Source organism: Medicago truncatula, chromosome 8, assembly GCF_003473485.1.
Source record: "Medicago truncatula cultivar Jemalong A17 chromosome 8, MtrunA17r5.0-ANR, whole genome shotgun sequence".
NCBI classification, from domain to species: Eukaryota; Viridiplantae; Streptophyta; class Magnoliopsida; order Fabales; family Fabaceae; genus Medicago; species Medicago truncatula.
This window is the reverse complement of record NC_053049.1, coordinates 10858505-10919452: the sequence shown is the minus strand read 5'-3', so window position 1 is coordinate 10919452 and position 60948 is coordinate 10858505. Positions and strand designations below refer to the sequence as shown.

General features: G+C 33.0%; 7 protein-coding genes across 9 annotated transcripts; 5 read left to right on the top strand and 2 right to left on the bottom strand.

The window, feature by feature from the left end:
* Window positions 1-2693: 2693 nt before the first annotated feature.
* LOC25500816 (F-box/FBD/LRR-repeat protein At1g13570) lies at window positions 2694-4093 on the bottom strand. Its single transcript, XM_024772860.2, has 3 exons — window positions 3512-4093; window positions 3184-3330; window positions 2694-3073 (listed from the first exon to the last, which is right to left on the bottom strand). The coding sequence occupies exons 1-3, from the start codon at window positions 3974-3976 to the stop codon at window positions 2852-2854; spliced, it is 834 nt and encodes a 277-aa protein (XP_024628628.2). The 5' UTR covers window positions 3977-4093; the 3' UTR covers window positions 2694-2851.
* Window positions 4094-6269: 2176 nt separating this feature from the next.
* On the bottom strand, window positions 6270-27945 carry LOC25500815 (uncharacterized). Of its 2 annotated transcripts, none has more exons than XM_024773790.2 (11): window positions 27761-27945; window positions 27123-27174; window positions 15599-18555; window positions 15252-15500; window positions 14434-15129; window positions 12632-13453; window positions 11000-11710; window positions 9102-9917; window positions 7252-8103; window positions 6849-6922; window positions 6270-6553 (listed from the first exon to the last, which is right to left on the bottom strand). In XM_024773790.2, the coding sequence occupies exons 3-10, from the start codon at window positions 18521-18523 to the stop codon at window positions 6893-6895; spliced, it is 7101 nt and encodes a 2366-aa protein (XP_024629558.2). In that variant the 5' UTR covers window positions 18524-18555; window positions 27123-27174; window positions 27761-27945; the 3' UTR covers window positions 6270-6553; window positions 6849-6892. The 2 variants fall into 2 exon arrangements, with proteins under 2 accessions (XP_024629558.2, XP_039684851.1); XM_039828917.1 differs by having other exon boundaries at window positions 15599-18563; window positions 27761-27944.
* An 8121-nt stretch (window positions 27946-36066) lies between these two features.
* LOC25500812 (39S ribosomal protein L46, mitochondrial) lies at window positions 36067-40195 on the top strand. Of its 2 annotated transcripts, none has more exons than XM_013589306.3 (7): window positions 36067-36206; window positions 36339-36488; window positions 38029-38094; window positions 38272-38346; window positions 38980-39109; window positions 39390-39515; window positions 39752-40195. In XM_013589306.3, exons 2-7 carry the CDS (start codon window positions 36340-36342, stop codon window positions 39893-39895), a joined length of 690 nt encoding a protein of 229 aa, XP_013444760.1. In that variant the 5' UTR covers window positions 36067-36206; window position 36339; the 3' UTR covers window positions 39896-40195. The 2 variants fall into 2 exon arrangements, with proteins under 2 accessions (XP_013444760.1, XP_039685504.1); XM_039829570.1 differs by having other exon boundaries at window positions 36108-36204; window positions 36336-36488.
* A 1126-nt stretch (window positions 40196-41321) lies between these two features.
* On the top strand, window positions 41322-42310 carry LOC25500811 (desiccation protectant protein Lea14 homolog). The gene is made up of 2 exons (XM_013589305.3): window positions 41322-41619; window positions 41930-42310. The coding sequence occupies exons 1-2, from the start codon at window positions 41414-41416 to the stop codon at window positions 42183-42185; spliced, it is 462 nt and encodes a 153-aa protein (XP_013444759.1). The 5' UTR covers window positions 41322-41413; the 3' UTR covers window positions 42186-42310.
* A 5041-nt stretch (window positions 42311-47351) lies between these two features.
* Window positions 47352-48369, top strand: LOC25500810 (uncharacterized). The gene is given in 2 exon segments (XM_013589304.3): window positions 47352-47944; window positions 47947-48369. Coding segments are annotated over 2 exon segments (561 nt in total). The 5' UTR covers window positions 47352-47463; the 3' UTR covers window positions 48027-48369.
* Window positions 48370-50389: 2020 nt separating this feature from the next.
* On the top strand, window positions 50390-51428 carry LOC25500809 (RING-H2 finger protein ATL67). Its single transcript, XM_024773848.2, has one exon. The coding sequence runs from the start codon at window positions 50634-50636 to the stop codon at window positions 51189-51191; it is 558 nt and encodes a 185-aa protein (XP_024629616.1). The 5' UTR covers window positions 50390-50633; the 3' UTR covers window positions 51192-51428.
* A 4455-nt stretch (window positions 51429-55883) lies between these two features.
* On the top strand, window positions 55884-58105 carry LOC25500808 (uncharacterized). Its single transcript, XM_013589302.3, has one exon. It carries the CDS (start codon window positions 56425-56427, stop codon window positions 57895-57897), a length of 1473 nt encoding a protein of 490 aa, XP_013444756.1. The 5' UTR covers window positions 55884-56424; the 3' UTR covers window positions 57898-58105.
* The last annotated feature ends 2843 nt before the right edge of the window (window positions 58106-60948 follow it).

Sequence of the window (60948 nt, the reverse complement as noted above, 5' to 3'; positions counted from 1 at the left end):
TGCAGATAGTGAACCAACTGCAACACCCTATAAATATATAGATAAAAAGAAACAAAAGCAAAAGGAGAAGGGGGGCATAGACCAAAACCTTCTCAAACAAGGAAAAAGCAAAAACAAGAAAAACAAAGCAAAAAAGAAATAAAAAGCAACCAACAAACCAAAAGATAGGAAGGAAAGAACGAAATCACTGATAGAACTTAAGTCAAGTCGGAGGTCTTCCCTTAGAACGAGTGTTATGAACCTGAAAACCTTTCTGCACCTTCTTCTTCTTACTCTTAGACACCTCAATAAATGGCTCTTCTCTAGCAAGAGAGCGGTTCTTCAAGTAGTTGATAGTTGCCTCTCTTTCTTCCTCATCAGTATAAACCCGAGGCTCACTTGCACAAACATCATTGTCTTTCAGATAAGGCCGCAAAATTTCCAAGTCATGGGCGATGTTAGGATTTAAAACATCTTTAGTAACCATGACATTGGAAGAACTCAAACCATACCAAGACGGGGGATCCTGAATATAATCCAAGTCTGTGACTGCGTCACTCCAAGGACCAACAATGCGCATATGAGGAATTCGTTGCTATGTTTGTCTTCACTTTGTTTTTCATTCATCACTTCAACATGTGCTTCTTCAACATGTGCTGATAGAACCTCAACTGCCTCAGCGGAAGGGCTATAATATAGTTCTTCCTCAGGGTTTATAACATCAACCACAAACACATCAGTTGTTACTTCCGTAGATTTCATTATGTCGAGAATAATAGGATCTTCGTCCGCCACGATTTTCCAACGGTCTTGCACTTGAACATGCCTTTTAGGAACATTCTTAACAAGATTATCTTTAGCGGTGACCTTTTCACGAGCAACTCTACTGGCAGGATCTTTTTTACAATGATCCGATGAATGACCAATAGAATTACAAGTGAAACAAAAGTATGGATGATGTTCATACTCAATCTCAATGTCAAAGGCAAAATTATCTCTTTCAACACACAAATTATCCGGAATAAATCCAGCAAAATTAATATCTACTAGAACACGAGCATAATGACCAAATGTGCTGTTCCTAGTATTCTCATCGCTTCACTTTGTAAATGTGTTGTCCCTTAATTTTCAAACAAATAACACATGTAACAAATATATAAGAATAAATTTAAATATGAAAAAAAATGTAACAAACACGATATATATATATATATATATATATATATATATATATATATATATATGTCTGTTTTTTCTTTCTTTATCATTTAAAAAGTGTAAAAAACTAAATGAGTATATTTACACTTAATTTTTTATTATCCCAATTATACCCTTAAACAACTTTTTCTATAATAAAGATTGTTATTGGTGTTATTAAAATAGATAATCATGTTTAATTTGGTTTGTTATAACTAAAAAGCAACAAACATTTATATTTTTAGTTTTAATCAAAATCAAAATTTCATAAAAAAAAAAAAAACATAGTTCATAATTTTCAAATTTTATCACAGTAAAAAGAGCGGAAAGACGGGCACATGAGTGCCGGTCTTTTCGCTAGTCCAAATAAAGAGAGGGAAAAAAAAAAAAAAAAAAAAGGCAAGCAAGACTTCTAATTCAAGCCCAATTTCAAGTCATTTCTTGCTAGACAAGTTAAGGGTCTTCCAAACATGAACACATTGTAATGTTATAATATAATTTTCTACAAAAACCTATACATATATTTATATGATTTGACGCAGTGGCGGAGTCACGTGAGGACTGGGGTAGGCCATGGCCTCCCCATTAATTTTTTTTATTGTTTTTTTGTACACAGAAAATTACCAAAAATGGCTTGGGTTAATTTGAAAATTACAAGCATGCCATCCTAATGCAGCCACGTTAAAGTGTGTTTTGTTTTTTTGAAGAAGTGAATATGTGTTTTGATACTTTGTATTCACTCATCATGCTGTGCCTAAGTTGGTTGTTACAAGAATCAACATAGTATAATTATAATTATGAGTTATGTACTATAATTTTGATAAATTTGTTTCTTTGTTACAAAGAAAAGTTAAGAAGTCATTTATGTTCAAAAAAAGTTATTTATGTTCTCCTTCTTTATAGTAGAGTTGAGATCAATTTCCAATGGGACATCATCTGATATATTCTGAAACATATCTGTTCTCCTTCTGCATAGTGAATCTACCGATATGCTCACCAATTTTTCAACCCATTCAGGATATGAGTTTCAGATGTATCCAAAAATACTTTTTGATTGTATCGGCTATGAGGTGGAGATCCAACTATTGTTGTTTTGGAGGCCTTGCCTCTACTGCAACTGCCTGGCGGCACACATTTTCTAGGAGGTGGAGGAATCCCCCATGTCTGCTTTAAGTTCAGCTCACAAATCACAATTATTGTTGATTATATTTTTAATTGTTTACTTTAATTTGATTAGAACGTGAGCTAGAAAGAAATATCAGCTTCAAGAACCAATCTAGTCATTCCAACTCTAAATCACTAGATTACAAGAGTATTCCATGAAAAACATTAAACATTGAATTAACAACATGAAAGATATTAAAACAAAGTATCAATCTAAAAAATATTCAAATTGTCTCAGGAACAAGAGAGATCATATTCATATGTAACCTAGCCTAAAAATCTTAATTGCACAAGTACTCTTCTAAACCTTAGGACTTTAATCATGTGATGCAAATGACCTTTCCCAAAACATGCTTAGAAGTTAGAACATGTATTTATAATGGTTGAAAATTGTCATATTGAAAGCTAAAATCAAATACATTTTACAATTGAACGTCTATCTTCGGGTGAAGGAATTCAACTTGTGCTCTTTGTGATGCTCTTTCCATCCTTAACAAGTCTTGTGAAATGTTTAACAGAATTGCTGCATCAAAATTCTTATGCCAAAACCAACTTTAAAAGTAAGAGTCTTTAATGACGAGGAATTTGCAAGTATGAACCGTATCAAACTCATTGCATTTTTAAACCTGCCTCCAACTCTGATACGCACCGTCTGAAGTTGACTAAGACAACAACTATTGCATTCTAACTCCTCCGATTGGTTCGGCTCTTCAACACCATCATAGTTATTACTCTAAATTATAAAAAAATAAGAGTCAAAAGTATGAAAAGAAAAGACAAGCTAAGATTGGTAGAAAAATAAATAAAAGACAAGCCAGGAAAGAATAAGGTATTTATGGTCACCTGTATAGTAAGTTCCACCAGGTTAGAAGCACTTTTGAGTACACTAACAATATACAAAACTTCTCCTCTGTCATTCATATTCAAGGTAAATAATTCCAGATACTTTAAGCTTATCAACTGTGATGGATGAATGATATCTGCATAGAGCTATGAGGTATATTTGTACAACACTTATAAGTACAACTTTCAATGTAAATACTGGAAACATTGGATTGAACCGTAAAAAAAAATAAACAACGTTGCTTCTCTTTCAAACATACAATAAAAGATAAGTTTAAAAGATCAAACTGCGAGGGCATACTAGATAGAAGTGATGTTGCTTCCTAACCTTGTTGCCATATGATTCTATATCTAGCCTCTGAATTTTCGGCAAACTTTTGATCAAACCAGATACTCTATCTTGATTAACCGTGAGACTAAGATCAATCAGATTCTTTGCATTCTTGAGACAAATTGATTTCGCATCTGGAGGAAATATTATGTTGAGCTCTTCAAGTAATGGGCAGCCAGCAATAAGACTCTCAAGTGAACCGAGCTCATATCTATTACATCCTAAGTGAAGCACCCGCAAACTTTTTAAGCCATCGAAGTTGGGCGGAACTGATAAGTTAAATCCAGAAAGCCGAAAGTGAGTCAATTCTTGACAAGAGAAGACAAAAAATGGCATTTTCATATGAGGCAATCTGTTAAATGTTCCGCAATTGAGAAGCACAATATTTTTAATGCCCCTCCTTGACAAAAACAGAATCCACTTATTGAGGTATTCATTTGTGATCAAGAAATTGGAGAACATAGGGATAGGGATGTCAAGAGCAAAACCATATATCGGCCCATTGTGAAGGAAAAGAACTTCAGTGATAATTCTAGAAATCTAAGGGCCAGGGCCATCATGATCCTCAAACCTTCTAAAAAAGTCCTTGTCGAATAAAAGGTGTTCGTATCAAACTGAAGTCCACATATAGCTCCATTTTCTTGACAGAATACTGGTACTAATTAACTAGCTCTTGGATGCTCAAGTGTTTTAGGATGCCATCAATGACATTACATGGTAAGTCACTAATTCAATCAACGCGATCACGGCGATTGGCCTTCTTCTTGGACAGAGTCATAGGTGAACTACAACTCCAAGCAAAAGATTAAATATTACATAAAAAAATAATAGTATAAGTAGATTAAATATATGCACCCATATTCACCATGGAAGAAGACTCCTGGTTAGCTTTTCAATTTACCAAAAGAATAAAAATTATGAAGAAAAAAACAAGGATCTGTTTGTTAAGACATAAAATTGAGCTTATAGCTTATAAGCTCGTATGATTAAAGGCTCTGTTTGTTAAAAAATAGTGGATAGTTGATAAGATAGCTTATAAGCTAGATTAGGAGCTTATAGCCGATAGCCTCTGAAGCCCCGATACTCCAAAAATGGTGAAGTATCGTAACCGACACATATCCGATACCGATACATTCCGATACGGGTATCGGAAAAGTATTGGGCAATTAATATTTATTTTTTTGAAAAACAATGACCGATACGTGTCGGATACGTGCCGATACGCGTATCGGAGAAGTATCGGACAATTAATATTTATTTTTTGAAGGAAAAAAATGACCGATACGTGTCGGATACGACTAACTTGTACTCCGACACAGCTTACTTATACTCCGACACCTATCAGGTCTGGCAGCGCTCTCAAAATCATATTCTCTCTTCTAACCTAAAAATATAGGGTTTCTCGTCACCACATAGCAATAGCTATTCTCTCTTCTAACCATTACCACTGATTGAATTCTACTATGTTTCTTCTGCTGTTTGTTTTCGATATAAATTAGTGTTAACTATTAAGTAGTCAACATTAGACAAAGATGTTCTTTTTCTTATAGTACTTATGATGTTCTCTTTGGATGGTACTAATGATGTTTAGCTATATTCTATCTAATTTGTGCGGAAAAAACATGTAATTGTCACTTGTTTTGATCATTTTCATTAATGTGAATGTTTGTTTATCATCATTTTTAGTTATGTTTATACATTGTGCACTTATACTATTAATTTTAAATTTAATTTTTTAATAACGTATCGAGGCCGTATCGTATTGGAAATTTTGAAAATTTTCCCGTATCGCCGTATCGATATCGTATCGTATCGGTATCATGTCAGGTATCAGGGCTTCATAGCCGATAGCGGATAAGCTAGTGATTGAATTTGTAATGTTTGATAAAATCAACAACTGAACTAGCTTATAAATATGAAATGACATATAAATATATATTTAATTAATAATTAATCTTTTTCAATTAATGCTACAAGGGTAATATTGAGATAAAATATATAAGTTATAAGTTACTTGAATAATTAGCTTATCAAAAAACGATAAAAGTTAGTAAAAATACTCCCTCAGTCCTGTAAGCACTTATTTAACTTTATTTTTATCCCTAAATGTAAATCCATCTTCAAATTACTAGATGCATTTATTATATTTTTCCTAAACATTTCCATAATTAATACTACTAACTTGTCTTGTAATGACACTAATCATGCTCTTGATACATGCTACTTCAAGCATGGTTTTCCTCCAAGGTATAGATACAAGGATGCTTCTCGTAGTGTATGCACTGATTCTATTGCACAAGAAGTTGATTCTGATGATAACAACATGGTTTTGGTTTTGAGTTTAAGCAAAAAAACAGATTCAAAGTTTTCTTATACTGTTACCCTCTGCTTCCCCCACTGCTGCTGCCCACTCCTCAAAACTTGTCAGCTCATACAATCTCCATCACATTCTTAGAAATTTTACATTCAGAAGCTACTGATCACATTCTTTTCCTCACATTATTTATCTCTACTTATCAAACAATTCAGCCGATTTCAGTTTCCCGACCAAATGGTCCAACAGTCATTGCAATATAGTTAAACTGATTCTTTAACATTAATGCATCCTTAAAAGACATCCATAGTTAAACTGAAACTTGAAATAAATGGACAAAATTAAGAGTAAACAAATAGAACAATACAGCATACTGAAAAATGTTCTTGAGTTTGTTATTCAAAAGATAACATACAAGAACACAGTATTTTCTTTTATGATTAATAGTACATATATATCAAACAATACAAGGCCATATTTATTCTTCATGGCATACAATCACACACATTGTTACATTAATATATAGAACAATCAACTTATTGTAACTTAAACCACACAACCGTACTTAATTTCTTAAACGCACAACATAGTAACACTGGAATAAATCCAAATATAATAACGTAAAAAGTATGACCAATGGACAACTTCATTCCTCTTCATCAACTGTCTTTACCATCAACCTCATTTTCCAGTCATTTTGCTGCAGTATTGAAGTTGGACCTCACCTAGTCAAATTATAAAAAGAATGTAAGTTTTACAACTTATAATAACTTATCAATATGCTAATGTATAAATCAAGAGTTTAATAAACTAACAAATTAACAAATGTGTTGAATCATATTTCAGTAAACAACCTGTACAAATCATTTTCTTTGGTAAATGATTAAACACACACACACACAACCCTCCCTCTGTTATAAAAAAAAAAAAGGACTATTATGTAACCAAAAAAAGAAACACCCCCACCCCAAAATAAAGTAATGTCCTATATCACTCTCCAAAATAAATTAATACTCTTACCACTCAACAGTCTTCATCATCATTCATCAATGTCATGCATCTTCTTATGGTCTAACCGAGTTATTTGGGTCAGCCTAGATACAAAAACAGTGATGTTAGTTTGATAATAATGAAGGAAAAAAAAGGTTCATTAACTATATAAATGGTAATATTTTATTTTTCAAGTGAAAATTAATATCTCCCCTTGCTGGTTTGCTTTCAATTGGGAGTTATTGACAAGGCAAACTCATAATTAATTGAACTTCCATTGTGAAAAAGTTAGCAGTATATATGTGATGGTTGCTCACAAATACAATGTACTTCCCATCCAACAAATTGACATAATTACTAAAATGGTAAACGAAGGTGTTCAAACACTAAAATTTCTATCTTCGGAAAACGAAAAAGAAAAGTTAAAACATACTTGTGCCAGAAACTCCTTCTGTATGGTAGAATTGAGGTCAATTTCCAATGGGACAGCATCTGAGATATCCTGAAATTTAACTTCCAACAACTTGTGTGCATTGATGGTACCTGGACAGAAAGTTTCCATTTTGTGACAGTTGATTACAAACACGTGCTCCAAGGATGGAAAACACAGAGTAAAATTCCCTGAATAAAAGCACTTGAGTTCATGTAAATCTTTAAGATACAAAGCCTGGAGCTCCTCAAATATTATCTTTTCAACCTCATCCGATGCATCAACTTCATGAGATGCAAAACTCTCCAAAATTGTTCCTTTGGGATATGCATTATTCTCTGCAACAATAACCATCAGCTCTTCACAGTGTTTCACGTGTAGATCTTCAAGTTTCACAAGATCTTTGGCTACTGAGGCTGGGAACAAACTTATAAGGCCTTTACAGTCATCAACATATACTTGTTTTAGAAGTTCAATTGTTAGAATTCCATGAGGATCTTCATTCCAAACATTCTCCAAATTTGGCAACTGCTCTAAAGTCAATACCTTCAGGGAAAAAGGGAAGGGCATCAGGGCTGGTCCCTTGGTTTTCATTTTTCTGTCTTCTGTTATACGTCTCACATCAAATATGGTTTTCACAGAACTACAATTTCGAACTGCCAATTTTTCCATTTTTGTTAAGAAAGGAAGTAAATTGGATGGTAGTACTTCGGATAAAAATTGGCACCCGTCCACAATTAATTCCTCCAAATTTCCAAAGCAAGATTGTGGGACTGGCAAGCCATGCCATACATCCTGTAGTACTGGTTCATCAAAGAGACTCACAACAGTTCCTTTTGGTGCATAACCAGAAATCTGCACATGCAATAGAGTAGAAAAAATTACTTGCTATTTACCAAGGTCAATAAGAATTGAGATGCGGAATTGTAATTTCATTTCATTTCAAATTGAGATGTGGAATTGTAATTTCATTTCATTTTCCAAACATAGAAATTTGTTCAAAAAGTTATATTTTTAAATCTGACTTTTTCTAAGATTGTAATTAAACCAGGTTTAGGGGATTTGAGTTCTTGTATAGACCATAACAGCTTACTACATGCAGTTTAATGATGGCCTTGTAATATGAAATATATACCAAAATAGACTTATACCTCCAAAAACTTCCCCTTCAAAACCCAACTCTCAAACATACCCGAAGCAATCAAGCAAGGTAGACTAGCACCTTGTAAATCATCAACAATGTATACACTAAGCAAAGAAAACAGACTTGTAGAGCTAAGTATCCTGAGATCAAATAAGCATGTTAACATACTTATTATAAAAAGGGCAACCCGGTGCACTAAAGCTCCCGCATACGCAAGGTCCAGGAAGTGGTCCCACCAATTGGTGTATTGTGCGCAGCCTTACCCTGTTTTTTTACACAAGAGGCGGTTTCCTGGACACTAACATCTAATATTATAAAAAAAAAATATTTACTTTTGTATTAACGAATTCATAAAAATAGTAAATTCTATTTCAATTCCTTAATATTGTGTCCAACACACTTTAACCAGAATTTATAAAATAAATCATCAGTATGACCTATAGATAAATTTTTGGTTTGAAATTTTTTAAAATTCAAATTGATTGTGTTTACAATTGTAATTAGTTGCACACACATATTTATTTATTTATATACTCAATTTTAATTTGATTGACGAAATTTGAAATAATTCAAATTGACAATCTTATGCTTATCTTAATAATATAAGCAAATCTAAATTCTAATAATATTGTATTATACATGAATACTTGTAATAATGTATTTTGATCAACAACTGTAAGAGTATATATGTTATTGATTTTGTAGATACCTCTTCCTCAAACCTCTTGCGTATTGTAGCATTCAGATCACCTTCCCATTGTGGGGTTTTATCTTTGATGAATGTAACTCCAGAAGACAATTTGGTCGGATCTATCATGTTGACTGGACTGAAAGTTTTCATCCAGATGCATTGAATCAAGGACACTTTCTCCAAGGATGGAAAGCACAAGGAAAACTTCCCAGGGTAAAAGCACCTTAGCTTTGATAAATCTTTTAGAAACAAAGTCTGGAGGTCCTCAAATATTAACTTTTTATCTTCACCTGATTCATCCCCCTCTGTGGACAATATCTCTTGCATTGATTCACACGATTCTATCTTCATTACTTTGAGTCGGCACAGACTTTTGGCTGTTGACGATGTAAACAGATATAGCATTCCACTACATATACTTACATCCAAATATGTGAGGCTGGAGAAAGATACCATGTCTGGTACCAAGTTTATTAAACGATAGCAGCGTCTTACTTCTAATGTTTGGAGATTTTCAAGAATGGGGTGTAGCCAAGAGTGCTCTAAACCAATGGAGTTGAGATTAAAAATCTTATTTAACTCTATTTCTTTGAGGTGCAAGAGGAATCTTGTGTAATCAGCATTAGGTCTTTCAGCAGAGAACAACTCTTCAAGTAAACCATATCTGAATTCCAACTTTCTTATAATGGGTAACATGCCAAGGAACCGATATAGAACACTATCTGACTCTTGTTGAAAGCATTCCAGTTTTTCAAATTGTAATTTACAAGACTTCGGATTCCATGTAACCTCGGTGTCTCCAATACCAAATGATAAATGCTTCATACTAGGAATCTGGATAGCCCATGAGGAAAAACAAATAAAGGAAATTATATATATTAGATGTACAGTATAGACAAACACAACTTACATAGAACTAACTCTTCTATTAAAATAAAGATTTTAAGTTAATAGGATCAAACTGAAGGGATAATTGAATATGAAAGAGTGAATACCAAGGATTTTAGAAGATACAGAAGCAGATCCTTCTAGGAATATATTATTTGCATAAGAGGGAATACAATGGATGGAGAGAATTCTCCTTGCAACAATAAAAATGTAAAGGCTACTGAAATGCTGGCTGAGTGGAGAATGGCTCTCACTCCCCAGTCCCAATTTTCACTCCAAAACTAACCCCCTTTCCTCATTGACTCAATTCCATTATATTCACATTCTTCTTACTGATTCTCTCAATCCCCACCACTCCCAAGCTGCTACCTGTACAATTAGTTACATTTCATCTTAGTTCATCATTTTTCTCCTCATTTCCTGCCATATGTCCTCCCTCTTTTTTCTTTCCCTTTTCTACCCTTCCTTTTATAAACATAAACATATTCAAGAAGCCTTTAAGAAGTCTTCTAAAACATATAATTAAATATTTGAAATCCCATAATTGTTATAAAACTATATTTACTATTAGTCCATCACTAGACAACAAAGTATGAGTCAAAGCATAGAATAAATGGATATTGATGACTTATGAGCTTTAGGAATTAGATTAATTGTTTAAATATCATCCATTAAATAAAAAAAGAAAAATAGGAATAGATTTCAGTGATAGATAGATACATTATCCGGTTATAGGTTCGTCAATGTGATGTCGCTGGGTTAGGTATACTTTTATATTTTCTAGGGAAGTGAAACTGGTTTTAACTGCCTCAGACCAAGTTGTGAGAAGTACTGAAATATTTTATTATTATTATTACTATTATTATTAATCTTAATACTAGTATTTGATTTTACGTTTATTTTATTTCAATTCCTTAAATCACTCCTTAATTTATGTATGGAGTGTCATTACGTACTCTCTCCTATAAAGGAGCACCTATCTCATTGGAATAAACAAGTTGTGAAGTCGTAGAATACTTTCAACATACCTTTTCAACTGGAACAAGGGCTTGCTCCTCTGGATGATCTTCTTGACATTCGAGTATCACTAAGTTACACCGATATGCATGCAATTCTTTTAGCATGGGCCATTCTAGCTTATGTAAACCACGATAAAAGTATTTGAGCGCTGGCAATTTTATTATGTACAATGAGGTCAGAGAAGGAAACATTAACTCTTTTGTTGCTCCTTCTGCAGGTATTTCATCCTCTGAAAATATTTCTACCAACTCTTTACAGCGTGTTACTCTAAGCAGCTCAAGTCTAGTAAGATCTTTAGCCACCGATGCAGGAAACAAATATTTAAGGGTATCACATTCAAAAACATTCATTTCTTGTAGCACTTGAAGGCAAAAATTTCCTTCAGGGTCTTTGTCCCATACATGCTCCAGGATTGGTAGATCAGAAAAAAACAATTTTTTCAAGCGAAATGTTCCCATTGCTTTTGTGGCCCTTGCATCATTTATATTAAATATGACTTTCACAGCACTGCACCTCGTTACGTGTAACTCCTCCAAATTATCAAAGCAAGGAAGTAAATGAGATGGAATTACGTGCACTAGATTGTTACATTGTGATACCACCAAAGATGTCAAGTTGTGAAACATGTACTCATGCACCAAATCACTGCAATGCCATACTTGTTCTAATAATTCAGGATGATCATAAAGGTTCAGTTTCTCTGTATATCTGAAAAAAATCTGTAATATCAAAGAAATAAAGTAAAAATTATTAAAGAATTACAAAGAAAATGAAGGTGTTGTGAGTTAAGACTCAAACATTCAGCAAGCTAAATTATTTATTATAAATAAAAAAATGAGTCAGGTGAATAATACTCCACACAAGAAATCAAACAAAGAGAGAGACACATGATTTCATCTTCTTTCCTTGTTCAATCTGATACTGCACAACTTACTTCTAAATTCACCCTAATTCTTTGATTCTACCCTCTCCTTGATTACATCAATTGTTTAAATTAGATTTTTCCATTGGAAGAAGGTAGTGAATCAAGGAGGATTTTGGATGGATCTCTGGAAACTTGAACTTGGAATTTAACAAATCAAGTCACCGATAATGTTATTATTTCATAAGCCCCAATTCTATCCGACACAACTCAATTGATCGATAAACACAGGCAATCGGAGAAACAAAATAAGAGATTCATGAGATATAGTTATCAATATGTTTGTGAATATGGAATATGGAATATTGTATGTAGTTAGATTAGTTTATTTGCAATGTCTCATCCTTCACCCAAAGTGATGTGCTTCTGCTTCATATGAGAAAGAGGGAGGACCATAGCGTGTGTTGTTGTTTGCGTTTTAGCAGCAAACACTTTCAGGAAAGAATGGTAACAATCATGTGGAATTCATAAAAATAGATCCGATGTTGCTTATTTGTGAAATGTTTTTAACCATAAGATCCATCTAATTAAATGGTTGAGATTTGGTGTAAGTCTTAAGTCTTTTGACTTACACCTGGTGTCAACGGATCCTGACTCATAAAAAATATGACTATAATGTTTAGACTAAGATTCTAAAATATATAAATGGAGTCGATATTATTTTGATTAAAATGTAAAAAATTAAGATGAGAGGATCTAGTATTTAATGAATAAGCACCTTGTCTTTGAAAACTTTCTGTATAGTGGAATTCAAGTCACCTTCCCAATATTGTTTCTCTTCCTCTTCTCCTCCAATGGTGTGTATATTTTGTAGCTTTGGTGCTGTTGTCTGACCCACAGTGAATGTTTCCATTTTGAGGCAATCTCTCACAATCAATATTTCCAATGATGGAAATTTAAATTCACAGTTCTTGTAGCTGCAGAAACTTGTAAGGTTTTCTAATCTTACCAGCTCTAAAAATACCAATTTGCTAAATACAACTTCAATCACTCTGTCTTCTTCATTTCCCTCATTGGTTACCAATTCCTGTACGCTACATTCGATTACCTTCATTTTTGCAAGTTGAGCCATGCTTTTAGCTGTTGAGATTGCCATTAAATTCATTAATCCACGACAAGAGTTTACTTCCAAATATGTTAAGTGAGTCAAAGATAGAGAGGAAGGTGCTAAAGTGACCAAACTGTGGCAGTCAAGTAAGAGCAAATGCTCTAGTCTTTGTAGAAGTGGGTCTCGGTCAAATCCTAGATCCTTTATCACTGATGACCGCAAATACAATGTCTTGAGCTGTAATACAGTTCCCAATCTTTCTTGTGGTGCTATGTTTTCACTTGGTACTAACTCTTCCAACGTATAAGGGAAAAGCAAGTTTAGCCTTTCTAGATTAGGCATTCTGTCCAGAAACCAGTAGAGAAGTTCAATACTCTCCAATAAGCGCAAGCTAAGCTCTTTCATACAGTCCATTCGGTACTTCCATTTGTTGCTCTTTAACCACAATGCTTCCTTTAAGCCAATTTCCATGAACTCCAAGTTGGAAATTACCTAGAACACGATGAAATAAAGGTACAAAGAAGAAGGAAATCTCAAAATAAAAAATTGTTGATGAATAGAATCCACACATACATCCCACAGTATGGAGGACACACTTAATTTAGTGAGATCTGCATGAATTTCATTTAATAATAGAGCGTGCATAATAAAAAGAATATGTCTTAATTTTATATTGTGTTGCTAGCATTGTTTTAAGTGGTAACATTCTCTTTCTTAATTGCTAGTTTTTTCGTTCATATGCCATTTTATTTTTCTTGGTTTTGGATTGCGACAAAATGGCTTTTAAGGTGAGGGATGTCTCCACTTAAAAACATTATTTCAGGCCATATGCAATTCAATATGAGACTCTCAACACACCCACCTCACGCCTACAATTGGACATGATATGGATGGCCCGCCAGAAGGTTGCCCAATGGATTTTGAATAGGCTCTAAAACTATCTTAGAATTTGGGATGTACCAAACTCAATCCCACAAAACTAGCTTAGAGGTGAGGGATGTCTCCCACTTATAAAACCTAATTTTGGGCCATATCCAATGTGGAAGTTTGAATAATTTTATTCTTAAAAAAGGAACAATAAGGGAGACATATGAAGGGGATATGTGACTAGATGCCTTTAGAGGGATTTTCTACTATAACAACAACAACAACAACAATGATGATGATGATGCAATTTTGACAAAAGTTAATTGGTTGTGAAGAGTTTCAATAGATTACATAAAAAGCTACATGATCTAATCATACATGGTAACATTGTATAAAAAACGGTAGGGGAGAAGACTTTCATGCATGATATTCTCCGTGTTTAAGTTGTGTGTGAGTGAGTGCTACACTTTTGGATAAAATTTTAAGCATTTACTTTCCCTATTTATTTTCATTTTAAATTGGGTATTTTGTTTTCTCTTGATGTCAATTTAAATATGTAATTCTTATGTGTTGGAACAATTGGATAGCAGTTAATAGTTCCTTACCTTTTCAGCTAAGAAAACTGCTTGTCTTTCTTCATTTGTGGTTTCTGCTGTGAACATGTCCAGCTTCTCACAAAAGTCCACAGCCAACTGCTTCAGTTTTGGACATTCTATATGTCCCTCCTTATAGAAACGCTTAACTTTTGGCAGGCCATAAAGTTTCATGAAGGTTACTTCAGGAAACACTAATCGTGTTTGTGGTCCATCATCCCAAGCAACAATTTCCTCCATTCTATCACAAATATTTAGCGAAATGCCTTCAAGCCTTTTTAGATCTTTGGCCACAGAAGCTGGCAAGACATAGCCTAGCTGATTACAATTTAAAACCTTTATATTCCGCAGATTTTTGAACCTAAGAATTCCTTGTGGATCTCTGTCCCATACTTGCTTCAGGTTTAGTAGTTGCTCTACCACAATAAGCTGCAAGTTTGTGTCCATCCTAGATGCATCCATTTGTTGAAAATCTTTGATTTCAAAAATCACTTCCACTGACATGCAATTAATAACCTTCAAGCTATCTAAACTCCCAAACCATCCTGTCATGTGACTAGGAAAAATCTTGTCAAGTTTATTACACTCTTCAATATGCACAGAAATGAGACTAGAAAAGGAATCGGCGCCAACTTCAACTTGCCATATATCTTGCAACCTATTCAGTTTGGTGAGGTGGATTTCCTCCAACTTAGGAAAGATGCAGACCTGAATTTTAATGAATAAAAGCCATATGGCAATGAACTCAAATACTCAACAAAAATGCACAAGAGCAAGAAAGAACTGTATACACAACATTAAGTAAACTACAACTTTACACCTTTGCATACCTTGTCTATACTGTTTCCTTCAGTGATAAAAATCTTCTCCATCATCCCACAATCACTTATAAAAAGGCCTTTCAATTTCTTAAAATTGCTAGCCACAGACAATGAACATAAGTATTTTAAGTTATAGCAATCATTCACAGTTAATTTTATTAAATTGTGAAAGCAGAAATTTGATAGTGGCCGATCTCTCCATATCCTATGACTTTTGATTGAGGATAACTTCAAACTCTCCAGGTTTGGAATTTCAATCTGCAAGAACACACGGAATTACTATATTTGTATCAAGTGAAAGAGAGAGAAAAATCACAAATCAACAAAAACAGGAGGGATATTATGCAATATCATACCAGTTCACCAAAGAGTGAAAGGGGATCCATGACACTGTGATCATCTTCTGCAACAGTAATTTCTATGTGATCTCTTTTTGTTATTTGCTCTTCTGTAGAGGGCATCTCAACACAGGTATAAAAACTAGTAAATAATGGTAACGATTGTAGTGTTAAAGAGCGTAGCTTATTAAACTCAACCTTATTAAAATTTGCTTGCCCTTCCTTAACAACAATCTCCTCCAAAGAATCACATTCAGAAACATCAATTGTTTCTAGACTAGCAAGAAATTTAACCATGTAAAAGGAGAAGAGAGTCTTCATCTGGGTACACATCTTGACCTTGATGGTTTTTAATTTGGCAAATGAGGCATCTGTAACTGGAGTATAACACAGCATCTTTATCTTCCTCAGTTTGTAGAGGCATAGAGATTCCAAATTGAGAAAAACATTCTGAGGATTGAGCAGCTCTATGGACTTAACAATATATTCAATGCCATTGTTATTTATGATGGATAAATGTTTGAGATCTGGAAATCCATTCAAATTCAACTCGTAAAATGCATTTTGAACACCATTTAGCTCTCCCAACAACAAATTTTCAACTCTTTCAAACAACAACTTTATCCCTTTCTGAGCGTGAATGTCAGTGCCGTCTGTTAGCAATGCCAAAGATCTTAATGCTTTGTACTTATTTGGCATCCTGAAATCTCCAACTGAAAGCATCTTGAAGTCTCCAATCACAATTTTGTAATCAGTTAACCTGTCAAAGAACAAGTCCCTAGGCAAAACTGCAGCACTCGGGATGCATAAGTCTACAACCCTCAATTGGTGTAAATGTTTTAACTGAGAAAGAAATGAAATTTGACTTTGGTTTGGCTCTCCATCAACCACCACTTTGATCAAGCTCTTTCTTATATACAACTCTTCTAAACATGTCAACCTTGATATAAAATTAGGTGAAACCCCCTTCATTATGGAACAGTCACTGATGTCAAATAACTGTAGCTTATCTAAGAACCCTAACTCAGCTGGCAAGTTTTCAATTTGAGATCCAGAAAAGCTGAGAATTCTTAATTTTTTCAGCTCTCCTACGATGGATAAGTTTTCACCTAGAGCACACCGCTCCAAACAAAGCATTCTGAGGTTTAATAGGAATTTAATCGAAGATGGTAAGCACGATAAATGAAAACCAGTCAATATTAATATTCTGAGTTTTTCCATTCCTACAAAAAAATTCTCAGGTATTTTCAAAGAAGGATCATTGCTGTCAATTTGGAAGAACTTAAGCTGAGGACAATGTATGACTTTAGGAAGCTCGTCAATGATATCACAGTTGCGTATAGAGATAGCACTACACCTCTCGAGTATATCCTTGTCCGGCCAGTCATCTAATTTGCCATTTCTCAAAGCAAATACATTTTTCTCCTTGTGTGCTATAGACAAAGCGGCATCTTGAACCATATCATGCATATTGAAATGATCATTGGAACTACAATCCAACATCAAACTCGAGTCTTTTAGCTTTTGAATTGATGCATATACTCTATCACGGGCTTCTCTTAGCGTATAGACCCCTTCAAGTATACCCAATCCAAAGCAATACTTCACCAAGTCCATAATTAATTGTTGATGACCCATTTGAGCACAAAGTAAGAAAATGGACCGGAGCTCCTCACTTTCTAGATGATCATAACTCATCTTCACAGAAATCTCCATAGATTTCTGCACTCCACTCAGTTCCTCTTTTTTAAGTTTTTCAAGTGTGGCTTCCCACACTGACTCGCTCTTATTTCTTAATGCCCTTGCAACAGTAACAATTGCCATGGGTATCCCTGCACAATACTTCTTAACAATCTCCTGTTTAAATGTGGACATTTCAGCATGTATTCCAGCCTCCTCCTTAAACAACATTAGAGATTCCTTATCATCTAATTCCCTTACACAGAAAACTGACTTGACGTCCATTTTATCAGACAATACTTTTCTATCTCTCGAAGTTAGCAAAACTTTACACCCTTTATAATCACCAGGAGATTTTCCTTTTTTCACCATTGTGAAGTTAGGATCTTTCATATCTTCAATTTTCAGACGGCTTGAATCATCGTCCATATCATCGTCAAATGGAATCCCTATCTTATTCAAGTCTATTCTGTCCCAAAGGTCATCCATGACGACAAGGGTGTTCTCCCTCTCTTTCTTTAACCTCCTTCTTAGACGATCTGCTCTCACAGTCTCACCTTCCCCTTCCAAATTCAATCCTAACACGTACGCAATTTCTTCCTGGATTTTTCGCAGATTGGGATTGTCATTTATTTCTACTATAACTGCCACATTGAACAACTTCTTGACTTGAGCTTTCTTAACAATTTCTTTGATTAAAGTGCTCTTACCCACACCACCTGGCCCATGCACTCCAATCATTCTCGCTGTAGAATCTTCTAGTTTTTCCATTATCCTTTCAATTGTGCATGTTCTAGAACCAAATTCTACATAGCCATCATTAAACAAAGCAGCATGCATAGATGTTGGCTTTTGCTGATAGGAAACTCCATCAAACTTCGACTCGTCTATTAATAACTTGACATCCACTGCCATCTTCTTTGCTTTTCTCCCTAGTCTATGTCTGTTCCTCAGGTAATGAAATAAACCACTGGAAAACCTTGTCTTCGTGTGGCCTTCATCATCTTGAAACTCCTCCGTTTCAGTTCTAGTTTTATCCACTTTCTGAAGCCAAGCTGCAACATTACTTTCGGTTATTCCTAGATTATCCTCAGCTTCATCTACTCGATGTTCCAGCCTCTTTCTTTCAAGACTTAGCTTCTCAACAAGATTGTTTAGTTCACTAACATTGTCCTTGTAATAGAAGATGTAACCCACATGCCGAACAGTCAGGTCCAACACAACATCGACAGCTCTTTCTACAAATTTGGATGCATACTCCATACTTCCTCTCGATTTTCTTGAACTAAGTATACCTACATCTCTTTATTTCAGACAAATCAGAGAGTGGAAACATATCCGCCACGAAATAATTAAGAAAGGTTGATGGAATTTGACCAATCAACAATCAAAAGTATATTAGTAAATTCAAGTAATGATGTTTTTGGAAAACAAAAACAATTTAATGAAATGAATATTTTATTAAGAATCGTTGTGTATAACAAATAATCAACTCAAAAGATAAAATGGAATCGATATTGACTAGATTATAGGATTAGACATCGCGAGCAGACAGTAGTTATTAAAAATTATAGCTATGTTATTTAAACATACAAAAACCAACACCGTATCCGACACCATATAAAATGCACATCGAATAAGTGTTGATGTTGGACCTGAGGAGAGGGAAAGAAGAAAATAAGAAGAAAAAACTATGAAAATAATACAGTCTTGATGTGAAGTTGTGTGTCCAAGAAACATTTCTCTAAAAATTAATACCCAACCTCACTTTGTTCATTCTTATGTGTAAACATTAACATATTAGTTCCCATGTTAAAAGCTTAATTTCTTATGTGTTTTTCCAGCTTCAACTAGGATGCTATATAGAACATTTCCATTAATGGATTTTTTTCTTAATATTCTCCCAATCAGAATTTTCTCTGCCAACTCTAAGATGTCTTCTTTTCATTCAAGCTTATAGGATTTCAGAGTAGAGAGAGAGAGAGAGAGAGAGAGAGAGAGAGTGAGAGAGAGAGAGAGAGAGAGAGAGAGAGAGAGAGAGAATCTCAAACTGAATTTGATGTACCGAACAAGAGAACTTGGTATTTATAGGATACAATAATTTCGTACAGTTTGCAACTGCCTTCAACAGAAAGACAACTGTAACCAACTGATGAGCTGGCATACAAATGGGAGTGTAACTAACTGCAAAGCTGGCAGAAATACAATATTAACGAGTTTAAGTACTCTATAGACCTTATCCTTCCCCCCACAAACTCAGGGTGGGAGCTGGCTGATGCTTAGAACCCTGAGTTTGTCTCTTAAAGTACAAAACTGAGAATTGGCTAGCAGGTTCATAAGAATATCAGCAACCTGTGCTTGAGCCGGAAGGGACATAGGAAACAATTAAGGACTTGCTAAGAACCCTTTCTCCCACAAAGAAAATGTTCAGTTACCTATGTTTTGTCCATGAATGAAGGACAGGATTATGACTTAAGGCAACAATATTGTTGTGTATGACTTCAAATTGCAAAGTTGGGAAGCAGAGAAATCGTGACACGAATTTGGCATCGTGACACGATTTCGTGATGCCGTGAGCTAGTTTGCAGGGTGCCAAATCGTGACACGATCTTGAGGAATCGTGACACGATTTTCAAATTTGCTCGTTAAGTTTCCAGGATAGGGACTGGTCGTACCTTGTGACGTACGTACCAATTGTGACACGATTTGGAAATCGTGACACGATTTTATCAGTGGAAGACTAGTATTTAAGTGTTCTTGTGCAGATTTTGGAGGAGAGCTTGGATGAGCTAGAAGAGAGAGAAACTTGGGAAATCAAAGGCAGCAACTTTAGGGTTTAGGGTCTTTGATTAGAGTTCTCTTGGGTTGGGAAACATTGTAAACACCTTGGTGAGTGAAAATCATTGAGTGTCTTGTTCTTGGTGAGATTGGGAAAAAAGGGTAGAAATTAGGGTTGTTCTTTGTGAACTTGTCAAAGCTAATTTCTTGTAACCCTTTTGTATCTCTTTGAACAACTCATTGATAGTGGATTGGAGAGTTCAATCTCTCCTCCAGAGTAGGTCAAGTTTGGACCGAACTGGGTGAACAATCTTTGGTGTGTTTTGTTTCTCTCTTCTCTCCTTTTATACTTTGCTTGTGGTTTGTGCTTTTCACTTTGATACCTAGATTAGATCTAGGTGGTGTTATTGTTGATTATTGCTTGCATTCACATTGTCATTGGTTACTACTATCCTTTGTTCCACACATCATAGTTCGTATTGGTGTGACTTTGAGACCGGAATTCACAACAAATACCATGACTGTCACAATAAACCACAGGACTGGTAATCAGAACCTGAAGTTCCTGAAGAAGGGACCGCACCCGTAAGACTTCAGAGGTAGTATGTAGACATGGAAATGGCATGTCTAAACTCTTGTACTTTGCTTCAGAACTTGACTTGGCCACAAGTGTTTTCTTCTTAGATCACCAAGAGATGAGATTTGGACCCAGGAATAAAGAAGTGCCTGAGGTTGAATGTCAGTCGTAAGCATAATAAGCCTAATCACCATCACAAGTGTAACATCCCAGACTGCTTTCAGGATTATCGACTGACCCCACAAACCAACACGAGTCTTTTTAGCGTGTTTTGTCCTCACTCACATGCTTACCGGGAAACTTCCCGGTAGGTCACCCATCCCAAAATTGCTCCAAGTCAAGCACGCTTAACTGTAGAGTTCTTATGGAATGAGCTACCGAAAAGAAGATGCATCTTGTTGATATAGGTAGTACCAAACAATTCTTATAAGTCTTCCTTCAACCATGCAGTCCCATACCTGCACGGTCTCAGGAACCCTCTCATTCCGGTATGATTCGGTTCCTCTAGAAGCTGTCAGGAGCCGCTCATTGTCGTGCCTTGTGCACCGGCGACCACTCCCCGCCCTCGTCAGCCTTGGGTGTTACATGCCCACCAGCTTCCGCTTGGTTCGTCCCCGAACCACACTGTACTGGGAGAGGTCGGCTCTGATGCCATTTGTAACATCCCAGACTGCTTTCAGGATTGCCGACTGACCCCACAAACCAACACGAGTCTTTTTAGTGTGTTTTGTCATCACTCACACGCTTACCGGGAAACTTCCCGGTAGGTCACCCATCCCAAAATTGCTCCAAGTCAAGCACGCTTAACTGTGGAGTTCTTATGGAATGAGCTACCGAAAAGAAGATGCATCTTGTTGATATAGGTAGTACCAAACAATTCTTATAAGCTTTCCTTCAACCATGCAGTCCCATACCTGCACGGCCTCAGGAACCCTCTCATTCCGGTGTGATTCGGTTCCTCTAGAAGCTGTCAGGAGCCGCTCATTGTCGTGCCTTGTGCACCGGCGACCACTCCCCGCCCTCGTCAGCCTTGGGTGTTACATGCCCACCAGCTTCCGCATGGTTCGTCACCGAACCACACCGGAATGAGAGGGTTCCTGAGGCCTTGCAGGTATGGGACTGCATGGTTGAAGGAAGGCTTATAAGAGTTGTTTGGTACTACCTATATTAACAAGATGCATCTTCTTTTCGGTAGCTCATTCCATAAGAACTCCACAGTTAAGCGTGCTTGACTTGAAGCAATTTTGGGATGGGTGACCTACCGGGAAGTTTCTCGGTAAGCATGCGAGTGAGGACAAAACACGCTGAAAAGACTCGTGTTTGTTTGTAGGGTCAGTCGACAATCCTAAAAGTCGTCTGGGATGTTACAACAAGGCTTGTAAATTAAGAGGGAGATAGGCAGAGGCAGATTTCAGGACCAAACCAAGATCCAGAGTGCCTTTGAACTAGAGTAACCAGAGATTCATACTCTAGTTACTCAGATTTGCTAGAAACTAGAGTAACCAGGGATTCATACTCAATCGGAAGGCCATCAAGAATAACATCTAGTTGTTCTCGAATTGAGACTATTTCTCCAATAGACATAAGAGAATATGTGTCTGTGATGGATTTGATGTAACTTAGAGAAACGAAGCAATAAATTTGCCAATTTCTTTGTGTTTCAAAGATTAAACCATAGCTAGCGTGCTAGCACTTTGACCTTAGATTGACAGTGATGGTGAATTTTCTCTTGGAGTTGAGAGAAGAGCGAGGCTGAAAGACATGCGAGAAGCAACTGATCTTGATGTTCTGAGGCTATGGAGGCAGGATTCTAAATTTCTGCAAGATCAGTTTCTGTGAGAAAGCAAACAGAAACTTTAGGAGAAACAAAAAAAGCAATGAATGGATGTGTGTACGCAAAACCAGCTCAACTTGTTCGAGCCATACCAAATAATAGAACTTGGATTGGTCTTGATTGAACCTTATAAAACCGGCTTGTGAGGTGAGGGATGGCTCCCACTTATAAATCTTTTTTCAGACCATATCACATTTTGTTTGAGACTCTAACACTAGATAATTGTCATGACCAAGCCTCTTTGATGATTGATCCAAGTATGAAGAGAGCCCGGAAAATGGTGGCACACCGAGCTTAGCACTGATAACGAAGAATGATTCGGCTGTGCTGAAGGTGAAGTATTTGAAAAAAGAGGTTGTAAAGCTAGCGGTACTGGTAGAAGTTGCTACACTGAAGGCGTTAACAGAACACAGTATTTATAGGATACAACAATTACATGCAGTTTGTAAGTTGCAACTGTCTTGAACAAAAAGAGACAATTGTAACCAACTGATAAGCTGGCAGCATAACTAACTGCTGAGCACTGAGTATAATAATTACTCTATATATCCGCAATCAAAGCTTCAGCATAGCCCCTATGATGCAACCCTTCTTGATCCATCCTCTTTTTCGTTACTTTCTACCATGTTAGAAACCCCCATTCATGAAATATGCATTTGTTAAACCCTTACAAACTATTACAGCATACATATTCAACTAGAGTTAGTTAGAATTGGTAGGTTAGTTGGGTATGGTTATAAGTTGGTTGAGAGAGCTGGTTGGTGTAATTGAGGTCTATAAATAAGTCCATTCATGTACTCATCACTCATCTTTTTCACTATAGACTTAAACGGGCAGTTTTTTCTATAGACCTAGAGGTTGAAGTATTGGTTCTGGTATATTTTTCACTATAGACTAAGGGTGTGTATTTTGCATACAGTGGTGATGATGATGCATATGAAGGATAGAAAGGAGAGGGGGGGCTTTCTGGCTGTGCATCGTAAATAGGAAAAGAATGAGGGTAAAAGAAAAAAATCTTCAACTTGTTTGGGTTTTTCTTTCTTTAGAGACTCTCAAGAAATCATCAATTTCTTTACTTGACCTTGTAGTTTTATGTTTTCTTTTTTATTTTGGTTAAAGTCATTCTCAAAAGTTTGTTCTTCTAACATCCGACTTAAATCATGGTCCAATTGGGAGACTTGAGCTTTGAGATTTTTGGTAGTGTTTTTGCATTTTTTTGAGACAAACTTTAAAAAATTTATCTGCATAATCTTTTGTCACGATTCTCAAGAATATCATTTTGAGAAACAATACTTTTAGATTTCCAATTTAGAACTTCCTCAACTTGAGTTGAAGGATTAAGTTTTCCATCAGACTAAACTTCATTTGGTTGTATAAAAGGTTTGGATGATCTGTTAGTGATGGGGTCGATTTTTCTTTCTAGAGCAGGGAAATGTTGGTTACAATTTGAAGCTGAGAACATGATTCAAGGGATTGGTTCAGTGTTTTTTTCTTATAAATTCCTATCCATGCACCATTATTAGGGTCAAATTTTCTCTGTGGTGGATGAGATGGTCTACACACCCATTTCTTCTTCTTTTAAGGGAGGATAATTTCTCTATCAATTTCATCATCATGCATCCATTAGTCACACCATCGGTCGCACATATTGGGATCTACATCCCAAACAAAATGGCCATATACTTTGTCAGTATAGATAGGCTTGCCTTAGTGACAACATAAATAGGACACCAATCTTCTTCAATTATTGGTTGTATGATCATGGTTTGAAAAATATGATAAGCCAAACTTGGCCCATTATCTGGTTTCTTGAAAACTGGTTTGATCGATCTATTAGTGGATCTTGTGAAGGCAACATCTTAAGATTGTACTGGTCTTCTCTCAGGATGATTTTTTTTTTTTATAATTCACTATCCATTTGAGAGGAATTAGTTAAGTTGATTCCTCTCTTGATTCTCTTTGGGATATAGACAATAAAGGGTATATCTTATTCTCTTTTAATAATAACCAACAATCTTTAAATCTACATATTGTCCTTGGTTTGTCGCTCTAAGATTACATTGTTCAAGTCGAGATGACCAAACATATTCTTTCATATGAAAGCGATATGTAGAAATAAAGTTTATGATAGATTATGTAATTGATCTTTATCTTTATAAAGTATCATAAGGGCTTAAAAGATGAGGTATGGTTTCAGCAATTTGAGCGTCATCTAGTCTTGTCTTTTGAACATGAGAATACTCATCAATGTTTTGTATTATGTGAGAATCGATCTTTTGACAAGTCCTAGGAGGAGATAAGGAAGAAGTGAGAGTAATAGGTTGATCTTTTGGATTTTTTGGTTTTGGTGTTTCCATTGTTATGTAATTTTCTTTCTTATCACTCTCTTTATTATATTCATACCATATGCACCCCTTGTTTTAGTCGAGGCTTTGATACGACATTGGTCGAGAGCGTCACATATTATGAGATTGGTCTTAACTGAACTGTTAAACGAGACACTAACTAACAATCTATAGGGAAACAAGAGATTATAATGACATGTTATATGTTATGAGATTAGTCTTGAGAGGTATCTAATATGATTTAATCGATTAAAGCATCTAATATTTTAAGTTGAGGTAAAAATTGAAAGAAAGAAAAAAAGAAAAAAAAAAAAAAACTCGTGAAACCTATGGATAAAAAGCGGACATACATGTGGATTTTTCACAAGTTTCCCATAAAAACAACTTATTGGTATGGATATGAATAGGTTAGACCGACCTACAGGGGTTTATGGTCTAGCCTACGATAGATCATACTTTTTTGTCTTAAATAGAAAAAACTTAGACTTTTTTAGAAGTCTATTTAACTAGAAAGATTAGGTCACGGGCCATAAAAAAAAAGTCTTTTGGGCTTATCAGCCCGGGCTACTTAAGTAAATATGAAAAATATTATGACAATCATTTTTTTCACCCTACTCATTTCTTGTTCGCCCTAATTTTTCTTCCGAAATTGCTCTTGAGATATTTTGATTTTATAATCCGAACTGTGTTTTTCCTTTGTTATGGGGTGAAAAAATGAGGTTTCCACCAATTCGGATTTTATAATCCGAAAACCTCAAAAAATAGGGCGCATTACTTTTTTTTTATTATAGAATCCGAACACCTCCTATAAATACCATTTTTAAGGGGAAATACAATACGGATTATATATTTCGAATTGTATTAGCACAAATTCTGAGTTTTTTTGTAACATGGATAACCAGTGTAAGGACAATATTAATCTTCCTAACTCTCATCCTTCTGGATTAGGTCCTTGTTAGTTGTCCCACTCAAAAATCAGGTTTTCGGATCTACTTGATCAGTTGCTCCGAAACTTCCCCAGAAAATCAGAAGAAAAAAAAACCAAGGATCATGACTCCCGTAGAAGGATATTCTTACGGGACTCCACCCCTCAAAATTCAAAATCCCATCTTTTAGACCCATTTTTCATCTTTTTTTACATTTTTCTCATTCTCAGAAAAATCTGGAAAAAAAATTGCATTAGTTTTATTTGATTTTTAGAATTTTTTTGTGGTATTTTTTATGATTTTATTTGACATGTTTCTATCATTTTTTTTTTTTTTACTTTGATTTTAGTTATTTTTAAAAGGAAAATTCAAAACTGCTGAAATGTGAGAGACTCTGATTGTTGATTATACATAAGCATATTTCGAATTATAAAATCCAAACTCAGTTCGGATGTTTTCGGATTTTATTATCCGAAAATCCGTAGATATTTTTGGAAATTTTACAAGGTGCTTGAGAATGTCATAGAGTGGGAAAAGTAATAATCAAATATTATTTAGGTCATATCATTTGTGATCTTGTAAATTAGATGATTGCAACAAGTAAGTCGTTTAAGTATTTTTTTTGTTGTTACAAATTAGTCCTTTAAAATATAAAGTATATGCACCATTATCTTATTTTCATCAAACTCGGTTAAAAGTGTTTATGTGGACGTTTTATGTTAAGTTGATATGTCCAAATTCACTGCACTCAAAACTAGAATTTATAGGTGTATTATTCACTCTTGATTTGAAACAAAATTGAATGATTACTTGATTTATACTCCATCCGGTCCTATTTATAAGAAACATTTAACTTTTTGATTCATTGCATAAATGATGTATTTGGTCTATATTCTATACCAAGTACATTAATTATTCAATGAATCTAAAAAGTCAATTTTTTCTTATAAATAGGACTGGAGGAAGTAATATTGTTGATGAAATATTTATATGTAAAATCAAACTTGAATTCAAAAACAAGAAGAAGAAAATGTGCGTAGGTAATCATGTTTGATGTAATAGACACTTTTGGACCTACTACCGCCTCAATGATAAATGGTTCATAAACACTTTTTAACGAAATTAACTGAAAACATAAGTGATGATAATGTAAATAATCTATGAAACCTTAAAAAAAAGAAATGATATTTGAACAACCAATTTTTAACAACTTTTGTGACAACTTCTCTCTCATACTTACATTATGTTTTTACTTTCTCTATCTATTGCTTTGGTTTTTGTGCCAATATTTAATTTTCTTTGTAAAATTTTAGTTGTCTCAAAAATTATCATAAAAATGGATGTTCAAATAACACTACTCTTAAAAAAATTACAATCGAACTTAAGCATTACGAAAACCTACCTCGCACTAGCCCATTCCCAACCTTGCTTATTGCCAATCAAAACAATACATCCTGTAAAAAAAAAGTCCATCAAAACAATTAATGCATTAATTCTTTTGTGAGAACCAAGCAAATGCATGATAAAATGAGCAAAGCATATAACAATATAATGATAATTGTGCATCTCTAAAAAAATATTAATGTGCATTTTTTGTGCATCCTCTAAAAAAATGATTATTGTGCATGCTACTTTTACTTTCTTTTTTTTATCAAGTTGTCCATGTTACTGAAATAAAACTAATTAGCAATATGATGAAGTGTGCATCATTCATTAATATTTATTTGTTCAATATGGCTACGAGCTAAAACTAAGTGCTTGTATTGTAAATTAAAATCTTGATTTTTAGTCATGCTTAAACATTGTAAGTAACTGGTAAGGGTAAACGATCTTAGTATCTTATTACCTTCAGAGTTCAGACAGAGAGACAAACCAATAACAAGGACTTTAATTTGTTATTCTTTTTTACAGTATTTAATTTGTTAATATTTAAAATGCTACAAGTTGAAGGGCAAGTTATATTATGTTTGCTCTCTTTGTTTTCAAATATTTTCGTAATCAAATTAAATAAATAGATATATAAGTTTTGAAAGAACCAACCTCACTATTTCGAAATGGATGGCCATAAGTTTTGATCTACATAACTTATTGATCATATTTACTGAAGAGAGGATGAGAAGTATAATGAATGAGATCAAATGAATATTGCAAATTAAATGAAGAAATGTGAGATATATATGTTTATAAACGAAGCTTTAAATAGAAAAGCCATAAATAATAAGAGAAGCATGCATGAGGATGAAATAAATAGGAAAGTGTAGTGATAGAGTGGGAAACAAAAGTGGTCTTTTCACTTGTCACTTTAAACTTTAAATAAATAATTCAGATTCATTCATCTCTTCTCAATCATATAATCTTATCTACATTGCTTTACTTATTGATTGATGATGATGATGATATCTTTTGTTTTTGAAGGAATGATGATAATATCTGGAATGTGTAACACGTTGCACGATATATATTTTTTATTTTTCCCTCAAATAATAAAAATCAGAAATATATTATGCAAAAATTACACAATATTCTTGACACACAAATTTGAAGTTAAATTTTGATCGTTATTGTAATTTAAATATATTATTAACGCATTTTAATAGATGGTTAATGAATGTTTGTCAAAAAAAAATAGATGGTTAATGAATACTCTCCGATTGTAAAATATAAGAAAAAAATATTTTATAGTTATTGAATAATTATATATTTTGTCTATAGATCAGATACATCAATATGGTGTATCGTCAGTTTGGTGGTTATGGTGTACCGTCTATATGCGGCACGATTTGCATCTTATTTTGTTCATTCCTTGCGTCTTCCTGAATGGATTTAATAATATTTGCTGATTAAAAAAAAATAAAAAATCAGAGAACAACATCACAACTCTTTACTTTTTTTTATTTGAAGTAACAACTCTTTACTTATTTATTGAGCCCAGTTATGACTAATAAGAAAAAGCCACAATTACGAATATCATTTATTATGGTTATCAAGTGTATATTTGAATATTTGAACACAACTAATCAAAGTATAAGTAAAGTGTAAGCACCTGAAAATCATATAATCAGCGCATAAAAATAGTAGTTTTAAACATCATGCTGCTAAAATAAATTTCAATACTTGTAGCAAAAGATGTGTTAATAATAAAAACAAGGTTTAAATATGTCTTTAGTCCTTGCACTTTTATCAGATTTTGGCATTGGTCCCTACACTTTTTTTTTGTTTGAAATTGGTCCCTGCACTTTGTAAAAATATTGGTATTGGTCTCTCTATTAACTTTCTGTTACAAAAAAAAACACAAAACTATTGGTATTGGTCCCTGCACTTTGTAAAAATATTGGTATTGGTCCCTGCACTTTGTAAAAATATTGATATTGGTGCCACGTGGCGTGAAATGATTGGGCCACATGGCACTCCGTTGGTTTTGAGTTTTTTTTTTTAACAGAAAGTTAACATAGAGACCGATACCAATATTTTTACAAAGTGCAGGGACCAATGCCAAACAAAAAAAGTGCAGGGACCAATGCCAAAATCTGATGAAAGTGCAGGGACCAATGACACATTTAAACCTAAAAACAATAACAATTTGTCCAAAAAAAAAAAAGAATAATAACAACAATTTTAAAGATAAAATGTCATGTTGATTCAACACCATTATCCAACAACAGACAGCACATAAATTTTCTTTAAGAAAAAGAAAAAGCAGATAATACATAAATTTGACATCTCATAATTTTTTTCCACTTAATGCCACGATTAGACCATCCACTTAGGCCTCGTTTGGATTGGCTTATTTTGAGCTTATGTGGGCTTATCTACTCCCATAAGTCTTTTTAAAGGTGTTTGGGTAAATAAATAAAAATAGTTTATCATAGTTTCATAAACTGCTTATGCCATATTTTAATAAGCCTAAATTTTCAGCTTACCCTCCGGCTTAACAAGGAGCTTATGAATTTATGTAACCTCTTTCGATTATCTCTGGATCCACTTTTTCAAAACATATATTTTTATTTTATTTTTTTGTTTTTAGAAAAAAAAAACATATATTTTAATTATAATGTTAGTTATCTTTGGTTGTGCATGAGTAACAAAATTGTTATATATTTATCTTATTAAAGTAACCCACGTAACTAAGATTTTTTTTTTAAGGATGATTTTTATTTTTTTTTTTTACCTAACAAAATGAAACTGAATAAAAAAAAAAACTTAACTTGTTTTTTTTTTTTTTTTGTAACAAACTATACATTAATATCTATATATATGGTAAGTTTACAATCATAATTTCTCAAGTTTATATTTATATTATTATACTTTTTTTTAAAAGAAAGTTTATCATATATTATTATACTTGTGTATAATGATGTTTAGACAATTTATTTACAGCTCGAATGTTAATTTTGTCTTATATGAATATTGATATTTTTTAAGGACGAATATTGATTATACTATATATATATATAATTATAATTAATATATTATAATATTGTTTTTTACATCTTGATTAATTTTATAAAAAAAAAAATCTTGATAATTGTGGTTCGATTCTTTGATTTTTTTGTTAAATTAAAAATATTTAAAATTTCGATAATTGCTTATGTAATGTCACATCCAAACACTTCAATTTATGTAAGTACTTTTTAGTGTACATATCCAAACATAAATAGCTTATTAAGTATAAGAGCTTATGATGTAAGCTCTAATGTTATAAGCTCTAATGCTATAAGCATCTATATAAACTGTTTATCCAAACGGGGCCTTAATGCCACCGTAACCAAAACAACTCCTTTCAATACACCAATATAATAATTATAGATCTAATCATCTAAAATAGATTTATGCTCTTCCCCCCATACATTTCACTCCCATCCAACTGAAAATACTATAATGCCCATGTGTTAGTTAATTAACGCAAGTGTAAAAATTTTCGCGAGTTAAGTCACGCAGAATGAATTCACTTTTTTTAATTTATTTACTATATTCAAATTATTTTATTTACGTTATTCTAATTTATTTTTTCACTTTATTCTAATTTATTTATTCACTTTATTCTAATGTATTTATTTTCTAAATTATTTGTTAACTTTATTCTAATTTATTTACTTTATTCAAATTAATTTATTTACGTTATTCTAATTTATTTATTTACTTTATTCAAATTAATTTATGCACTTGAAATAAATATTTATTCCAATTATTCATTAGATAATTGATACATATAACAAAATTCATTAAATACAAAATTAGAAAATAAAAGAAAATATAAATAAAAAAAATGAACAAAATTAATACATATAACAACATCTCATTTTATTAACCAACTTCATACAATAATTGATACATTTATTCGAATTCACTAAATAATCTACTTGTTTTCTTTTTACCCTCTTGGGGTAAAAAGTGAGCAGCCTCTTGGGGAAAAATAGTGACCAACAATCTTGGGGGAAACGAAATCATCAACTTAGGTAAATTTAAATTTGGTTCTTTTTATACCCAAGAAGTTTCTTTTTATCCACGGTAAAAAAAATTGAGTAAAAAGAAACAAAATTAATTTTATCCCAAATGTTGATCTCTTTTTACCCAAGCGGACTAGCCACTATTTTGCCCCAAGAAGTCTGCTCACTTTTGCCCCCAAAAGACTATTGAAAGAAAAAAAAATAGAGGGAGAGAGTGAGGATGGAGAGAAAGTGATATGGTGTGAGGAAATAGGGAGGTATAGAGGGAAATTTATAGGTGGGAATGGTAGTATAGGTTATAAATATCATTAATGTGGTCAAAAAATGTGTAAACCAGCAACTTAGAACGACAACTCGCAACTTACAACTCGAACCAACACCTTGTATATTCTAATTGGATGCAGTTACGCATAAACCAGCAATCATCAACAATCATAATCAATCAACAGCAACACAACAGTATACAACAACGTGATATAACAATATCTTATGCAATTCAACGATGTCTAGCATTTGCACATGATCTAAGTAATACTTATACAATTTTATTATACTAATAACCTCAATTCCTCATAACCAGCTTCACATATGATCATTTATATCATATACATCTTTCATCGCTATCCCAAAGTTCAACTCACGACCACTCGTGCGACAAGTCACAAGAAACCTAAACAAGGCAGTCTGTCAAGCACTAGCTCGCGAGGCGAGAGCCTCTACTCGCCACAGCGAGTTAGGGTAAAACACTCAAGAATCCATTCTGACTCTATTCCGAGTTCAATCTTAGTCTAAAACTTTGTCTAATCATTATAGTACATGTTCAGGCTCTCATAAACATCCAGGGTTAAACTCACAGCTCAAAATCACGAAATCTTGCAAGCTCTCTGGTCACACTTGCTACGGCGAGTTAACTTGTTCGCCATGGCGAGCTGCGAGGTGCAACTCGCGAGGCGAGTAACTCTTGCTCGCGAGGCGAGCGATGATCTTCATCACTCGCTGTGGCGAGGATCATCACTCGGGAGGCGAGCGATGAATATCAGTACGGGCAGATTGCAGTTTTTTCTCAAAAATTCACCCAAACCCATTGTTTTAACCTTAAAACTAATTCTAAACATCAATACATGAAACATCTAAGGTCTGTTCATCATTTCTACATCAATTCACCCTAATTCCATCATTTAATCATCAATTCTCAACATAACCCTAATTCCCAATTCTCCAAATTTATTCATAACCTCTGTTAAAACAGAATCAGAATTATATAAACTAAAATCATTGCAAGTTAGCCTCACCCTTACCTTAGTTAATCGAAGTCGCAGCCCCTCTTGGTCCTCTTCCCTTTTCTTGACTTTTCTCCCTTTTCTCTGTTGTACGTGAAAACTGCCCTCTCTTATTTTCTAATTCTTTTTATAAATATAATCTCCCCAATATTCACTTAATTCCCATTAAATTTACTTAATTCTCATATAACCCCCAAAACTCCAATTAAATTCTATTTCTCACTTATTCTATTAAATAATAAAAATAGTCATTTAATAAAATATACCACACCACAGAATCAACGTAAATCATTTAAAAATCATATAAAAGACTTTAAATCAACTAAAAATAATTAAATAAAATTGGGGCGTTACATATAGCATGAAATCATGATGGGCGCCAGCAAAAAGTGCAGGGGGAAGAGCAGAAATCTCTAAAATATTGCTTTCAATCCTCAAGTATATATAATTGGGCTTTGAATATGAGTTGAAAGTTAAGACTATAGTATTACTTTTCTCACCATATGAGAGTCTCACACACCCTGTAAAATTTTAAAAAATGCTCCTTTGCAGTTCGGATTTCATAATCTGGACTGCACCAGCACCAATTCTGAACATGTTTGTAACATGGATAGTCATTTTAAGGACAATATTAATCTTCCTAACTTTCATCCTTTTGTTTTTATAATCAAGACTCCCTTAGAAGGGACTTTTTACAGGACTCCGCCATCAAAATCCAAAATTTCATCGTTTACACCCTTTTTTTTTCATGGTGCTAATGCAGTCCGAATTATGAAATCCAAACTGTAAATAGGCATTTTTGAAAATTTTACAGAATGCGTGAGAAAGCTGGTGGGAAAAGTAACACTCTTAAGACTATACATACCTTTTGATAGTGTGTAATTGTGTACAAATATGCAAGGAAATGAAAGTTTGGTATCATATTGCAAGGAAATGAAAGTTTGGTATCATATTTTATTCGACAATATAGTAAACATTTGTTGCTGACATATGTTGTAGATTCTTTATGTTTAAGAATTTGCATTCCAGGAATAAAGGAATTAAGAAATGAGGAACGAAGGAATATAGACATGAAATTCAATTTTATTATTCAACATAGGTTTATAACACTGTTATGGGAAAATTCTATAGATATGGAAAAACATAAACACATAGCCTAGGAAATTATCCTTCATAGTGCTTCCAACTTTTTTCTCCAACATACAACAATATGATTTGGATGATTAATGGATACTCATGTGTGTCTCTTCTTTTTCTGGGGAACGTATGTGTGTCTTTGAACACCTAAAAATCGTGGTTATGACTTCAAAAAATTCATTTGTCTAAATTAAAGTGTTTTTTCTTCTAACAAAACTTGCATGTTCCATTAGGTATCAACATTAATTTAAATCACATTAAAACCACTTTGTACATGGAAACTAGGTTTGAAAGGGTGAAAGGAGCAATAGGGTATTGAAGATGGAAAAGAGATACCATCAAAACCGTAAAATAAGAAAGATGGAAAGAAAGCAGTCATTAGTCTTTTTTAAAGAAAAAGGAAGTTATTAATCTTTTTTAAGGGATTTAATTAAATCCTCACCCTAGAATTCACCATTGCTCAAAATTTTATTTGAGTTTTTATTTTTTATTTTTAACACTTAGGTTGATGTGTCTCAAAGAGTGAATTTTAATGTATAAACTATAAAGTGGCGTTAAACTTAGGTTGATGAGTCTCATGAGCAGTTTCAAGTGCATCATGGAAACTAGCCATGGTGGAACCTTCCATGCATATTGAAGTATCTTAATATTTTTCGTTCATGTATCATTGAAGTATCGTTCGATGCATATTGACAGATAAACTTCGAGTCAGTGTAAGGTCTTTAGCATTAAACATTTGTAGACATGTCTATTTATGACACTTTCATTTTGTTATATTTGTAGGCATCTTATCGTTGTATGCTATTAATTTGAATATTGTGAGTATGTTCGCATATTCATCATATTTGATTTTAGCGATTTTGAACTTGTAATGTTAAAAAAATATATATCATCATTATTAATAATAATTTTTCTTTCTCCAGCCTTTTCAAAATTAAATCCTATTTTTGGTTTTAAAATTTATTGTTTTGATATGTATATAATCATTAGAATTACTTATAAAAATATTGAAATGTGAGGTATGCAATACAATTACAAAAACATTTTTTTTGGGGAAAAAACATGTTTTTGAGCTTAACACTTGTAACTTATGTTTTATAAGCTCATTTGCTTAAAAAAAAAAAAAAAAAAAAAAAACCTCATTTGGCAACCGTTGTGTTCTCATGAGCTTATAGCTTAACTTTACTAGTTTGCAGCGGCTTTTGATAAGTTATTCAAGTAACTTATACCTTAAAGCTTATCCTTATTTTATCATAAATTAATTATGGAATCTTAATTGAAAAAAATTAAATTAAATATATCATCTTTTATATCATTTCATTTTTATAAACTATTTTAACTGTTAATTTTAATAAACACTACGAATTCAATCAACTAATTTTTTTTTTTAAGCAAGCAAAAATGATATATATTAACACTGACAAACAATCTCTTCAGCGCATAAGATGTATCAAAGAGACCACAAAGAATTTACAAATCAGCATCTGATTAGCCGATGTCCAAACAAATAGGCGGGCTCGACGACACATATGAGTCCCAAGAATTCAATCAACTAATTTATTTGGAGTAAATAGTCAATTTCCCCCCTGAAATTATAAGTTTCATCAATTACCCCCCTAAAATTAACAAAACTTCAATTACCCCCCTGAAATTTCACAACGTTAGTCAATTTACCCCCTCCGTCAAATTTTTCTGTTAGTGAACATGACGTTTTGCAAATACCCCCTGAAGTTTTGCACTTATGTGCAAAATGCCCCCCAAACTTAAAAATTTATATTATTTTTTTCTTAAAAACAAACAATTAATAGTTAAATATTAAAACTAACTATTAATTTTGGAATTTGGGAAAACTACATGCATATATACATCAAAATAGGCTCCAAAATGGGGAAAAATATGTATTTTTTAAAGTGACAATAATGGGATGATTTGTGGATTAATATTGGGGGTTGTGTAGTTTAAATGGTTTGAACAAATTGTTGAAGGAGTTGGAGGAGTTAAAAGACTAAGATGGTGAAGGAGAAAATATAAATTTAAATCTGATTATTAATTTGTTTATAAACCTCTAAAAATAATAATTTATCTATTAGAAATAACCATTATTGTCACCTTAAAAATACACATTTTTCCCTATTTTGATGTATATATGTATGTAGTTTTTCCAAACTCCAAATTTAATAGTTAACTTTAATATTTAACTATTAATTGTTTGTTTTCAAGAAAAAAATAATATAAATTTTTAAGTTTGGGGGGCATTTTGCACATAAGTGCAAAACTTCAGGGGGGTATTTGTAAAACGTCATGTTCACTAACAGAAAAATTTGACGGAGGGGTAAATTGACTAACGTTGTGAAATTTCAGGGGGTAATTGAAGTTTTGTTAATTTCAGAGGATAATTGATGAAACTTACAATTTCAGGGGAAAAATTGACTATTTCCTCAATTTATTTGCTATAGCTTATAAATTACTTTTTTTTTTTTAACCAAACAATGGTTTATTTGTTGATTTAGTGTAAACCCTTTACTCTTTTTCATCTGGGGTGCATTCTCTACTACCTTTCACTCACTCTAGTCGCTCAACATTTTCTGCACATTTTCGGCGACACACACTCTTCCTCTTCAGGTATGAAACCTATATTTTCTTATCACTGAACAAACCTCATGAGAAAATCGTGAAAATAGGAACAAAATCACAGTAATTAACAAACATTGTTTAAATCTTGTATGTGTTTGTGATGTTTTTGAATTTGTTCAGGATGAAGATGAAGTCATTGGTTCGGCCACTCTTGACGAGACGAGGATTCAGTACGAGTTCTGACAAAATGGTTGCCTCTGTGCTGTTTGAGAGATTGCCTGTGGTTATTCCCAAAATTGACCCTATTGTTTATGCTTTTCAAGAATTCTCGTATGTTCTTCTTCTTCTTCTTCTTCTTCTTCTTTTACTTTTATTTTCATTTTTATTAATTTTATTACTATGCTCTGCTTGGGTTTGAATTGGTTAAAAAAGCATCAAAGTAAAATGGATTTGGGTTTCGCGTTTAATTTAGTATTGGATTTGTAGTCATGTAAGAAATGAGTGAATAGACAAATTGGTGATTGAAATTGTGAACATTGATCAAAATGATTATGGTGGTTGAAATGGAGAAGAGTCTCAGGTGTTTTATGTGATACGAAAATACCAGTTAAGTTGAATGGGAAATTTCATCAGACAGTTGTAAGACTGGCGATGTTGCATTGGACGTGTGGTAAGACTAGATGGGATATGATTAGAAATAAAAATATTAGAGAGTTGAGGCAGCACCTAAAGTAGAAAAGATGGTCGAAAATAGGCTTAGGTGGTTTGGGTATTTAGAGAAAAGACTCATAGATTTTGTAGTATGGAGAGTAGATCAAATGGAGGATAGTCAGATCGCTAGTGGTAGAGGGCATTTAAGAATGATTTGGAGATTAATGAATTGGACCAAAATATGGTTTTTGATAGAACATTATGAAGTAAGTTGATCCATGTAGCCGACCCCGCCTAGTCGGAAAAGGCTTGGTTGTTGTTGTTGCTAATACAATTTCAGGATGTATTTGCCAATTTGTAAAATACAAAGACTATTTTGACCAATGCTCACAATTTTGAGGACCTGTTTTTCTATTCATTCCGTAAGAAATTAATATAAATTTTAAGGAAAAAGGTCTGCTTCTGTTGGGGGCAATAGAAAATGACAGGATTGCATACTGAATGTTGAATTTGGACTCAATTTTTTATGAATTTGTTGGTTTTACAAACTTCTAGGTGGAGGATGAAGTATCATACTAGAACATATCATTATTTGTGAAATCTTATATATTTTAAATATCAAGGGATATATGGTTGGTCTAAACCTTAACCTTAAATTAGTTTTACACCGACTTCTAATAAGAACTCATCATATTGCCACTTAAGTCCACTTTGTAGCCGCCTTTTTAAAAATAACCACAAAATATTGGATTCTCATTGGACTTCGGTGTAAAACTAGTTTAGACTGATTGTGCATATCCCCCTTTCTCATATATTTTTACATTTTGCCAAGAAAGCTAGAGCCAAGTACCTTAATTTACACTTCTTCATACTGAGAGAAAAATAAGGAAACTTGTCTTCTGGTTTGTTTGTCTTATGTCTTCAGTGAAATTTGGCTTTTCCACGTTTTTGAAAAAGGGTAATATTATATAGATGATGTGAAATATTAACGTTTTATTTCTCTTTTCTCTTTTAAGATAGAAAAAAATGAGGTTAATGTCTGAAATATAAGGGTTTACTGTTAATATTGGTAACTGTGCTATGGTTTGTTTAGTAAACTTGAAGCTGCTTTAGCAAACATTATTCTTTTCTTCTCTGCTGTTGTTTGTTGTACTTCTTGCTGATATTGTGGCTGTTGTTCTTGTTTTTAACTACATTTTTATGCGGTTTCAATGGCTAGGTTTCGATGGCGGCAACAATATCAACGCAGATATCCTGATGAATTTCTAGACAGATCCGATGCAAGGTATGGTACTTAAGTAAGAGTAGGTCTATATTAATTTTTTATTTTTTTTTTGTTATTTAGAATTGATCATCTAAAAGAGAGGTATCTTAGATGATCCATTTAAGTGATGACAGAAATGGCAAAATACCGATAGATCCTTCTTTTCATCTACTATCATAAAAATTGTTTACTTTCCAGGGGGAAAGGTGATTATCAGATTGACTATGTGCCAGCACCGCGAATCACCGAAGCAGACAAACAAAATGATCGAAGGTATGCACCAATGTAGCAGACTGATCATTTGTAATTTACCATAAGAAAATGTTTCATTTCAATTTCTGGAATATATGAAGTAAAATATGAAGTAGAATAAATGATAGATATAACAGCTGTTTTTGATAACATATGTTTATGATTTCTCCAATGAATTATTAACTTGGTTCTTATGTTGTCCTCGTCTTCCTTTGGAACAAGTAAATGTCCTTTTTCTTTGGTGTGGTATTTACTACAGATGTTCTTAAGCAAGGAATATTTAGGTTGTTTTTTATGCACTTACCTTTATTGTTTTTCGATCGTGTTTTAGCTTTAAATTATGGTTGTTGATGCAAGCTTGGCATCAGATATTTAAGTTGTATTGTTAGTGCACGTTCAGTCTTTAATTAATAATGATATACTGTTATTGTTAGTTCTAACTGAGAAATATATCAATGTGAGGGCAGGATAGGCCAATCTTCTCCCGTCTCTTGGATAATAATAGAGTCAAAGCTAATATTATTTTGAATGAGAGACATGAAAACTTAATTAGGCCATTTGCTTTACCATTTCTAACTTATTTTAAAGAACTGAAGTTGTCTTCAGAGATAATTGCTGTGTGGTTGAATAGTATCTTACCACTTGCCACTTTAGGTCACTACAAAGGGCTCTTGACAGAAGACTTTACCTTCTTCTCTTTGGTGATGCTTATGGGGCTCCAAGTGGAAAGCCTGTGTGGCATTTTCCAGAAAAAGTATATGAATCAGAGGAAACTATGCGTAAGGTGAACATTCTTATGTGGTTTTCCTCTTATTTCCTATATCTTCCAGTGTTGTTAAATAGCGGCCTTAGCGATGATTTAACTATAGCACTTTAGCATAGCAGAATTTGAATAAATCAATATTGTCCCGTGCTATATTTAGTACAAAATGTCGTCAAATAGTTGCTATAGCACTTTTGCGTAGTGGAATTTGAAAAACCACTAATTTCTGTTATCTGCAATTGACAACATTGATATCTTGTTTTCACTCGTAACTTTAATTTTTTTTTTTTTTTTTTTGCAGTGTGCAGAATCTGCCTTGAAATCAGTCTTAGGAGATCTTTCGAATACATATTTTGTCGGAAATGCTCCGATGGCCCATACGGTTGTTCAGCCTAAAGAAGAGCAGACAGGATCAACATCTTTTAAGGTATGTTTAAAGGAAATTTTGTGGTACTTCAATCTACTATTGGAAGGTTGACATCTTTCAATATGTTATTTCTATCAGTATGTGTTGGCATTTTCTGAAAATGACTTTGTAGGCCATTGTTTTGTTTGGTTGTACAACATAATTCCAAAACTAGCCTTTTCAATACTTCTGATTTATTTCTCTGTGGAAATTCATTATACTTGCTCATTCTTTCCTTTGCTTAAATCTTCTGTCAGAAATTCTTCTTCAAATCACAAGTAATTGCTAAAAACAAGTTCGACATTGGCAAATGCGAGGACTTTGTTTGGGTGACTAAGGATGAATTGATTGAGTATTTTCCAGAGCAAGCTGAGTTTTTAAACAAAATGATCATTAGCTGATGACAGTGGAGATGGTTGTTTAATCAAAACTATTACCAATTAGTTGATTGAATTTTGAAAGATGAATGTAACAGTTTCTGGGATCAACAAAAGGTGTTTGAATTAAAATTAGATTTCACATCTCAGTTTGAGGCCATTACGTAGAAACTTATTTCTACTTGTCAGCTGTGGTGTCAGCTGTATTTTGGTCGTAGTTTGTGCTGTAATAACAAGTTACCATGGTGATTATGATGTTGAGAATATGTTGCCCAATTTTGTAGTTGTTATAACTCACCAACTAGTCTTGTTCTGGTGTCCAAAGTAACACTTTCTCCTGCTTTTTTATTTAAAATATTTTTGAAAGGAAATGGTGATTTCGATTGTCAAATTAATTTAGTGTAAATTGTAAAAACTTTGTTAAAAATTAAAAAAAAATATCAATAGATTTATTTTAAACTTAACCAATTTTTTATAGCAATGTCGAACTTTTTTTTTTTTTGAAAAGTAGCAATGTCGAACTTGTTAGCTCGTGCAATATTTTTTTTTTTTGTTACAATATTTATTGTTTGTTTGATTTGATTTAATTTAAACTTAACCAATTTTTCTTTTTTGGATGGAATATTTACACATTATTTTATTGAAAATATTATTACTCGTATTTGCACAAGTAGTAAATCACTAAAAATAACTGTAAATTAGTTAAGTTTAAAATTGACTTAAGGGCACCTGTTAGATTATATTGTTTGTTCATGATTTTGATAGTCATAGTGAGTGACTTAGAGGAGATTTCTTGAAAAGTATTTAGTGTTCATTTCGGCCAACTCTCGATTATCTTTCTTTGGCGAATGACATGTATTTCTATGGCATTCGTTTTTCCAATTATTAAGTAAGATAAATGATCCTATTCACATTCAACTTAGTGTTCGGTTTGGCCAATCGTAGGCCAAGAAATATTGAATGGTGGTATAGGCGGAGTTACCAAAATCACGTTGAACCTCCTAAGTTTTCAAGGTACTAACTACAAAATGCAGCTTCAACAGTTCAACTTCAGTAAAATGACAATGGTTACCGTGATTATGGCAAATCCACTAAATACCAAACAAACAATAAATATTACACGGTTGAATGAGCATTGACTTAGTCAAAGCTTCAAAGGCCAATAATGTCAAACAAGTTAAAAAATATAGTTTTTACTAAAATATCAATGATTTACCACAGAGAATTCATCACACCGTTTGTGATTGTGTGATCAATATTATAATCTAAACCTATCCATCCTTTCCTTGTAAGAGGAGGTCACGTGCGACACGTATCATCACGTGTCAGTAGCAAACAAGACAAGAACATATCACACATACGTGTCAAGAAGAGAAACATCGTGTATGGTGACAAGCGTTGCACCAAGAACATAGGACCGGTCACTATAAATCCATAGGTTCTTACATTATTCTGTAATCATCATCATCATCAACAAAGAAGAAAAAAACACTAATCATTGTACTTCGTGTCTGAAAAAATTGGTGATATCAGCATTTGAAAATGTCGCAGTTGGTGAATAAAGCCAAGAACTTTGTGTCTGAAAAAATTGGTGATATGGCCAAGCCAGAAGCAAGTGTTACTGACGTGGATTTCAAGAAAGTGAGCATGAACAATGTTGAATATTTGGCTAAGGTTTCTGTTAATAATCCTTATTCAACTCCAATCCCCATTTGTGAGGTCAAATACTCTTTCAAAAGCGCCAACAGGTACTACATATACAGACAGAGAGTTATGTTTTTACATGTATATATATGAAAATTAACATTAACTTATATGGCTAACAAGTTTATATACATGTCAATTATGTAACGTATAAGTGACATAAATCTGTTTCGGTCGTGTCCGACATCGATACGACATCGACACTTATCTTTACATTAAATTACATTAAATGACGTGTCAGTGTTTTTGTCGTGTCCAGTGTATAATCAATATCATTCATTGAATCAATATGTTATTTGTCAATGATCTATTTTTCCATTATTGATCTCAACTTTTTTTTGTTGGGTGGTGAAGGGAGATAGCATCAGGGACAATACCAGATCCAGGGTCTTTGAAGGCAAAGGACACAACAATGGTGGATGTACCTGTGAAGGTGCCCTACAGCATATTGATGAGCTTAGCAAAGGACATTGGAGCTGATTGGGACATTGACTATCAATTGGATTTGGGTCTTGTTATTGACCTTCCTGTTATTGGAAACTTCACCATTCCTCTTTCTCAAAAGGGAGAAGTCAAGCTACCAAGCGCTTCTAACATGTTCTCTTCTTAGTTTGATGGGAAATAAATACTAAGAAGAAAAATAACTTTGTAACTCGTTATGCTTCCTTTTATGTGAATTTCTGCCTAGTGAGTGTATCTTTTCTACTTTGATTCTACTTTTGTTATATATCCGTGTATGCTCTAATAAGCCTCTAAACTATGTATACAACAATGTACTCCCACTTGTAATTAACAATATACAATAAATGGAAGAAAAAAAAAATAAGAATTAACCTTAAAGCTATTGTTTAAGAATTATCCTTATTACTATAGATTATTTTTCATTATCATGATAAATAGAAAGTGATAAATTGTTGGGAGTTTCATACTTAAAAATCGACGTATACTTCTTTAAAAAAAAAATTGTAATTTTATATACTCTTTTCTTTCTATATTTTTGTCCCTCCAAATCGCTTTAGTGTCCTTTGATTGAGAAAATAAACCCTCTTTCAAACATAATCTTAATTGATATATTATTATTAATTTATCTTAAAATATGCACCCTAGTTGTTAGCTTTCTCTTATAATTCATGAGTTTTGTGAAATTGAGATATTAATTAGAAAGAGAGTTTTTTTACACAAATACTTATCTTATTTTCATTTAGGAACATAGTAGAAATATCTTATTATATGTGTCACTCAAGAATTTTACATCCCCGATTAATTAATAAATATTATATTATTTTGGGATAAAATTATAATTTCCTTTGCCCAAAATATGTTAAGAAGATTTGATTTATTTTATACCCTTAATATGTGGGATTTAAATTACTTTATAAAATCTCTAAATATTTGATGCAAATTAATACGAAAACCGTTTACATAAAATCATATATTCTCAATATTTAAGTCTACACTATTTTGAAAATACTCTCTTATATTAGTAACACTAATTATTTGATCAATTAAATTGTTATTATAAAAGGCTCAATTTTACTAATTCTAATGCCAAATATAATTGATTTAAATTTTATGATTTTAAATAATCTTTGCATTATAAATATTCTAATATAATATATTATTTAATTCATATTATCTTAGCATAAAGGTCCAAAGTTCACTGATTGATCATTCTTTTGGCGACATATTTGAACTTACACATTTGTCTCTCATTCTTGTCACAAATTGAATTTTTTTGGCGTCTTATTTGAACTTAGACATTTGTCTCTCATTCTTGTCACAAATTGATTTAAAGGGTTGTAATAATATTTTGTTTTCAAAATGCGTATAGTGAGTTGTATGTTATATATGCCAATTATATTAATTTAATCTAAAATTGGCATATTTCTCTTTAATATACATTCTTAAAGTATCTACTATACTCTCTAACTTAGACTTGTAATTTATTACTCTAAATTTTGTGAGAAACACTATTAACTATCTAGTTATGTGTCTTGTCGCAGTTAAATGTTTGGATCACAATAATATTAAATTATACATAGTGAATAATACATTGTTGCATTTTTTATGCTAAAATTCTTATTATGAATTAAAATTTGCACACCTCTTTGTTGTTTATCCGTTAAATATTATCAAAACAACATATTAAGAATTCAGGCAATTTTAAATCATCCTTACAACTGAACACTTATATAACTTATAATGATTTATAATTAGAGTCTCATATATGTTTAGTTATAATGAATTATTCTCTATTCATGATTATTTTGAGATGACTATATATAATAAGATATTCTCGTTAAATTATCAAAAGTCATTGCCTCTAAAGTATAAGGATGAATGTCACACACTGCGAGGTAAGTCCTGATTTAATTAATTATTTTATCCCCTTGTGATTTATCGTATATTATTGCACATATGAAAACATTTATCCATTCTTGTCTTTTGTTGTGCAATCATGATATCCTATCTAGAAGTGAAATCTTTTTTCCAGAATATTCTAAATAAAATTCTATACTTCTTATATATTTATTCTAAGAGTTCTACTCCGGATAAAATAGAAAACTAATTGATACACTTGTATTCTAAATAATAACTCTTGTTATTATACTAATTCATATAAATAAATTCTAAAGTCATATTTATGACGTGCTAATTTAAAATATTGTTAAGCATGTCTTTCTATTATTTGAATTTGAATATGATCGAAGTTGAGTAAATTAAGTACAATTGTTTATGCATGATATTATTTTATCATATTCTCTTAAGCATAAACATTATTGATTTGTATAATTGTAATCTCCCCTATCGTGGATACAATTATGCAAATTTTTTCTAAATAGATTAGCATTATATTGGTGACAGTCATACCCTATCGATGTGTTGTTATTAATATAATTGCTATTATTCAATGTACCTAAAATGTTTATACATATGTCAATTATAATTAGAATACTCTATTAATGTTTAAATTTTGAGACATAAAAATTATACATTGTGATGATATAGTTCTTCCTTATTAAAAAAAAACATGTAGAAAATTGTATAAATTTTTCAAACAAAAAAAAACAATAAGTAAGTTACTCTATTAAAAAAAATGTAGAAAATTGTATAAATTTTTCAATCCAGTATTATTATACTTTGAATTAAATTTCTACCTAAATGTTATTTTATATATATAAAAATATTTTGGATTGCTACTATCCCTTTGTTATGTGAGTGGCGGACATATCCTATCGGTGTGACGTTACTTAACATATCATTATGTGATAGAGAAATAGTTGAATATTTTATCTAAAATATCTTTCAAACTTTTTAATTCAATTATCATTATCTATTCTCTATCAAGTGGGAGAATCATTGCTATGTGTTGTGTAACGTGATGGACATACCCTATCGATATGACATTACTTAACATAATCATCATTTTGTGGGTAAGAAAGATACCTTATTAGTTTAACAAGCGAGGAAAATTCTACATGTCAATTAAATATATCATATAAACAAATATATTATTTGTTTCATAACTCTAAATTTAAAATTATTGTAGATACTTCTATTGAGGATATTAATTATAGTCTTTTCTCATAAATTATTATTCTCATAAATTATTCTACACTTCCATTATATTATTGTAAATTTATTTTGTAAATGCAATATGTCAAAATCCTAAAATTCTTAACAACTTTGTTAAGAAAAATTTATTTATACCATTATTCTAAATAATTATAAATGGTATATTTAGACATATCTTATATTATTGCTATTCTTTAATACTTATGGAAGTTTATGACTATTTTCTCTTATATCCTCAATAAGAATAAAATATAAGTCTCGTGTATTTCCGCTGCGTGTAACCTAATTTTTTTCTCAAATGTGTGTAAGTATAATTGTAGCATTTGAGTTTTGAGTGAGTTACTAAAATTGTGAATAGAGTCTCACATCCTATTTTATAGCACTAGAGAATTATCTCACTCATATGATGATAAGCCTTTTTTTTTTTTTTTATATAATCATCATACACTATCATATAAAGGTTACCCATTTTAGGTTCCTTAACATGTGCCATGAGGGCACAAATTAACATGACCATTTTTTTAATATATCTAAAATTTACTGTAGAGATCTATGTTTATTTTAGGAAGTAGAGATCTATATCATTTGATCATTATTATAAGCAAAAATCAATATTTGAGATTCATTAATTAAAAAATGTATGTGGTTTATAATAAAGTTCATATACATTTGTTAATTGAATGAATTTAAAATGTAAATTTTTGTTATTAATAGTGACCAGAGCGTCTATGTTTAAAGACATATACCAATATAAATACTATTTTTATAATGGAATTAACACTTTCATTCATACTTCTTTCCCCTAAAAAAATCACTTTCATACGGCAACCGCGTTCTAGAAGTGTAAGAACCATTGAGTTATTAATTAATGATATACTAATAACGTGAAAAATAAAATATGCTGTTTCACTCGAAAGACATGGTCGTAGCTAGCTAACAGTCCATCGTTGTGGACTTATAAAACATCGTCTGGAGGAGATGAAATTTTTCCATTATTGTACACTCCGAGAGGAAAAAAAAATGGATTATTTTTTGACAGAAGGAAAAATGGAATATGAAAACTATAATTTTTTTTTTCTATACATAGTTCTTTCAATCACAAGTATAAACAAAATAACTATTTTGTACCAAAAAAACAAAATAATTATTTATATTTGGTGGTCCCTTCAAAAACATTATTTATATTTGATTTGATGGGATTTTTTCACTCATAATTGATAATGTAAATATAAGTAAATTTAACTTTTATTTATTGGTGTTATTCTTACTTAATTAAAGTACGCCCTAAGTAACATAAATTTTTTATTTTTTAATGAAACAATATCTCATAAGAAACTTTTAAAATGCAATTATTCGGAGTTTTTAATTTTAGGTTGAGTTATGTTTCCTGCGATCCCGATTTGTCTGGTTTTGAGAATCAATTTGTTGTGATTAGTTTTCCTCAAATTGGTGTGCTTGTTGCCTAGTTATTCTTTGTTGGTTTGGCTCATCGCGCATTCACACAGTCTTTTTTGTAATTTAGTTTAACGTTCATACTCCGAGTTTGTTTGGTTGTGTTAGTAGGTGTTCGTAATTGTTGTGTTTTCCTATTTTTAGTACCCCTTAGGGTCTGTCTCATATCAAATTTGGATGTTAGTATTTCTCTTTAGGGATGTCTAAACACTTTTGTTGGTTTAATCGTGTTAGGTACATGTCCCCTAGTCCATTTTTTTTACCGTAAGTTGAAGGTGTCCACATACCAACACTAGTAGTGCACCTGATCCTATCAAAACTACATTTGGACGAGAGTAGTACTAGGACGAGTGCCCTCCTCAGACGTCCTTGTGTTGCACCTCTTTGAAAACAATAACAAGAATTTTTGAGTATATGACTTATATTTACATGACAACATAATTATAATTATATATTTAACTAATTTTCTAATGCAATTTAAGTATTTAAAAAAAAAAAACGTAGAATTGCAATTCTGGTGTGTAGTATAGATATAGGTAAAAGTCAATTAGTTCATTTAATGATGAAATAAATTCACCAGCTAAAGTCAACATAAACCAGCTCTAAAGTCTAGCTTGATACACACAGCATCCCCCTTCATATCCGCGTCTCCATTTTCTTTGGATTTATTAATCATAGTCAATTAGCTCCATCAAAACGTGTCCAAACATTAAATACTAACAAGCCCAAAAATTCTTTTATATAAGTATAAACATATTCGATTTCAAAGTACACCCACAAATCAAGCATCTCACATAAATTTGTACACACTATTCCTTCACTAATATTATTCCCTTTGATATTTGATACCTTCCACAACAATGGCAGAGACCGATCAAGGAAGACCTTTAGCCCCAGTTAGAGTCCATCCAAGAAGTGATGATGAAGAAAAAGCTCTTAAAACCATGAACCGTAGAAGAAAAATCAAGTTATGTGGTTGTGTAACTGCAATTTTGCTACTACTTTTAGTCATAGTAATTGTTATCTTAGCATTCACGGTTTTTAAGGTTAAAGATCCAAAAGTAACAACTAATGAGATTCAACTCACAAACTTTGGCGTCAACCTTGTTCAAATTCCAACACCTCAAGTTAAGATCAACATGACCATGGTAGTGAACATGTCTATTAAGAATGATAATATAGCATCCATTAAGCTAGGAAACAGCACAACAACAGTGTATTACCGCGGTATAACGGTCGCGGACGCGGTAATACCACCGGGACTTGTGAAGGCAAAGAAGACAACAAGGTTGAATGTTACGATCGAAGTTATGGCGGACCGCCTTGTTTCTAGTCCGAATTTGTTGGGGGATGTGGTTCAAGGGGAGATGGTGATGAATACTTACTCCATAATTCCGGGGAGAGTGAAGATTTTGTTTATTAAGAAACATGTTGAGATGAAGATGAATTGTACTATGACGATTAATATTTCAAAGAGAGGAATTGAGAACATGACATGCACACATAAGGTGAAACTTTAGAGATGGAATTTGAATTTTCTTGTTTTTGTTGGGTTGTCCTTCTTTTTGGGACCTTATGGTAGAATTCTTTATTTTATATTTTTTAAGAGATTCTTAACCATATATAATTATACCTATAGGTTTATTTGTGTGTGTGAAATAACGATGGCAGAGTGTGTAGATTATCTTGGTCAAACTTCTGCACCCAATTTATACGATTTTAACATAGTATAGAAGTATATTTAGTTGATTTTTATTTTTTACTTATGTCACATGATTCTTGATCGAACACAACTTCATAAGTAACCCCGTAAGAAAGGAACTCATGGTATTCGTTAACGAAAATATCAATGGGTACCATATTACACATGCTATGGGGAATGGGGATGAACCTATTGCAAATGCAAATACAAAAGGAAACACAACTCTTACGCAAACAGACAGAACCATACGCCACTTATAGCTGGGTTGCCGCTGCTTGCTACAAACAAAATCCACAACTGCAAAATTTCACGGTTTCACCAAACTAGGTCTAAAAATTCGTCTTTAGATAACAAGAAATAACAATCAAATTTAGGGTCAACGGAATTCACCTCAATCAAATGAATAATAATCGAACATGAGACGAGCCGAGTTTGCTCATGTCCACATAAGTTCACAAAGTTCGTGAGAGTGTTAGAAACAATCAAAGTTAAATGGAACTTGACAACTTGACATTTTACTCATGTTTCATATTTATAGAGCCGGTAACCGAAACGACTAATTACATCGAGGCACGTTCCAATGAAGGGATGGATGTGTGGATAGAATAACGGAAAACACCGTGATGGAGGGAAAATCAAGCCAAATTGAATATGACTCATAAGTAGGAATGGGAATAGGTCAGGCCGGCCTACAGGGGCCTATGGCCTAGCCTACGACAGGTCAGACCAGGCTTTTTTATTAAATAGAGAAGGCCTGGACTTTTTTTTAAGCCTGTTTAGCTTAAAAGGTCAGGCCGCAGGCCTCTCAAAAAGTCTCTTAAGCCTATTAGGTCGGCCTATTTAAATAATATAAATAATATTATTTATTATTATATTATATTTTGTACTTTGAATTAAAATATAAATTTGTAAACTTTTTCAATAATTTAAGCTTTATTAGTATACATTAATTTTTTGCATATATAAATGTATTATTATAAACTAGAATAGAAATAAGATACAATATATAGTTGAATTCCCTAAAACATCGTGTAGATTATCAAAAGAGAGTTTAATCTAATTGAACCATTAGTTCGTTAGTCCATTTAAACTTAGATCACATTGCTTATTTAAAGTTGTTCATAAGATATAGGCTTTTAAACAGGCTAGCAGACCGTATCAGGCTTTCAGAAGACCAGACTTAGGCTTTAAAAAAATATGGCAAGCCAGGCTTAAGCCTAGCTCGACCTAGCCTATTCCCATCCCTACTCATAGGCACTGTCAAGTGGACAAGGATGAGGGAGGATACGACCAAATCAGAAAGTGGATAGTTAAGGATCTATTTGGCTCAACAAATTTAACAGAAAACTATGCATGCGGCGAAACTTATAAATATAGAGGAACCCGATTTGACAAATATGAAGGAGAGGACACAAGATGGATATGTCTTTGTGTATATCAGAAGAGGTTATGTATCATACCATGGACTTGTCGACCTTGAAGGAGGTTTGAGATAAATTGAAGAGTTAGTATATGTCTAAGAGTTTGTTCGTGACACAACGACTATAGGGTTGAAGAGGCAAGAAGGATCCGATTTGCAAGAACATGTCAATACCTTCAACAAAATATTCATTGACTTGGTGAAGCTTGGGGTGGAGTCAGATGAGGACAAGACAATTATTTTGTTGTGCTCATTACTAGCTTGTGATCACTCGGTGATACCATTGCAACTACACTTTTGTCCTTTTCACAAATGAGACATTATTCAAAGGAAGGATCTCAAGGTGGTGAAGTTTAGTATGTAAAAAGGGCCAAGACCTTCAATTTTTTTACTCTTACCTCAAACTAGTTGAGCCACCCAACGTCCCAACCACAAATTGTACGATATTAATCTCAATGTTGTGAGTCTATTTGCAAATTCAATTTTTTTTTATGTTTTTAATAATTTTAAATTTATTAATCAATGTATTCTACAAATGAATGTCATTAAAAAAACGTCTCTTTAACCTTTTTTGAAAGAAGAAAAAAAACGTCCTTGTAACTAATAACTATAGACTTGCAAGTTAACACAAGTAGTTAATTGGTTAACCATAGTTTATGTTCCCCACCTTTGCAAGTTCCAAAGGGACCAACCAAACACAACAAATGAGTAGTGTATATCATAAAATCATCACCAAATCAACGCAACAATTGAATGCCGTTGAAGTTTTGAGTTACTCACATAAACCTTAGTATTAAATGCAGCAACTAAGACCCTCACCCACCCTTCAAAAACCAAAAAAATAATCACAACAATAGCCTTTCCCAAATGGAAAATTCCCTTTTTCTTCCTTCTTCATCATCATTTCCATGTCTTCCTCAACCCCTTTTTCTCCACCACCACAAATCCCTTACCTCACCAACCTTGGCTTTGGCTACTCCATAGCCATAGCTCTTGGCTTCCTCTTCCTTCTTTCAACTCTCATCCTTTCATCTTACCTCTGTTGCCGCACTTTCCGCAACCGTAACAACCACCTGAATGGCAACAATCAGCTAAACCATAACCATGACGGTGTAGTTTTACCGCGGGTTATTTTTGTAGCAGAAGACGAAGAAGATCGTGAAGATGTTGTTTTGGGTTTGGACCAGAACGTGATAAATTCTTATCCGAGGTTACAGTATTGTAAAGATTTGGGACATGACAGCACGTGTTCGATCTGTTTGTGTGAGTACAAGGATTCGGAGATGTTAAGGATGATGCCGGAATGTAGACACTATTTTCACCTATGTTGTCTTGATTCGTGGTTGAAACTTAACGGTTCTTGTCCCGTTTGTCGGAACTCACCTATGCCAACGCCGTTATCTACTCCGTTACAAGAAGTTGTTCCACTTTCTCATTACATTGGTGAAAGGAGGACTAGGAGGTAGTAACTTTTTATTTTTTATTTTTTAATTTTAATTTTTTTTTATTTGGTTAATAGGAGAAGATGTAATGTGGCAAATGTATTTAGTGGGTTTGAAAATGTTGGGTGTTATTGAGGTTTGAATTGTGGTTATTGACAACTATGAGACAATTGGGGATTGTGTTTTTGTTTGAAGAATGAAAATGATGAGATGGATTGACTTTGTTTAAGTTATGAAAATTTTATGTTTTTTTTCTTTCAATTTGTTAGGGAATTGATTTGGATATATGATTCGGTATCAAGTTTTTTTTTTTGACCTAATACTAGTATTTTAGGAAAAATATGATTGAGTTATTGTTTACTTCTATGAATGTTGGACAAGTGAGAATTTTTTTTCTCACTACATAAATGTTCATGAAAGTGTTAGGAACTGGAAATGATTAACTTAAAGAAAATGCTACTAGTTGGTACGATGAACAATCCAACGAAAATCGATGATTTGTTGAAAATTGTTGGATGAGTCTTTTTTTCATTGACTAATTATTTTCTCTTTTCATGTCTTGTTTTCCATCTGCATGATATTTCTGAATTTTGTATCGTTCCATTTCGTGAGTAAGGGTGTCTTGCTATATGGCACCACGCATAACTATAGAGTAGCTAAGCAATTAACCTCAAATGAAGTATGGTTCTGCTGGTGGAGTAAATTTAGGTGGACATAGAGACGATTTAGATGAGAGAAAGTGACGTGGGGAGGAGGGTGGTGCGGCGTGGTGGTTGTTAGCTGGGTGAGAGGTTTATGAGGTGGGACGAGACATGGTTGATGCTAGGTCGAGTGATAGTGAAGCTGAAAATGAGATAATTGTAATCCATTTTGGTGTTGTTTATATTGCACATACTCAATTTACCGAGTCAAAAGAAATATACTATTTCAGATCTGAAAAATTAACAAAATGTCAAGTGTATTGGTCTAAATTTGGATCAAATACATGTAACATTTTTGGCTTAAAACTTAGATCAAAGATGTTCATCAAGGTATCATGCATGAATACTACTTGAATTAAGAAGATTTGCTTTAAACTTAGTATGTTACTGGTGATGCCTTCGTGAGGTTATTTTTTGCGACAAATAACATATTTATGTTTTATTTGTTATAGATGTGCGTTGTGATTGCTTTTTTTGTTGGAGAGGGCGTTGTGATTGATTCTCTTGTGTCCCAATATCATATAATTGGGGATTTGGGGTATATTATCGAATCAACCAATAGTAGATTCAAGTAAACACACTTATAGTTGTGTGTTTTTAGTCCACATAGTGTGAATTTGTGTACCATACACAAGTTAGAAGGAGGTTGGAAGGAGACGACACTAGCGTGAAAAATACTTGTGTGATTTTATTTTCATGAGAAAGAATGGTTAGTTATAAGGGAAATAGATACAAAGTCGCTAAAATCACCAAACTCAAAAACATTATATGGAACCCTACTAACACATGGGTGGATCTTCTCATTTTGGAAAGGGAAGTGCTGTTTTTTTTTTTTTACCAAAGCATATAACACGAAAATGAAAACTTAAGAAGGCTGGTGATTATTCATTTTTCTGCCCATACACCTGTGTTTTCTGTCAAATATGGAGTGGACAATTTGACCAACCTCTAACAAAGGGACAAGTAAGAAATCGTGTGTTTAGTTATATGATTCCTTCGTAATAATAATTAGTTTAGCTCTTTAAAAAAAATAGTTTTCGTGAAAGAGATTAATTCGGTTGGTAGATACATTACATTATATATGTAAGGGCTTGAGTTTAAATCCTGGATCCCCCACATATTTATCTTAAGTGGTGAATTTCTAACTAATAGATTACTTGACAAAAAAAAAAAAAAAAAACGAGTAAGTCATGTTTTTAACCTCCACTATTAGATCATTGTATCCCCATTTCTTAAAAACACATGCTCTTAGTCAATATATTAGATGAATGATTAACATTCAACATAACAACAAGTAAAATGAAAAAAAATTATTCCCCATGACTATAGAATAGCCTCAAAGTGGCGTTGAACGAAGTATGAGTCCACTAGAGGAGGATGACTGAGGTTAATTTAGGTTGACATAGGGATGGTTTAGATGAGAGAGGTGCGAGGTAGGGAGGAGGAGGAGGAGTAAGAGGATGTAGCGTAGTAGTTGTTAGGTGAGCGGCAAAGGAGTCTATGAGGTGGAACGAGACATGATAGAGGTTAGGACGAATGATAGCAGCAATGTAAGTAAGATAGTTGTAATGACAATCACTATATCTAATTTGGTGTTGTTTATATTAAACTAATTGAATTTAATTCGAGTCGAAAAAGATGAGTTGATCTCTATGGTTTTAGATATAAGTAAAATATCAAATGTATCTGATCCAAATTCACTCTAAATATATTTGATTTTTTGTTTGTATTTTATCCCTAAACTTTTTGTTAGTTATTTGTACCTGCAACGGAAGATCATCTGCATTTTGTTGTACATAGCTTGATTGATTTGACGTTTGATACCATGTGGTCTTCAAAGTACTGACTTATGTATCATATAGAAGAATCATTTTAGAATAATTTTTGTTTTAACATTATCTAGTTTGTCTCTATTTAGAACCACAATTTGCTATATATTTCATTTTCTTCTTCCGATTAATTATTAATGGACCCATTTCGTTGTCTTCATTAGTAGACAGTTAGTATTTGGTACCATGCATTCTGGGGACATGATTTTCTGTTCTGTCCATATTTTTGGCCTAGTAATATGATGTAATTTTATATCATTATCGTCCTTAATCACACGAACAAGTTGCTATTTGCTATTCAATATAGAAGATAATGTCAATGAATTCTGAATCTCTACCACACACATGTACTCATGAAATATTTTCTAATTTTATGCAAACCAGCTGAATTATTATTTATAGCATAGCTTCAGCCACACGTTTAATAGTACTTTTTCCAGCAAGGGCATTATTTGTGTATTAATGTGCAACATAAAAGCTCATATAATTTATGTACATGAAATGTAATGGTAGGACATGTGCGTTGACAATAACTTAATTCCTGCTGATTGAAATTAAGTACATGTTAAGCAATCACTAGAATGTGAGAAAAATCCGGAAATGCCAAACTCTAGCTCCCATTGTTTAATATTTTTCTGTCCTTATTTCAATTTTGGTTTATATACTTTTACATAAGAACACATTCCGATAGATTGATTCAAGTGTTAAGGCATTTGTCTTAAATAAATGGTCAGAGATTTGATCATAGCTTTCGTATGAAGAAAATTTGGTTTAGAGTGGGCTCAACATATTTTTAAGTATTTGACTCATACCAAAAACATAGTAAAAAATGTAAGAACAAGTGAAATCTTTGGATAATTTCGGACTCTGATATACAAGATTAACAAACACAAAATGTTAATGCTAATACAAAGTTAAATCGTTGTGGAGGTATTTACTTTTCTTTTAAATCTTCTAAAAAAAAAATTAACTCTACCCCTTTGCTGTCACTAGTGGCCAATTTTCTTTTCAAGCTCTTCATGCTTAACTTTGGTCCCACATGTCATTGTGTGGAAACTTGAAAAGATTATATACACATATATTTTAACTCTTTATTTGATGCCATTTCACATGGGAAAGGTTAATCTTTTCCTACCATGGGAAAGTTTGATTCAATGATTAAATTAAGTAAAGAACATATTCTTAACATGCTCTCTTAAAACTAGATTTTTCTTCACACTATCTTCCAACAATTTAAAAATTCTGAAAATTAATTTTCAGAAATTAAAAAAATCGAAAAAATATAAAAAATTCTGTAATTCATTTATTGAATGTTAGAATTTTTATTTTTTTTGAAAAAATGTTCAGAATTTTATTTTCTTAAAAAAATAAAAAACTTTAATTTCAAAATATTTTTTTAGGATTTTTATTTTATTTTTCAGAATATCTTATTTTATTTTTATTTTCAAAAAAAAAAAATCTAACATTCAATAAATGAATTACATAATTTTTTTATATTTTTTTAATTTCTGAAAATTAATTTTCAGAATTTTTAAATTGTTGGAAGATAGTGTGAAGAAAAATCTAGTGTTGAGAGAGCATGTTAAGAATATGTTCTTCATTTAATCTAATCATTGAATCCAACTTTCCCATATGAACACCATTTTATTTCTCTTATTTTTATTTTTGGACAGCTCACATTTGGTACCAATTCATTCTCACCGCATGGCCTTCTGCTCTTGTTATAATTTTTGCCTAATATTTTGCTATCCTTAATTACAAGAATTAACTAGATGCAACAATTTCAGTTGTTTCCAATAGTTAGGCATTCCGTTCACATTAATCGTAACTTGATTTTTAATCTTAAATTTTATAATTGGTAGGTTATACATAAATTCCACCGTAAATTATTAATGAAGATCGGTGTTTTTGTTGACTTTGCATACGGTGTGTCTCCCCTAATTTATTTATTTTTCATAAAAAAAGGATTAACTTGATGCAACACACTATTCATCATGTGATATTGGCACTTATATAATCGCAGTAACCTCCGTTCATGAAATGTTCTCATTTGTTTTATGGAAAATCTCCTAAAGACTAAAGTAGTCAATTATAATTTAGTTTTTGCTTGTTTCATCCCCTTCATACTTTTTGTAGCCAAAAGTGAGAACATTATGTGTCTGTACTTTGTAGTATACATCATGCATGTTTTTAAATTTTATTTTCATATGCATTTCCTAGTTTCTCGTTAATATTAAATATCCTCTAGATCCGTGTAACAGTTCAATCACATTATTTTCAACAAGTTGTGAATTGTGATTGTGATTACCTTAAATTTAAGTTTTGTGTGTGCGTTGAATATCACTTTTTGCTTTTTTGAAAGTAAGTACCTTACTAAGCAATCACTAGAATAATAATCACCTAGGCAAGTACCAAAGTCTATATTTAGTAGCATATGCTTATAGAATATGGAAAATCAGACCTCAATATCCTCTATTTCAACATATTCATTCTGATTTACCTTTATGATTTTGATATCTTACCACAAAATCAGATTCAAAGTGTTATCTTATCCCATGGTTTATTTTTGTTTCCTTATTCCTTTATCAGTCTTGATGTTGTGTCTTAATGAATATCTTCTCTTTGAGATGCATATGGTTAGTTATTTCTTAATCTAAAATTTCATGTGTTCATTTTGAGAATTTTGTCTTTAGCTAGTTTTTTTCTTTTTATGTAAAAAAAAAACACATGAAATCTTTGGATATTGTAAGTCCTGAAGATAGAAAAATGCCAAAACAGAATGTTAACACAAAGTTAAAAAGATGGAGAAGTGTTTATATTTTCATCTTTATAGCTGGTGCTATTGCTCTTCTCCTTTCTGGTGCATCCATGTCGAAATTCTTCTCCTTGAAATCATTTCTTGATGTTGAATCTTTTCACATTCATCTAACCCCTGAGGGCACAAATAGGAATAATCAAAATGAAGTGTTAACAACTGTGCAAATTGTGATTCAAAAAATTCAAAAGGAGCTTGAAAACCTGAGGGAAATGCATCAAGATCCATCATCGTCTTCATCGTCCTCTTCATCACAATTTGTTTTGAAACAAGGTGCTTTCCTTGCCGACATATTAGGACTACTCGAGTCTTTGCATAGTGAAGATCAAAATGGTAGTAGTTTCATTGTTCATCCTTTGATGAAAGAAAAGAAACGATCTGACGAACCTGCTAGTTACTTTTTGAGAGAAGAGATTCGAAAATATGTCAGAATCAGGCCTAACAGATTAGGAAAACAAAATTTCATGGGGGCGAATGCGACCTTCACTAGCATAGGACATGCATGTTTTTCCATGAAGGAAGAATTAGAAGAGTACATGGATTATGATATTGGTGAAATATGTAACGATGATTGGAAACTAGCTCAAAAGCTTATGGTTCATGGATGTGATCCTCTACCAAGGAGAAGGTGTTTATCAAGATCACCTAAGCTATACAGTAAACCATTCCCCATTAATGAATCCATGTGGAAACTCCCTGATGACAGAAATGTTAGATGGAGTCAATATAGGTGCAAGAACTTTACTTGTCTAGCAAGCAATAACAATGCTCGAAAGGGATTCTTCAAATGCGCCGATTGTTTTAATCTTACCGATCATGAGATGCCGAGATGGATGAGATTGAATGGTGATTCAATTTCAAATCAAACAGGTGAAGCTGATTTTTTTATAGATGATGTTCTTGGAATAAAGTTAGGAGAGATTAGAATTGGATTGGATTTTAGTGTTGGAACTGGAACTTTTGCTGCTAGGATGAGGGAATATAATGTGACAATAGTTTCAGCAACTATTAATCTTGGTGCACCCTTTAGTGAAATGGTAGCTCTTAGAGGACTTGTTCCTCTTTATTTGACTATAAATCAAAGGCTTCCATTTTTTGACAATACACTTGATTTGATTCACACAACAAGGTTTCTTGATGGTTGGATAGATTTTGTGCTTTTGGATTTTGTTTTGTATGATTGGGATAGAGTTTTGAGGCCAGGTGGGTTGCTTTGGATTGATAGTTTTTTTTGTTTGAAGGAAGATGTGTATGATTACTTGAAAGCTTTCAAAATGTTGAGATATAAGAAGCACAAATGGGTTGTTGTTCCAAAGATTGATAAGGATGATCAAGAAGTTTTCTTTTCTGCTGTTTTAGAGAAGCCTCCTAGGCCATTCAGGTAATCTTACATCGTAATCTCTCTGCCGGAATGAGGGACTAATTCTTGAGACGTTCTTTAGTACACACATGTCTGAGATCGAACTCCTGACAACGTGATCATTCGTAAATGTTGAACATTTTGAAGAATTTTCTTTTTGTGTTGTGTTAATAAATTTGTAGAAATGTGTATGAATATAATATATGTCAATAATGAGCTTCATAGTTGAAATACACTGTTCAATGCCTATTCATGCTCTATATTTACTCAATTGATTCTGCACTTAGATTCTTCTTTTCTTTTATGTTTACTGCTTATTATCTTCAATATTTTTCTAACAAATTATACTTGCATATCACAATTATATAAATCAAATTGGATCCTCTTGACATTCTTCATCTCCAGAAGGAGAAAAAAAAAAAAGTGGAAGGACATGAAATGTATCACATCTGTCTTTAATTATTGGGAAGCCTACTAAGACTTTTGCGCCTCATAAGGGCAATAGGCAAGGAGATCCTTTTTTAAAACAAAATTGAAAGCGTGGTTTTACAGACATTTGGAAATTTAATTAACTATGTGGAATTAAGGGGGTGTATTGAATTGAGATTTCAAATAATTTTAAAAGACTTTTTTATTTTATAAAAGTCTTCTGGTATTCAATCAAGATTTTTAAAAAATGTAAAACATTCTTGTAGTATTCAATTAGGATTTTCAAGATTTTTTAATGAGTCCAATGAAATCCAGTGGTATTCAATTGAGATTTTGCATAACTTAAAAATTGTCTACTAGTATTCAAAACTCTACGGATTTTAATGGATTGTTGTGAGTAATGGATTTTGTGAGATTGTTTAGTGTAAAATGTACCTACTAACAATCTCACACCTAGCCTTGAGACTTTTCTGTCTCCCACACATAGCCTTGGGATTTTGTAATATTCTTCCAAATTCTTTTTTTTTTTTTTTTTTTTTTACGTTTCTTCCAAATTCTTTTCTGTTCTTTTTTTGAATAAACTAAGCAAAATATATTAAAGAAACAACCAGCCCCTCAAGCACAAGGTATGCCTAAGAAAGCTGAAAAATGTTAATTACAAAAGAGACAGGCGATAGACAGCCAAATAAACAGAAACAGAAACAGACATTACAGCATAGCCTGAATACAAAGTAAAGGATTGTTCCTCCAAAAAGGGTAGTCAAAATCGAACATAATGTAATTCGCTTTCAGCCACCAAAACGTTTGAAGTTTAATCCTTTCAAGCAGAGCGTCAAGATGATCAGAATGATTCTGAAAAATTCTCCTGTTTCTATCTTTCCAAATGACGAATAAAACTGAAATCCAGATAACTGTAAAACCTGTCCTAGACTTTTTTAGAGAAACCTCCAAGAGCACTAAATTGAGTAGCATGAGAGTATAAATTACCATTCAGAGTTGTAACAATATCAAGCCACTTAGAAATTAAAAGCCAAAGTCGCCCATAATGAACACAAGTAAAAAACAGATGATCCCTATCCTCTTCCTTACCACACAAAGTCGCGCAAGCAGTAAGAGTGGGATCAATTACATTTCTTTTACACAAATTATCTTTTGTAGCAAGTCTATTCAGAAAGAGACGCCAAACAAAAATGTTAACCTTCAACGGAACTGCTTTCAACCATAAAAATTGATTGAAATCTTCAGCAATGTTAGAGTCCACCTCCGTCAAGTACGAATAAGCCGATTGCACCGAATAGCAATTTGTCGAGTGAAGTTTCCACACCCATCTATCAGAAACATCAACCTGCAGAACAAAGTTAGCCAACCACCCCACAAACTCCCCCACCAAACCTTCCTCCCACGCAAATAATCTACGCCTCCACCGCCACGCGCCCCCTTCAGCCCCCCAACCTAACATAAACATCTCCCTCACCGTAGATAATTTAAAATTAGACAACTCAAAGAGCCTAGGAAAAAACACAGCTAACGGAACATCATCCAACCACGTATCCTCCCAAAAAAGAGTATGACACCCATCGCCCACCTTCCGCACAATATTGTCCACCAACCACCTAGAATCCATCATTCCCACACCTGAACGAATTTGGTTTAAATGACGCCACCAAATCGATCCCTCCCCCTCACAAAACCGCACCCTCCCTCCAACCTCTCCATACTTCGCACTTAACACCGCCTTCCACAAACTCTCCCCATCCTCCAACACTCTCCACACCCATTTTCCCAATAAAGAAATGTTAAATTCCTTCAACCGTTTCACCCCCAAACCTCCATTCTCCCTTTTCAAGCAAACAGTATCCCATTTAATCCAAGACAATTTCCTCACATCCTCACTACCTCCCCAAAAGAAATTAATAAATAAAGAGTCAAGAGTAGAAATGATACCTGAGGGAGCTTTGAAAAAGGAAAGAAAATAAACCGGAATGGACGACAGAACGGACTTAAGCAAAATCAACCGACCACCCATAGATAAATTCTTACATTTCCACCCAGATAGACGATTACGAATCCTCTCAACAAGGGGCTGCCAAAATTGAAGTTTCCGTGGATCACCACCAATGGGCAATCCTAAATAAAGAAACGGAATTCGTCCGTGTTTACATTGCATAACCACGGCTGCCTCATGAAGCCAAGAATCATTTACATTCACGCCAAAAAGCATACTCTTATGGAAATTAACCTTCGACCCGGATATAGATTCAAATAAAAACAGAACAGCCTTCAAAGCCCGGACATTTGCCCAAGACTTAACTCCTACTAGTAAAGTATCATCTGCAAACTGCAAATGAGAAACCAGCACATTAGCTTGCGCCCCTATAGCATATGGAGTGAACAACCCAGACGTTACCAACGCAGACATCATCACATTTAAACCTTCAGCTGCTAAAAGGAACAAAAACGGAGAAAGCGGATCCCCTTGACGGAGACCCCTTTCGAGATTAAACTCATCAGTCGGACACCCATTAACTAACACAGATGTCGTCGCCGTTGTAATACATTCCATAATCCAAGACCGCCAAACACACGGAAAATTCATCTTAATCATAACCTCATCAATGTAACCCCAATCAACAGAATCATAAGCTTT

Bases quoted from the DNA above. Each gene is read 5' to 3' on its own strand.
- LOC25500808 (XM_013589302.3), top strand. From the start codon at position 56,425: ATGAAATCTTTGGATATTGTAAGTCCTGAAGATAGAAAAATGCCAAAA.
- LOC25500809 (XM_024773848.2), top strand. From the start codon at position 50,634: ATGTCTTCCTCAACCCCTTTTTCTCCACCACCACAAATCCCTTACCTC.
- LOC25500815 (XM_024773790.2), bottom strand. From the start codon at position 18,523: ATGGAGTATGCATCCAAATTTGTAGAAAGAGCTGTCGATGTTGTGTTG. The intron at 13,454-14,433 runs GTAAGGAACTAT...ATCGTGTTCTAG, and splicing joins CAGTTTTCTTAGCTGAAAAG to GTAATTTCCAACTTGGAGTT. The intron at 6,923-7,251 runs GTATGTTTTAAC...TTTTGTATCTAG, and splicing joins AGAAGGAGTTTCTGGCACAA to GCTGACCCAAATAACTCGGT.
- LOC25500816 (XM_024772860.2), bottom strand. From the start codon at position 3,976: ATGTTCTCCAATTTCTTGATCACAAATGAATACCTCAATAAGTGGATT. The intron at 3,331-3,511 runs GTTAGGAAGCAA...TATACCTCATAG, and splicing joins TAGAATCATATGGCAACAAG to CTCTATGCAGATATCATTCA. The intron at 3,074-3,183 runs GTGACCATAAAT...TTTATAATTTAG, and splicing joins TGGTGGAACTTACTATACAG to AGTAATAACTATGATGGTGT.
- LOC25500812 (XM_013589306.3), top strand. From the start codon at position 36,340: ATGAAGATGAAGTCATTGGTTCGGCCACTCTTGACGAGACGAGGATTC. The intron at 36,489-38,028 runs GTATGTTCTTCT...TTCAATGGCTAG, and splicing joins TATGCTTTTCAAGAATTCTC to GTTTCGATGGCGGCAACAAT. The intron at 39,110-39,389 runs GTGAACATTCTT...TTTTTTTTGCAG, and splicing joins CAGAGGAAACTATGCGTAAG to TGTGCAGAATCTGCCTTGAA.
- LOC25500811 (XM_013589305.3), top strand. From the start codon at position 41,414: ATGTCGCAGTTGGTGAATAAAGCCAAGAACTTTGTGTCTGAAAAAATT. The intron at 41,620-41,929 runs GTACTACATATA...TGGGTGGTGAAG, and splicing joins TCTTTCAAAAGCGCCAACAG to GGAGATAGCATCAGGGACAA.